The sequence below is a fragment of the Lissotriton helveticus genome, chromosome 1_2 (assembly GCF_964261635.1).
Source record: "Lissotriton helveticus chromosome 1_2, aLisHel1.1, whole genome shotgun sequence".
Lineage (NCBI taxonomy): Eukaryota > Metazoa > Chordata > Amphibia > Caudata > Salamandridae > Lissotriton > Lissotriton helveticus.
This window is the reverse complement of record NC_136058.1, coordinates 442,090,322-442,162,410: the sequence shown is the minus strand read 5'-3', so window position 1 is coordinate 442,162,410 and position 72,089 is coordinate 442,090,322. Positions and strand designations below refer to the sequence as shown.

The following is a 72,089-nucleotide window of genomic DNA, read 5'->3' as shown; positions in this document are numbered from 1 at the left end:
GTAGTAGCTCCTGTACTGCCACTCTTCAGTATATCGACAGGGAGTTGAAGAGAGAAGTGGACAAGAGCATGGTCCGTCCAGCATTGAGGAATGATGTTCCGTAAAGTCACCCGACTAGCATCTGCAAAGATCAAGTCCAGGGCGTGACCCTTTGAGTGAGTCTGGGAGAGTACCAGCTGCTGCAGCTGGATATTACAACAGGCCTGGACCAGATCTTTGTAAGCTAGGTCTGTAGACCCATCCCGCCACAGATTAAAGTCTCCCAGAAACATAGTCCTGGCATGGGAGTTGGAAAGATCGTAAATCAGATCTACCAGCTCAGGCACGGCTGACAGGGTATAGGCCGGGGGTCTATAGCACAGCAGCCCAGAATATAGGACGCCTCCTTGTCCTTTTAACCCCTTCAGTGCTAATGACAAGGGTAACTCGTCATGGAGTTTCCATTGATTTCAATGGAAATTACATGCGAAGCCATAAAACACCTTAGCATCCAAGTGGTTAAGGAGAAGCCCATTAGTTCACAACCCGGGATTTCCTTAGTCTCCAGCTGGGAGATATCCAATGCTTCCCTAAAAATGAAACCTACGCCACCTCCTCTAGTCCCTACACGAGGGTTGTGTCTGATTGTATAGCCCGGGGGACAGGCAAGGCCCAATTCCACTGCACTATCCGCTCTGGTCCATGTCTCTGTCATGAAAAGCACAACTAACTCATAAGACTCAATGAGTAGTGCAATTTCCACGTGATGCTTGCTGAGAGATCTAACGTTGAGCAAGCCACAGGACAGGGGCTCCAGACGGCTAGCAATGGTGTGAGGCTGGCGGCTCGATATAGAACGGGGGTCCAAACTTATAAGCTCATCTCTCGAATAAGTAGAATGAGTAAGAGACAGAGAGGCAGCTTTCCCGGCGCCCGGCGCAACCTGTGCGCTAATGGGCGCAACCTGTGCGCTAATGGGCGCAAACGGGCTTACCTCTGGCGCGCCTACGTTGCGCCCTCTGCGCGCCTACGCTGCGTGCTTGGGAGGTGTCCATCTTAAGTACCGTAGATCGAAGAAGTCCTGTGAGGGCAAGCCGCTGGCCCCTCAGCCAAGATGGCGCCTAGGAATTGTCACCTCCTGGAAACCCACACCCAATATGGCGGCCAAAACGGTGCAAAGCGGACCCAGCACGCCCTAGATATCCCGCTGTCATGCAAAGTGCGGGTGCCCAACCATTATAGTGCAGGTAAGCGCTACTTAAAATTCCCAATGTATCTACAAGGTCAAAAGCGCCTGCGTCCTGTACTCGCACAGCGCGATTGAAGCGGATGCAAATATATATTTTAAAAGGTTAAAATCAGAAAAGCCATCAGAAGGGCAATAGCGAGTCAACGCAAGCGCGCAGCAGGCCAGTAAGTCATGCCGCCATGGATCACAGTAATGGACCGCAGCAATGGAGTGCAACAATGGACGACTGCAGAAATGGACCGCAACAATGGACAACTGCAGCAAGGACGACTGCAGCAATGGAGTGCAGCAATGGGCGACTGCAGCAATGGACTGAAGCAATGGACTGTAGCAAAGGAGTGCAGCAACGGAGTGCAGCAATGGAGTGCAGCCATGGAAAGCAGCAATGGAGTGCAGCAATGGAGTGCTGCAATGGAGTGCTGCAATGGAGTGCAGCTATGGAGTGCAGCTATGGACGACTGCAGCAATGGACATTAACCCACTGAGCTATCAGTATAAAATATAGTTCCGTAATATGCAGCAGACTCTCTGCAGGAGGCGCATTAACCCACTGAACTATCCATATCAAATACAGCCCTGTAATATGCTGACAGACTCTGTACAGGAGGCGTATTAACCCACTGAGCTATCCATATAAAATACACTCCTGCAATATGCTGGCAGACTCTAGGCAGGAGGCACATTAACCCACTGAACTATCCATATAAAATACAGTCTTGTAATATGCTGGCAGACTCTCTGCAGGAGGTGCATTAACCCACTGAGCTATACGTATAAAATACAGTCCTGTAATATGCTAACAGACTCTCTGCAGGAGGCACATTAACCCACTGAGTTCTCCATATAAAATACAGTCCTGTGATATGTTGACAGACTCTCTGCAGGAGGCGCATTAACCCACTGGGGTATCCATATAAAATACAGACCTATAATATGCTGACAGACTCTTTGCAGGAGGCACATTAACCCACTGAACTATCCATATAAAATACAGTCCAGTAATATGCTGACAGAGTCTTTACAGGAGGCACATTGACCCACTGAGCTATCCGTATAAAATACAGTCCTGTAATATGCAGCTGACTCTCTGCAGGAGGCGCATTAACACACTGAGCTCTCCATATAAAATACAGTCCTGTAATATGCTGGTAGACTCTCTGCAGGAGGCGCAGTAACCCATTGAGCTATCCATATAAAATACAGCCCTGTGATATGCTAACAGACTCTTTGCAGGAGGTGCATAAAACCATTGAGCTCTCCATATAAAATACAGTCCTGTAATATGCTGACTAACTCTCTGCAGGAGGCGCATTAACCTACTGAGCTATGCATATAAAATAATCAAAATCTGACCTACACTGTGCTACTCCCATTGGCATGGTCCGATCACAGTGCCATTTTATTTGAACCGAAAGGGTCAAAAGGCCTTCAACCGAGGCCTGAACCCATAAGGAAGATTGCGAAAAGAGCCTGGAAAAATGCAGATTGTTTGAAGAGAACCTTGCACCCTCTCCCCTCGCGGGTGGACGAGGCTACGTCGGCCTATACAGATTGGATAGACGTGGCATGCAATAAATTAGTTCCGGTTAAACACTGGACCCCTAAACGGGGCCAAACCTCAGCCCCCTGGTACTCAGGTGATTTAAAAAACCTGAAACAGCCTGTAAAAGATTATATGGGGCATGGAGGAAAGGGTATAAAAGCAAGGATAGAGAACTGTATAAGCACAGTCTCAGAATCTATAAGGAACTATTGCTGGAAACAAAAAAGAAAAACTAATTTCTCGAGCTAAATCCAGTCTCAAAGAACTCTTAAAAAGTATTAAAAAACTTGCCGCACCAGCCCATAAGAGCTTAAGTATTCCTGAATTGTGCGAAAAATTGGCTCCTTTTTTGCAACAAAAGGTAGAATTTATTTTTTCTACATTCACTTTAGCCCAAAAAGGTGAAAGAGTGCAGCCACCTAAAATAGAACCTAATAGACCCAGCCCTACACCAGTTTTAGATACATTCTCATTGCTAGAAACATCAGACTCAATCAATCTTTTGAACTCTTTTCGATCAGGGTCAATAGACCCATGTCCGGCGTTTGTATTGAAATTAATCCCGGAAGTCGTAGGGTCAGCTCTTACCCCTTTGCTCAACACCATATTCACCACCGGCATATTTCCCAGGGACTGGAAGAAGGCCTCTATCCTCCCTCTATTAAAAAAAACAACTCTGGTTCCTAAGGACCCAAGTAGTTATAGGGCAATTTCACGGATTCCGCCTCCTGCAAAAATTGCTTACAAAGCTATGAATACCCAGCTCGATTTATTTCTTCGAACCAATAATCTACTCGACCAGTCTCAATACTGGTTTAGAGGCAAACACAGCACGGAGCTGGCCTTAATTAAATCTACAGAGGAAGTGAGGGAGGCCTTGGACTGTGGAGGCAAGGCAATACTGATTATGCTAGATTTGTCAGCGGCCTTTGACACGGTCCATCATGAAGTTCTGATGGACCGGCTGTCTGAAGCAGGGGTACAGGGTGCTGCTTCTCCTGCAGTCCTTTCTATCTGAAAGAACACAAACAGTTGATCTGGACGACAACATGTCAAAGCCGTTTTCCCTCTCTTGTGGGGTGCCTCAGGGCTCATCGTTAAGCCAGACACTTTTTAATGTGTACGTTATAACTCTGGCATGTTTAATAAGGTCCTTTGGCTTCCAACTAACCTCCTATGTGGACGACACTCAAATTTTCTTATCTCTTAGAGATGGGGATAAAAAGGAAACTGGGGCATGTTTTCATGATTGTATGAAATCCATCTCAGGGTGGATGTCGACCAACTGCTTGAAACTAAATTCAAGCAAAACAGAAGTCATCATATTCGGGAATAACCCACACCTATGGACACCAGACTCGTGACCAGAAGATTTTGGTATTTGCCCTGCCCCCCCCGGGAAAGCAACAAATCTGTGAGTGTTCGTGCATAACAAACTTACGTTTAGTGACCACATAAGCACGGTGGTGTCAGCTTGTTTTCTGATACTCAGAATCATAAGAAAAATAAAGCTTTATCTTCCAGAAGAAAGTCTCAGGACGGTGGTCACGGCACTTGTTATGGCACATCTGGATTATTGCACCAGCCTCTGTCCGAATGCCCAAAAACAGCACATTAACAGGCTTCAGATCACACAAAACACGGCGGCCAGGTTGTTAACAGGGACACCTACATTTTGTCAAAAAAGAACGAATACAACTACACTGGCTCCCTGTGAAAGAAAGGGTACGCTTTATGGGCCTCTGTATGGCATTTAAAGCCCTCAATGGAATTGGCCCGACCATCTGAGTCAAAGATTCAAATGATATGTTCCTGGAAGGACTCTTCGGTCCACAGTAGCAAAACAAGTCCTAGTTCCTAAATTTAAACAAGCATTTACAATGCAATAGGTCTCGCATTTGCAAAAGTTAGAGCTAATGGCATTGTAAATGACAAACCTTTTATTTATGTGTTGGATTTGAAACCAAAACAGATCAATAAAAGGCATTGTCATTTACAATGCCAATAGCTTAATCTCTCGCAAATGCGAGACCTATTGCATTTGCAATGCAATAGGTCTTGTATTTACGCGTGTTTGAGCTATTGACATTACAAATCACAATGCGTTTTATTTATGTTTCAAAAACCAAAACATAAATGAAAGGCATTCTCATTTACAATGCCAATAGCTCAAACTTGTGTAAATGCGAGACCTGTTGCTGCTCTGTCACCGCTGATAAACTTTAGTTGTATTGCCCTTAAAATGATAACAGTGAGCGTGCATTACAATCAAATCTCTGATATGCAAATTGAGTAAAGACTGTCACAGCAGACACCTCCTGCTCAAGTATTTTCTGACACTGGTATTTGTGAACTATCCATAAAAATAATCTCTGCAAAACCTGCATTAACCCAATGAGCTGACTTAAAAGGACTTAAACCAACATATTACAGATCTTCGCAGCACACATATTTTTGATACGGGAACCGAGAATAGCAGAAGTCGATATGTGCATAGCAGGCGCATTAGCCCCACTAACATCCTTTCTAGGATTATAATCTTCACCATTCTCATTTTTTTTTTTTTTTTGTAAGACGTTTATTGGTATTCAATAGAGCAATACACATAGCAGAGCCTACAACCCTGCGGGCCGGCTGCATCAGTACGGTGTATCATATTGGCAAACAGTCATAAAAAGGAAGGTACATGCTACCTTCGACCGTGACCCTAAAATATAAGTCATTAAATGTTTCCTTCTCATCACGTATGCTCTTAGTACAATTATACATTCAAATGACGTCTTGTTTTATCTTTTTATAAAGAGTAAACGTTTTAACTCAATAAGCCGAACAGGTCTCAACGGCGTGTCCCAAATTGTTGGCTGTGTCGTCGAGGATCATTTCAGTGTCTATTGTACTGAAACCTATAAAGTTTGCGGGCAGACCATGTGAGCGTTGCGGTGGAATAGAGGTGGTTAATACCCGTGCTCGGTCTATCCTCGTCGTAGTTCACGCCATCCGGTTAGAACGGCAAGGCCCCACGTGTTGTCTATGCATTGTGTTATGTATCATATGGATAAAGGATATAGCCTGAGTGTATATTGAGAAGACGCAACGTATGTCCGGCCTCGTGGCCGGTCAGGCGTCCAAATGTGTTTCCCGGGTGGGGCGTTTGGGTAAGAGAGGGCTATGTACGGGAGACGAGAAACCAAAAGAAAAATATAGGGTGAACGGGGGGATTCATGCGGGAGGGGGGCGGGGTGGGAGAGTGCATGTGAGGGAGCGATGCCGGTTAAGGGGGCCAGGAATGTGGTGTAACAGTTTATGGACTAACGTTTCTCCGTGTGGGTGGCCGTCCGGACCCTCGGTCAGCGTGTCGGGCGTGTGGTACAGTCATTGGTCAGGGCGGCTGGGGGGAAGGCAAGCCTCCTCCGGTCTGTAACCACCGCGTCTCCGGTGCTCCGGGTGTGTGAGTGTCGTGAGTGGGGAGTACTGTCCGTGTCCTTGGCGTCTCCATAGTTACTCCATCCGTGTTTCCCTTCGTGTGGCGACCCCTATGCGAGCCCTCTGGTCGTGCCCTCTCTCTGTAGGGATCTCATGATGTCATCCCAGGGTTGTGCAATGGGGATTTGTCTTAAGCCCGCTATCTCTTCTCGGTGCAGTGCCACACTTTCTGCCCTGGCCCAGTTTGTGAAGGAAGCATACCAATATTTAGTGACTGGTGGTTCTCTCTTTTTCCAGTGTTTGGTGAGCAGCCTCTTGGCTCTGATGAGGCCTAGATCCCAATCTTCACCATCCTCATTATACATACTTTGCAGCCCAAACACCCTTGCTTCCTTACTCTACATTGATTTTGAGCCTGCACTTCAGACAGAATTTTTCTAAAGTATGCACACTAGCCCACTGAGCTACATTACTATCCACTGCATTAATGGGTCATGCTCAGGCAACTTGATGACTCGCTGAGCAGTTTATGGTAAACTACTACTCGGCAAAGATGCATTCATGCCACTGATTAGGCCATGTACGAACTGAGTTGCAATCCGCCGCTTTAAGTTAACACATTCAGCTTTGTTCTTCTGAAGGACAAGTGTTTAACTATCATCTTCCACAAACTCGGTTAACCAAGATAAAAACAAGAGATTAAAGCAGTTTGGGAGAACGTGAAAAGAGCAGCAGAGCTAAAACAACCGAACATCATCTGAATGAAAACTTGCCAGTTGAATGGGCCTCTTGTTGTTTGGGTCTCTGCAAATGACTTCCTCCTTTCCTGGCACTTATTGTTTGCAATTATATCTTTCACTTGTGACAGCAGCTCCTGTTCTAGAGACTGCCTCCAAATTGTCCAGAGTTGCCACTTTAGAGGTGGAAGAATGTTTTTCTGGGTTGCACATGTGCCAGAAACAGTGGTGCGAGTTCGTCGGCGCAGTCGGTGAGCCACTGTGTGAGGTTGCGGGCTGCTTCGTCTGGGTCCGTCGTGTTGGTGGGCGGGTTCTGGCTGAGGGTGGTGGCAAGCTGGTCGGCGGTGAGCTTGGTCCAGCTTCTGCGGGGAACCTGTTGAGGGTGGTGGGGGGTCGTGGTTCTCCTGAAGTTGAAGTGGACGCAGCTGTGGTCTGTCCAGTGTAGTCCGGTGGAGTGGCTGAAGGAGATGTGCTTGCTGGAGGAGAAGACTGGGTCAAGTGTGTGGCCGGCGTAGTGGGTGGGGGTGTTCACCAGTTGCTTTAGTCCGAGGTTGGCGAGGTTGTCCAGCAGGGCGCCGGTGTTGCAGTCCTTGTTGTTCTCCAGGTGGAAGTTGAGGTCCCCTAGGAGGATGTAGTCTGTGGAGGTGAGGGCGTGTGGACTGACGAAGTCTGCGATGGCTTCGCTGAATTGTGTGCGTGGTCCCGGGGGCCTGTAGATGAGGGTGCTTCTGAGGGTGGTCTTGGGGTCTGTGTGGATCTGGAAGTGAAGGTGTTCGGCGGCGGTGAGGGTGTCGTCGGAGTTGGTCGTAATGCAGATGGTGTTTCTGTGGATGATGGCGATGCCTCCTCCGGTTTGGTTGACGCGGTCCCTACGGGTGATCTTGTAGCCATCCGGGATGGCTATGGCGATGTCGGGGCCGAGGAGGCGTTCATCCAGGTTTCCGCGAGGAAGACGACGTCTGGTGATGTTGTGTCGAGGAGGTTCCAGAGTTCCACGGCGTGCCTATGGACGGAGCGGGTGTTGAGCAGGATGCACTTGAGGTGGTTGTTGCTGGTGCTCAGCTTGGCGGGTGTGGTGCAGGTCCGGAGGCAGGTGAATTGGCAGGCTTGGCAGGTGAAGGGTCTGTGTGTGTGCCTCGGGGTGGCTTAGTAGCAGGCAGTGTTTCGGCCGGAGTTGAGTGCGTGGAGGCTGGTGGTGTCGTAAGTTTGTCGGGTGCGTTGGCATCGTCGAGGACCAGGGATCCTGGCGCTGGGCGCGGTCTCGGCATGACCGCTGCTCGTACGCGTGGGCTTCATTTGAGGCGAAGTGGGAGGGAGGAGAAGCTGGGAGGCAGGAACGGGGCGGCCAATGGGGTCACAGAATACAAAGGGGGCGGGCCGCGACGGAGCAGCGGCGGGAAGCGAGGAGCGGGGGGGTCACACCAGGGGTACAATATTGACAAAAAACGCAAAAACTACTGACACAAGAAAACACTAAAATACAATACAATTATGAAATGGCAAAAATTAAGGCAACAGCGGGAGGAAAAAATGAGCAGCAGCGAGGGGGCACCGACAGCTGGTGGGCCGTGCGGCGTGGGGGTGTCCTGGGGTCAGGTCACACTCGCCTACACTGCGCGGGCTCCATTTGAGGCCAAGTGGGAGGGAGGAGCAGCTGGGAGGCAGGAGCGCGGCGGCCAATGGGGTCACAGAATACAAAGGGGGCGGGCCGCGAGGGAGCAGCGGCGGGAACCGGGGAGAGGTCACACCAGGGGTACAATATTGACAAAAAACACAAAAACTACTGACAGAAGAAAACACTAAAATACAATACAATTATGAAATACCAAAGATGAGGGCAACAGCGGGAGGAAAAAACAAGCAGCAGCGAGGGGGCACCGAGGTCAGGGACGAACCTGTGGCGCTGGGGCAGAGACGCGCCTACAGCTGGTGGGCCGTGCGGTGTGGGGGTGTACTGGGGTCAGGTCACACTCGCCTACGCTGCGCGGGCTCCATTTGAAGCCAAGTGGGAGGGAGGAGCAGCTGGGAGGCGGGAGCGGGGCGGCCAATTGTGTCACAGAATACAAAGGGGGCGGGGTTATTAATGTAAGCAAGGGTAATTGCAGATGTGCCTGGTGGTCTATACACCCAAGTAAATACATAAATAAATCTGCAGGTCTCCAAGAATAAGGCTTGTTTTTATAGTTGCTCCTACTTATTTGCAAGACTTGTTTTCCTGCTAGTGAGAGGCTGATTGCACAAACGTGTTAAGAGGGTGCTGTAATTAGCACACACACACACATGCAAATGCCATGTGGAAATCGGTCCTCATAGCACGCTAGTCCTCACAGTGGTGTGTGTCTTGTTTTGGCAGTGGTTACCAACACTGGGAGGAGCTACCAGTGTATGTGAAAAAATAAAACACACACACACTAAAAATACTTAGATTTTGAAATGTACTGATTTATGCAAAGAAGAGGAATCCCAAAATGACCCGGGTGCAGGTTTGTGTTTCTGAGCATGTTTGGAATGTGTCACGTGGAAGGTGAGTGAAGGCCCTCGAGGGAGTGAAAAGCTGGAGAAGGATGTCAACAAGCAGCATCTCAGTCTGGCATAATGAGTGTTGTGCCTTGGAATTCCAGCCACGGACGCCCGAGTCTCATGACAATGAACAGATGCCCCTCTGACTCACATATGAATGTGAGGGGAGGCTACCAGCAGAGCAACATGAGACAGACAGGGAACCCATCACTCGACGCTCTGTGTAAACATAGATCCGAGTAACGCTGCAGGACTGCGCCACAGCAGACGTTCAACCTTCAACAAGATATCCCCACCCCAGGTCTTTTAATACTTGATTTTAAATAAAATATTGCCCAAGGCATCAGATGCGTGCCATGTTTCCCACAACGTACACCAAGCCAAACATAACAGCATTTAGACGCGAAGCAACACAGAGAGTAGCCTGTCCACATGTTGACAGAGTGCACACTATACGTCTCCCTGCTACAATTGGGTTCATAAAAAACTAGACAATTGTTGCCTCTGGCCAAGAAATAGCGCAGAGAAGAAAAGCAGAAAAATAACCGCAGAGATGAACCCTGGTGATTCCAGAGATACGTAGTTACTTAGACTCCATTATAGCTATGAACCAAAAAGGAAGCCCCACGGAGATAAGTCCATCTTTACACGCCAGGCCCAGGCAGCAGTGACAGCATGCGGCCCCCTCTGACTTCACGCAACTGACAGGCAAGAGAAACTACACCCACCCTCCCTTCAAGCAAACGCACACAAGAAAAAGAAAATGAAGCTGTAGCAGACATTTATTTATGCGAAAGTGGGACAGTAAATCATATTTTAATAACATTTAAATAAAACACAATCACTGTATTTGTATCCTAATTTATATAGTGCTGGGTCTCGGTGATAGGTGCTCCATTAACAGATTCGCAATACTAAATGTAACAGAAAACAGAATACGGCGTCACCAATAACCCTGATGAGTTATTACCAATAGTATTCCCACTTTCCCTTGCCCCCTCCCCCATCAAGCCCCTACATGTTGAAACAAGCGCCCAGTCCCTTTAAAGTTTTTTAAACTATGGCTCCAGTTTGATCTTGAACACATTTTAATAACCATCTTGCTGCTGACATCAACCTCGGATAAAAAGAGAGCAATGGACTGCAGCAATGGACTGCAGCAATGGAGTGCAGCAATGGACTGCAGCAATGGACTGCAGCAATGGACGACTGCAGCAATGGACGACTGCAGCAACGGACGACTGCAGCAACGGACGACTGCAGCAACGGACGACTGCAGCAACGGACGTCTGCAACAATGGACTGCAGCAATGGACTGCAGCAATGGATGACTGCAGCAATGGACCGCAGCAAAGGAGTGCAGCAATAGACCGCAGCAATGGACTGCAGCAATGGACGACTGCAGCAATGGACAACCGCAGCAATGGACTAGTGCAGCAATGGACTGCAGCAATGGACGACTGCAGCAATGGACGACTGCAACAATGGACTGCAGCAATGGACTGAAGCAATGGACGACTGCAGCAATGGAGTGTATGTATGTATGTATGGCATATTTATATAGCGCAGAGACTGTCACCCAAAGGGTATCCGGGCGCTTTTGACTTTTGACCAACCATACGCGATTTTAAAACATTACCGCTGTGCCCACACACTTGCAGCATAATTGTGCCCTCACCGCCTTTAGAGCGGAGTTTGTTGTCTTCTTTGCTGCCTGCTCGTGGCGCCTGGCCGCCATCTTGGGGGTGGTTACTGTTCAACGCGCCACTTGCCTGAGCGCTCTAGCGCTTCTCAGGAGTCCAGGTGAGCCTCTACTTAAAGCTCACACCTCTCGCGCAGCGGTAGCGCCTGACTCACGCCTGAGTCAAGCCAGAGTCTGCCCGTCCACGCTAAGGACGCGCGGAACGCCGCGGGTTTCTCCCGGTAAACCCCTTTTTGGGTGGCAGGATGATTGTATATTCCAGTGTCTCGCTCCGGGCAATTGGGAAGTCTCTCCCACGGTGCACTTTTGCACCGCACCACCCGCTGTGTGGCCCCTATCAGTGTGCCTGCAAGGGATGGTCGCTTGACCTGCCAGTAGGTATTCGAGACTACGACACCTCCCCTGTTCCACGGGCACGCATTGGCGCGACCCTGCCGACGAGGGGTTTTGTCCACGGTCTACGGATACTAAACCTCAACATCAGATCTTTGGTAAAACACCACCTGTCCATTGCAGACCTCATTACGGATGAGCTGCCAGATCTGCTTGTCATCACTGAAACCTGGCTTCAGGACACTGATGCTGCCATAATCAATCTGGCCTGTCCTTCCGGTTATTCACTTTTTACGTGGAACCGCTTGTCTAGAGGTGGAGGTATCGCCTTAGTTATTAAATCTACTTTTGCGTGCACCTGGACGGGTCTGCAGATTGCTGGGTGCGAAAGCGCCCTCTTTAAGATCATCATCAGCCCCCAGTTCTCGTTGTCAGGGATGGTCGTTTATCGCCCCCCAGGCAGTGATGTCGCTTTCAGGGGTGTTTTCCCGGAGGCGGTGAGCACGCTGGCGAGTGGTTGCGCCAATTTTTCTATCTTAGGTGACCTTAACCTCCACTTTGACAAGAAAGAGATTGTGGCTATCAGTGGTTTCTTGGCGGATTTGGAGGCCCTTCAGTTGACCCAACTTGTTTCCCAACCCACACATGTGGCTGGTCACATTTTGGATCCGTTTTTTACCAACTTAACGGATGCCCAAGTTCTGGCTGTTTCTCCTGTGGCGTGGACCGACCACTTTCTGGTGTCCGTCTGGCTACCCCTTCCTGTAACCCGTACTATTCCACCTCCCAAGTGGATTCCTCGGCGCCACTGGAATAAGCTTAGGCTAGAGGACCTACATCACATCATGGCTGAAGAGCCATTAGGCCCTCTGCTTAATGCTACCTCGGGCTATGACCTGTTCTGTAGCTGGATGACTAAGGCGCTTGACGCTCTGGTACCTATCATCTCTAGTAAATCCAGTTCCCGGCAGGCGAGCCCTTGGTATGACAGTGCTCTCCGCGCTTTGAAGGGTTATTGTAGACGGGCAGAAAGGGAGTGGCGTAAGACGTATGATGCCGTAAAAAAAACTGCGTATTTGGCTTCTGTCAAGCTCTACCATCGAGCCATATGTAGAACCCATGCGACGTTCTACGCGACAGAATTCCGTAGCAGCCTCAATCCATCTAAGACCATCTTTAAAACTATCAAAGATCTGATGGCTAAGAGAGCTGCTCCGCAAGTGGACAGTTCCATTTCCCACTGTGAGACTCTAGCCTCTTTTTTCTTGGACAAAGTCAAGAATATCTACCAGTCGTTCCCTAGTACGACGTTGTCCTCGATCCCCCTGAATGGCTCCCGTAGTTGTCCGGTGTTGCACTCTCTCCCCATTCTTTCTGGGGATGAGTTTGTCAAATGGGCACAGCGAGTCAAATCTGGCTCGCCTGCGGACCCTTTAAGATCTGCCCTTTTCAGGGACCCCTCCTTTCAGGGGCGCACGATAGAGTGCTCACTGATTAATCTCTCCCTGACCTCAGGTATCGTTCCCGCCAAGTGGAAGCAAGCGGTGGTTTCCCCGATCCTGAAAAAGCCATCTTTGGATCCTTTAAAACCAGAAAACTATCGCCCTATTTCCTTGCTTCCCTGGCCGGCCAAAGTCATGGAGGCCCACGTCAACCTGGCCCTCGCTGAGCATATGACCCGGGCCAATGTCCTCGATCCCATGCAGAATGGGTTCCGTGCTGGTCACAGCACGGAGACGGCCCTTCTAGCAATGGTAGAACATCTGCGGATTGTGTTGGATGCAGGTCAAACGGCAGCGCTTATTCTATTCTATTAAACATCTGTTTAAGAGTGTAAGCTAAGATGCCTTCTTTCTGTCTTACTGTCTGCCTCTCCTGTACCCGCGCCAGGATACTCTCAAGTAACGGAGCGCGCTATAAAATGGTTTATATATACATATACATACATATTAGACCTTTGCGCTGCCTTTGACACCGTGTCCCATCGCATCCTTCTACACCGCCTGGAGGGCATTGGCATCTGTGGCTCTGCTCTGCAGTGGTTCCGCTCCTTCCTCAGCGATCGCTCCTTCTGCGTTGCCACCCCTCCTTTTCAGTCCAAATACCATCCGTTGGACCTGGGGGTCCCCCAGGGCTCCTCACTGAGTCCCACGCTTTTTAACCTTTATGTGCAACCGCTGGCTGATGTCGCTAGGCAGTGGGGCCTAACCATGGTCTCATATGCCGACGACACGCAGCTAGCGGTTACGATCAGCGGGGATGCCGAACAGGATGCCCCCAGGTTCCGAAATGGGCTGAGAGAGGTGGCCAGCTGGATGAATAACAACTGTCTCCAGCTGAACGCGAAAAAAACTGAGGTGATGATCGTTGGAAGAGATGCGGACTGCTGGGGGAACAGTTGGTGGCCGCCTGAGCTGGGGCCGGCCCCCTTACCAGTGTTGGAACTCAGAAACCTGGGAGTGTGGCTTGATCATACTCTCTGTTTTACGACTCACACTAAGAGAGTGGCGGCAGGTTGTTTTGGTGTCCTACGTGGGTTAAGGCCGGTGCTCAAATTTTTTGACGCTCCGACAAGACAGCTGGTCATCCAAGCGATGATTATCTCCCGGTTGGATTACGCCAGCTCGCTCCTACTTGGAACAAACCAAGCGGAGATCCTTCGCCTGCAACGGGTACAGAATGCGGCTGCGAGGGCGGTGGTCGGTTTGCCACGGACCTGTCCTACTTCTAATACTTTACGGTCCTTACATTGGCTACCGATCAAAAGCAGAATCCACTTTAAGGCTCTCAGCTTGGCCTTTAAAATCTTAAAAAGGTCGGCACCAGAGATACTTAACAATCTTGTATCTCCCTACGTCCCGACTCGCCCTCTCAGACCTCTTGGCCAATCCCTTGTGGTTGTCCCACGCTTCAGACTCAGCCGGATGGGCGGTCGTTCTTTTCGCGTGAGAGCCGCGATTATCTGGAACGCTCTTCCTTTAGAAATCCGCCTGTTAGAGGATTTATTAGCATTTCGTAGGGCCCTGAAACCCCTTTTGTTTTAATCTCTACCTCCTTCTCTTTTTCCTGTTTTAGTGTGGTGTTGTGTCCACCATTCCCTGCGCCAGGACGCTCCTTAGCTGGAGCATCTGTGCGCAATAAAAATGACAATAACATAACATAACATAACATGTTACACTGCCACAGTCTTTACACTGTCCTGGGAAAGAGGTATGTTTTTAATCCTTTTTTAAAGGAGGAGAGGTCCCCCATATTTCTCAGAGGTAGGGGTAAAGAATTCCACCGTTTAGCTGCGGTAAATCTAAAGGAGCGTCCGCCCATCCGAGTCCTCAAAATTTTAGGGATTACCACCAAGCAGGCTGACGAAGAACGAAGAGATCTGGTAGGCGTATACCAGGAAAACATCGCCTGCAGCGGGCGACGGCCCTTGACCATGAAGGGCCCTAAATACTAGACATAATGCTTTAAAATCAATGCGCTGGAGGATTGGCAACCAGTGAAGGTCCATGAGCGCCAAGGAAGAGGAATCAGAACGCTGTCGAGAAAGAGCCAGCTTAGCAGCCATGTTCTGTACTCGCTGCAGTTTACCCACCAGGGTAACAGGCGCACCCAGAAGTAGCGCGTTGCAGTAATCAAGCCTGCTTAAGATGATACTACGCACTACCTCTGGTCGGGCGTGAGCCGGGAGCAAAGGAAGGATCTTCCGCAATGTGCGGAGCAGCATCATACAAGTAGCCACAGTTTTGTTCACAAACGTGTCTAACTGTAAGTTAGATTCGAACATCACACCCAGATTTCGAACAGAATCTGCCGCCAACACAGTGCCCTGGGAGGAAGAAGGCCAAAAATCCAGTGGCAGAGGCCGAGGGGTGCGGTCCATCGAACAGTGCAGTACCTCAGTTTTTGAGCTGTTAAATTGCAGGGAGTTTTGACTCAACCAATCCGCGGTAGCTGTCATACAGCGGTGGAAGGTCTCCATAGACACAGCATCCCTACCCTCAAAAGAGAAGATAAGTTGGGTGTCATCGGCGTAATTGATGACCGCGATGCCGAAGGACTTAATCAGCCTGACCAGGGGACGGAGGTATAGATTAAAAACAATAGGGCTAGTGGCCGACCCTTGGGGTACGCCCTGCCCCACTTTTATGATGTCAGATCGATAGGGCGGCAAGGCTACCACCTGGTGTCTATTACCGAGATAAGAGACCAACCAGTCCAGAGCCAGGCCGGACACCCCAATTTCCTCTAGTCTCCTGACCAGAATGGCATGGCTGACCGTATCGAACGCGGCCGACATGTCGAGCAGCACTAGAAAGGCTGCTCGACCAAGGTCAACACGCATACGAAGGTCATCCAAAGCGGTCACCAGTGCCGACTCAGTACCGTGGGCTGGCCTAAAGCCAAACTGAGCCATGTCCAGGCAAGTGTTGGTCTCTATAAAGCTGGACAGATGTTTAGTAGCCAGCTTCTCCAAGATCTTAATTGGGAAAGGAAGCAATGAAATAGGCCTGTAGTTCGCTGAACAAGTAGGATCCAGCGTATCCTTCTTCAAAAGCGGAGATACCACGGCCAACTTCCAACAATCCGGAACCCGAGCGGTACTGAGGGACTGACAACAGATGGCATGAAGGGGGGGAAGAACTCCTCATGGAACAGTTTCCAAAATGTATGTGGTAACGGGTCAAAGGGAGAACCCGAAGAGACCCCGTCGGCCAATGAGCAGGAATCCTCAAAGGACGGGAGGGGGAAGCTGTTCAACCGAGCTTGCCTTCCATCCACCTCCAGGGTCCTGGGGGTGGTCACCAGTACAGAATTAGGCGTAGACTGGGGATCAGGGATGGACGAAGTACCCAGATTGCTCAAGATGGAAGCAATCTTGTCCTCAAAGGCCTTTGCCAGAGAGTCGCATAACGATTGAGAGGCCGGAATGTCATTAGTAACACAGGCAGGACGAGAAAGATCCTTAACGATCCTAAACAAGGCCTGGGATTTGTTCACTGCTAGCGATAGCGTCTCCTCCAGAAATCTGGCCTTGGCACACTTAATCTGCGCTTTATAAACCGACAATGCCGGTTTAAAGAGAGCATTATCCGACTCAAGATACTGTTTCCTCCAGGCACGCTGCGCCCGTTTACACTGGAGTTTCAGGTGAAGAAGCTCCTTAGAAAACCAAGGCATGGCATGTTTAGCCATGACCCTGGTTTTCCGCAAAGGAGCCAGTTCAGCCAATGAGTCAGAAATTTGCTGGCTAAGGATCTCGTAACTCTCCTCAACACTGCCTCCCAAGGAAAAACCCTCTGAAAGCAGAGTTGGCAGGCTCGACTGTTGCAGGAGCCTTGACCATTGCCTACCAAACTTAGTAGTAGCTCCTGTACTGCCACTCATCAGTATATCGACAGGGAGTAGAAGAGAGAAGTGGACAAGAGCATGGTCCGTCCAGCATTGAGGAATGATGTTCCGTACAGTCACCCGACTAGCATCTGCAAAGATCAAGTCCAGGGCGTGACCCTTTGAGCGAGTCTGGGAGAGTACCAGCTGCTGCAGCTGGATATTGCAACAGGCCTGGACCAGATCTTTGTAAGCTAGGTCTGTAGGCCCATCCGGCCACAGATTAAAGTCTCCCAGAAACATAGTCCTGGCATGGGAGTTGGAAAGATCGTAAATCAGATCTACCAGCTCAGGCACGTCTGACCGGGCATTGGCCGGGGGTCTATAGCACAGCAGCCCGGAATATAGGACGCCTCCTTGTCCTTTTAAGGAGAAGCCCATTAGTTCACAACCCGGGATTTCCTTAGTCTCCAGCTGGGAGATATCCAATGCTTCCCTAAAAATGAAACCTACGCCACCTCCTCTAGTCCCTACACGAGGGTAGTGTCTGATTTTATAGCTCGGGGGACAGGCAAGGCCCAATTCCTTCGCACTATCCGCTCTGGTCTATGTCTCTGTCATGAAAAGCACATCTAACTCATAAGACTCAATGAGTAGTGCAATTTCCACGTGATGCTTGCTGAGAGATCTAACGTTGAGCAAGCCACAGGACAGGGGCTCCAGACGGCTAGCAATGGTGTGAGGCTGGTGGCTCGGTATAGAACGGGGGTCCAAACTTATAAGCTCATCTCTCGAATAAGTAAAATGAGTAAGAGACAGAGAGGCAGCATTCCCGGCGCCCGGCGCAACCTGTGCGCTAACGGGTGCAAACGGGCTTACCTCTGGCGCACCTCTGGCGCGCCTACATCGCGCCCGCTGCACACCTACGCTGCGCGCTTGGGAGGTGTCCATCTTAAGTATCGTAGATCGCGGAAGTCCTGTGAGGGCAAGCCGCTGGCCCCTCAGCCAAGATGGCGCCTAGGAATTGTCACCTCCTCGAAACCCACACCCAATCTGGCGGCCAAAATGGCGCGAAGCGGACCCAGCACGCCCTAGATATCCCTCTGTCCCGCAAAGTGCGGGTGCCCAACCATTATAGTGCAGGTAAGCTCTACCTAAAATTCCCAATGTATCTACAAGGTCAAAAGCGCTTGCGTCCTGTACTCGCACAGCGCGATTGAAGCGAATGCAAATATATATTTTAAAAGGTTAAAATCAGAAAAGCAATCAGAAGGGCAATAGCGAGTCAACGCAAGCGTGCAGCAGGCCAGTAAGTCTACCTGACTCAAAGAGGAGCCCAACTTATGTAGACTCCATCTCCGAACGCGGAAGTCCTGTGAGGGCAAGCCGCTGGCCCCTCAGCCAAGATGGCGCCTAGGAATTGTCACCTCCTGGAAACCCACACCCAATATGGCGGCCAAAACGGTGCAAAGCGGACCCAGCACGCCCTAGATATCCCTCTGTCCCGCAAAGTGTGGGTGCCCAACCATTATAGTGCAGGTAAGCTCTACCTAAAATTCCCAATGTATCTACAAGGTCAAAAGCGCCTGCGTCCTGTACTCGCACAGCGCGATTGAAGCGAATGCAAATATATATTTCAAGAGGTTAAAATCAGAAAAGCAATCAGAAGGGCAATAGCGAGTCAACGCAAGCGCGCAGCAGGCCAGTAAGTCATGCCGCCATGGATCACAGTAATGGACCACAGCAATGGAGTGCAACAATGGACGACTGCAGAAATGGACCGCAGCAATGGACAACTGCAGCAAGGACGACTGCAGCGATTGAGTGCAGCAATGGAGTGCAGCAATGGGCGACTGCAGCAATGGACGACTGCAGCAATGGACTGAAGCAATGGACTGAAGCAAAGGAGTGCAGCAACGGAGTGCAGCAATGGAGTGCTGCAATGGAGTGCTGCAATGGAGTGCTGCAATGGAGTGCTGCAATGGACGACTGCAGCAATGGACATTAACCCACTGAGCTATAGGTATAAAATACAGTTCCGTAATATGCAGCAGACTCTCTGCAGGAGGCGCATTAACCCACTGAACTATCCATATCAAATACAGTCCTGTAATATGCTAACAGACTCTGTACAGGAGGCGTATTAACCCACTGAGCTATCCATATAAAATACACTCCTGCAATATGCTGGCAGACTCTAGGCAGGAGGCACATTAACCCACTGAACTATCCATATAAAATACAGTCTTGTAAAATGCTGGCACACTCTCTGCAGGAGGTGCATTAACCCACTGAGCTATCCGTATAAAATACAGTCCTGTAATATGCTGACAGACTCTCTGCAGGAGACACTTTAACCCACTGAGTTCTCAATATAAAATACAGTCCTGTGATATGTTGACAGACTCTCTGCAGGAGGCGCATTAACCCACTGGGGTATCCATATAAAATACAGACCTATAATATGCTGACAGACTCTTTGCAGAAGGCACATTAACCCACTGAACTATCCATATAAAATACAGACCAGTAATATGCTGACGGAGTCTTTACAGGAGGCACATTAACCCACTGAGCTATCCGTATAAAATATAGTCCTGTAATATGCAGCTGACTCTCTGCAGGAGGCACATTAACCCACTGAGTACTCCATATAAAATACAGTCCTGTAATATGCTGGTAGACTCTCTGCAGGAGGCACGGTAACCCACTGAGCTATCCATATAAAATACAGCCCTGTGATATGCTAACAGACTCTTTGCAGGAGGTGCATAAAACCATTGAGCTCTCCATATAAAATACAGTCCTGTAATATGCTGACAGACTCTCTGCAGGAGGCGGATTAACCCACTGAGCTATGCATATAAAATACAGGCATGTAATATGCTGACGGCTTCTACTAATCCAAATCTGACCTGCACTGTGCTACTCCCATTGGCATGGTCCGATCACAGTGCCATTTTATTTGAACCGAAAGAGTCAAAAGGCCTTCAACCGAGGCCTGAACCCATAAGGAAGATTGCAAAAAGAGCCCGGAAAAATGCAGATTGTTTGAAGAGAACCTTGCACCCTCTCCCCTCTGGGGTGGACGAAGCTACGTCGGCCTATACAGATTGGATAGACGCGGCATGCAATAAATTAGTTCCGGTTAAACATTGCACCCCTAAACGGGCCCAAGCCTCAGCCCCCTGGTACTCAGATGATTTAAAAAACTTGAACCAGCCTGTAAAAGAATAGAACGGGCATGGAGGAAAGGGTATAAAAGCAAGGATAGAGAACTGTATAAGCACAGTCTCAGAATCTATAAGGAACTATTGCTGGAAACAAAAAAGAAAAACAAATTTCTCGAGCTAAATCCAGTCTCAAAGAACTCTTTAAAAAGTATTACTAAACTTGCAGCAATAGAGTGCAGCAATGGACTGCAGCCATGGACCGAGCAATTGAGTGCAGAAATAGACTGCAGCAATGGACTGCAGCAATGGACTGCAGCAATGGAGTGCAGCAATGGACCGTAGCAATGGAGTGCAGCAATGGACTGCAAGCTATGGACGACTGCAGCTATGGACGACTGCAGCTATGGACGACTGCAGCTATGGATGACTACAGCAATGGACTGCAGCTATGGAGTGCAGCAATGGACCGCAACAATGTACGACTGCAGCAATCGAGGACTTCAGCAAAGGAGTGCAGCAATAGACCTCAGCAATGGACTGCAGCAATGGACTGCAGCAATAGACCGCAGCAATGGACTAGTGCAGCAATGGACTAGTGCAGCAATGGACGACTGCAGCAATGGACGACTGCAGCAATGGACGACTGCAGCAATGGACGACTGCAGAAATGGATGACTTTAACAATGGAGTGCAACAATGGACCGCAGCAATGGAGTGCAACAGTGGAGTGCAACGATGGACGACTGCAGAAATGGACCGCAGCAATGGACCGCAGCAATGGACAACTGCAGCAAGGACGACCGCAGCAATGGAGTGCAGCAATGGAGTGCAGCAATGGAGTGCAGCAATGGAGTGCAGCAATGGACGACAGCAGCAATGGACGACAGCAGCAATGGACGACAGCAGCAATGGACGACTGCAGCAATGGACTGAAGCAATGGACTGAAGCAATGGACTGAAGCAATGGACTGAAGCAATGGACTGCAGCAATGGACCGCAGCAATGGACGACTGCAGCGATGGACGACTGCAGCGATGGACGACTGCAGCAATGGACCGCAGCAATGGACTAGTGCAGCAATGGAGTGCAGAAATGGACGACTGCTGCAATGCTGCAGCAATAGACCGCAGAAATGGACCGCAGCAATGGACCGCAGCAAAGGAGTGTGTTGGACGGGGCCCTTCTGGCCGGTCCACCCCGGAAGATTTGCTTGATAAATGTGACCTGGGGATGGTGATTCCCCCTCTGAGTGCGTGGACATGGGTGAGGACTGGCCTCCCATAGGAATGCATGGGGAATGGGTGTGCCCCTGATAGTTCCTGGTGCGTGAGGGGTACAGGCTCGAGTCTGGTATGTATGAACTCATGTGATGGAATGCTGTAAGATGACGTATGTGACGTGTGTGTGTCTAAAAGAGAAGTGCCACTTCTAGACATCGGTGTGTGTGTGCAGTAAGCATACTGGCGCGTGATTGGCTGAAGTGAGGGAGGGGCTGGGCCTGTATCCTGTATGGGTCTGGGCTGTCCTCCCACAATGCTGGCTCCACCCACCTGGGGTGCGTCTGGTGTCCTAACCTGGCCAGTAACAAGAAATTCCTGATAACCAGTTCTAGCTGGTTCTCATCCTGCCTGCCCCTTTTGAGACAAAGGGGTCTCATGTATAAAAGGAGGGTGTGCCCTCTTCTCTCTCTCTTTCCTGCTTGTCCTGACTGAATCCTGCCAGGGGCATGCTGCTGCGTGGGCTCAGGGTTGGCTGGCCTCCCTGGGCCCTGCCCTGCTCCTGAACTGCTGTTGGCCCTCTGCCCCTCCTAGGAGCTGCTGTGCTCCTCCTGAGGTCCTGGACTCTCCCATGGACTTTGCTATCCTTCATCTAGCACTTTGGAGCGCTTTCCTCCGACCCATAGCGCTTGGAGCGCTTCATTCTGTCCCCGACTCTCCCATGGACTTTGCTATCCTTCATCTAGCGATTTGGAGCGCTTTCCTCCGACCCCTTGCGCTTGGAGCGCTTAATTCTGTCCCCGAGCGCTTTGGAGCGCTTTGCCCGTGTTTCTAGCGCTGGGAGCGCTTCCTTCAACCAGCCGGTGCCCACCCGGCATTTGCCCTGTTCTGCGGGGTTCTACACCCCCAGCGAGTGCCTACCTCGCTATTGCCCCCATTCTCGAGGGGGGCCTGGCCCTCGTCAATTCCCCCGAGTCACCGCCGCCGGCCCGGGACCCCTCCGTGAAGCCCTCCCCGGGCCGCGCTGTGATTGGATGGCGGCCCGAGGAGCTGTGGAGGCGAGGAGAGGAGAGCCGAATAATGCAGGGGGCAGCGGGAGCCTACTCCGCGCCCCTGCTTGACCCGAGGACTGCCGCGTCTTCCCCCCGGGGCCCCCAGGAGCCAGAGGGAGCCCCGGAGAGCGAAGAGAGACCGGCGCGCTCGCCGACCGGTGAGTGCTGCAGGAGGGGAGGCGGGGCGTCGGGCCACATTGCCGGTGGCCGCCCCTCCCCTCCAGCGTGAGCAGAAATGTGTTTAGAGGCCCGTGGGGCCCCCAGTGATGCCGGGTCCCCCGAGTGGGACCCCGCTTGCCCCCGCTTGGCCCCAATCCCCCGAGAGGGACTCCGCCCGTGATCCTCGAGCCCCCAGAGGCTCCGATTGAAAACCGAGTCCCCCGAGAGGGACTCCGCCCCTATCCTGCTGCTGCTCCGAGCCCAGTGGGGCTCCCACGATTCCCCGAGCCCAGCGAGGCTCCCCCGATGTCCTGAGCCCTGAGAGGCTCCATCCCTCCTGAGTCCCGAGAGGCTCTTCCATCGTCCCCGAGCCCCGAGGAGGCTCCCCTGTGTTCCGGCAGTACCGAGCCCCGAGAGGCTCCACCGTGGCCCTTTGTTCTTCGAGCCTGCGAGGCTCAGTCCCTGCACCAGTGTCCCCGAGCCCCTAGAGGCTCCCTCATGGCGCTCAACCCTCCGGAGCCTGCGGGGCTCAACCCCTGCCCTTGGCTTCGAGCCTGCGCGGCTCCATCGAGTGGCCCATCCTTGGCCCTTCAGCTGCCCAGCACTTCGTGGGCAGCTGCCACGTGTAAGGTTGTTCATGGCTACCTGCAGCCTGTCCGGACATTGAGACATTGGGGGGTCCTGGCCCCAGAACGGCCAGTTGTCCTGATGGAAATTATTGGTGAATGTTTATGTGAACCCTGAGAGTATTCTCTGTTGCCCCTCTAAAAGTGATCTTGATGTGTTATGTGCCTTGCCATTCCTTCCCTCCTAAATATCCTAGGTCTCATGTATGTGACACTGGTTAGAGTGAGCTCTATTGCTAGTCCTGTGAAACCCCGGGGTGTGACGTATCCTAATGCTAAGCTCCTGGTGATTGTGTGTTCTAGTCCTAGTTCGAGGAAGCTCCCAGTTGTTATATGTTCTAATGCCCGCTCCATCAGGTGCATATTCCTGGCAGTGGTCCCCTGGCCCTGTCCTGTATATACTCCCTTGTAAACCCTGCCCGTGCCCCTGGCACCCTGTAAAGTATGTGTTCCTATGTGTCCTTTTTAATACAAAGACTATTTTCATATATACCTGGTGTGGAGTTCCTTTTGTGGGGGGCCCGGGAGGTTGTTGCTGGGGGTGCGTGCGCAAATGCTTTACACATGACCTCCGAGATCGGCCTTGCTGCTCGCGCCACGTTACCTAGAGGGCGAGTAGGGGTTGTCTTGGTGGGTGACCCCCTGGCCCTGACGGGGGAGTGGTGGTCTCTGATTGACTCGGGCGCAAGCTCTGGTCGGCCGGGGATCCCATTTCCTACAGAGTGCAGCAATGGATGACTGCAGCAATGGAGTGCAGCCATGGATCGCAGCAATGGAGTGTAGCTATGGAGTGCAACAATAGACTGCAGCAATGGACGACTGAAGTAATGGAGTGCAGCTATGGAGTGCAGCAATGGATGACTGCAGCAATGGAGTGCAGCCATGGATCGCAGCAATGGACCGCAGCTATGGAGTGCAACAATGGACTGCAGCAATGGACGACTGCAGCAATGGAGTGCAGCAATGGACAACTGCAGCAATAGAGTGCAGCAATGGATTGCAGCAATGCACTGCAGCAATGGACCACAGCAATGGACCGCAGCAATGGACCGCAGCAAAGGATGACTGCAGCAATGGAGTGCAGCCATGGATCGCAGCAATGGACCACAGCTATGGAGTGCAACAATGGACTGCAGCAATGGACGACTGCAGCAATGGAGTGCAGCAATGGACAACTGCAGCAATGGAGTGCAGCAATGTAGTGCAGCAATGCACTGCAGCAATGAACTGCAGCAATGGACTGCAGCAATGGACCGCAGCAATGAACTGCAGCAAAGAACCGCAGCAATGGACTGCAGCAATGGACTGCAGCAATGGACCGCAGCAATGGACTGCAGCAATGGACTGCAGCAATGGACGTCTGCAAAAATGGACGTCTGCAAAAATGGACGTCTGCAAAAATGGACGTCTGCAAAAATGGACGTCTGCAAAAATGGACAACTGCAGCAATGGACGACTGCAGCAATGGAGTGCAGCAATGGACTGCAGCAATGGAGTGCAGCAATGGAGTGCAGCAATGGAGTGCAGCAATGGACCGCAGCAAAGGAGTGCAGCAAAGGAGTGCAGCAATGGAGTGCAGCAATGGAGTGCAGCAATGGAGTGCAACGATGGACGACTGCAGAAATGGCCCGCAGCAATGGACCGCAGCAATGGACAACTGCAGCAAGGACGACCGCAGCAATGGAGTGCAGCAATGGAGTGCAGCAATGGAGTGCAGCAATGGAGTGCAGCAATGGACGACTGCAGCAATGGACTGAAGCAATGGACTGAAGCAAAGGAGTGCAGCAATGGAGTGTAGCAAGTAACTGCAGCAATAGACTGCAGCAATGGACTGCAGCAATGGACTGCAGCAATGGACTGCAGCAATGAACTGCAGCAATGGAGTGCAGCAATGGAGTGCTGCAATGGAGTGCAGCTATGGACGACTGCAGCAATGGACATTAACCCACTGAGCTATCAGTATAAAATACAGTTCTGTAATATTCAGCAGACTCTCTGCAGGAGGCGCATTAACCCACTGAACTATCCATATCAAATACAGTCCTGCAATATGCTGGCAGACTTTATGCAGGAGGCACATTAACCCACTGAACTATCCATATAAAATACAGGCTTGTAATATGCTGGCAGACTCTCTGCAGGACGTCCATTAACCCCCTGAGCTATCTGTATATAACACAGTCCTGTAATATGCTGACAGACACTCTGCAGGAGGCACATTAACCCACTGAGTTCTCCATATAAAATACAGTCCTGTGATATGTTGACAGACTCTCTGCAGGAGGCGCATTAACCCACTGGGGTATCCATATAAAATACAGACCTATAATATGCTGACAGACTCTTTGCAGGAGGCACACTAACCCACTGAACTATCCATATAAAATACAGTCCAGTAATATGCTGACGGACTCTTTACAGAAGGCACATTAACCCACTGAGCTATCCGTATAAAATACAGTCCTGTAATATGCAGCTGACTCTCTGCAGGAGGCGCATTAACCCACTGAGTACCCCATATAAAATACAGTCCTGTGATATGTTGACAGACTCTCTGCAGGAGGCGCATTAACCCACTGAACTCTCCATAAAAAATACAGTCCTGTAATATGCTGACAGACTCTCTGCAGGAGGCGTATTAACCCACTCAGCTATGCATATAAAATACAGGCATGTAATATGCTGACGGTTTCTAATAATCAAAATCTGACCTACACTGTGCTACTCCCATTGGCATGGTCCGATCACAGTGCCATTTTATTTGAACCGAAAGGGTCAAAAGGCCTTCAACCGAGGCCTGAACCCATAAAGGAAGATTGCAAAAAGAGCCTGGAAAAATGCAGATTGTTTGAAGAGAACCTTGCACCCTCTCCCCTCTGGGGTGGACGAAGCTACGTCGGCCTATACAGATTGGATAGACGTGGCATGCAATAAATTAGTTCCGGTTAAACATTGGACCCCTAAACGGGCCCAAACCTCAGCCCCCTGGTACTCAGATGATTTAAAAAACCTGAAACAGCCTGTAAAATATTAGAACGGGCATGGAGGAAAGGGTATAAAAGCAAAGATAGAGAACTGTATAAGCACAGTCTCAGAATCTATAAGGAACTATTGCTGGAAACAAAAAAGAAAAACTAATTTCTCAAGTTAAATCCAGTCTCAAAGAACTCTTTAAAAGTATTACTAAACTTGCAGCACCAGCCCATAAGAGCTTAAGTAGTCCTGAATTGTGCGAAAAATTGGCTCCTTTTTTCCAACAAAAGGTAGAATGTATTTTGTCTACATTCACTTTATCCCAAAAAGGTGAAAGAGTGCAGCCACCTAAAATAGAACCTAATAGACCCAACCCTACACCAGTTTTAGATAAATTCTCATTGCTAGAAACATCAGACTCAATCAATCTTTTGAACTCTTTTCAATCAGGGTCAATAGACCCATGTCCGGCGTTTGTATTGAAATTAATCCCGGAAGTCATAGGGTCAGCTCTTACCGCTTTGCTCAACACCATATTCACCACCGGCATATTTCCCAGGGACTGGAAGAAGGCCACATTGCTCCCTCTATTAAAAAAACGACTCTGGTTCCTAAGGACCCAAGTTGTTATAGGGCAATTTCACGGCTTTCGCCTCCTGCAAAAATTGCTTACAAAGCTATGAATACCCAGCTCGATTTATTTCTTCGAACCAATAATCTACTCGACCAGTCTCAATACTGGTTTAGAGGCAAACACAGCACGGAGCTGGCCTTAATTAAATCTACAGAGGAAGTGAGGGAGGCCTTGGACTGTGGAGGCAAGGCAATACTGATTATGCTAGATTTGTCAGCGGCCTTTGACATGGTCCATCATGAAGCTCTGATGGAACGGCTGTCTGAAGCAGGGGTACAGGGTGCTGCTTGGAACCTCCTGCAGTCCTTTCTATCTGAAAGAACACAAACAGTTGATCTGGACGACAACAACATGTCAAAGCCGTTTTCCCTCTCTTGTGGGGTGCCTCAGGGCTCATTGTTTAGCCAGATACCTTTTAATGTGTACCTGATAACTCTGGTATGTTTAATAAGATCCTTTGGCTTCCAACTCACCTCCTATGTGGACGACACTCAAATTGTCTTATCTCCTAGAGATGGGGAGAAAAAGGAAACTGGGGCATGTTTTCATGATTGTCTGAAATCCATCTCAGGGTGGATGTCGACCAACTGCTTGAAACTAAATTCAAGCAAAACAGAAGTCATCATATTCGGGAATAACCCACACCTATGGACACCAGACTGGTGACCAGAAGATTTTGGTATTTGCCCTGCCCCCACCGGGAAAGAAACAAATCTGTGGGTGTTCGTGCATAACAAACTTACGTTTAGTGACCACATAAGCACGGTGGTGTCAGCTTGTTTTCTGATACTCAGAATCATAAGAAAAATAAAGCTTTATCTTCCAGAAGAAAGTCTGAGGACGGTGGCCACGGCACTTGTTATGGCACATCTGGATTATTGCAACAGCCTCTGTCCGAATGCCCAAAAACAGCACATTAACAGGCTTCAGATCACACAAAACACGGCGGCCAGGTTGTTAACAGGGACACCTACATTTTGTCAAAAAAGAACTAATACAACTACACTGGCTCCCTGTGAAAGAAAGGGTACGCTTTATGGGCCTCTTTATGGCATTTAAAGCCCTCAATGGAATTGGCCCGACCATCTGAGTCAAAGATTCAAATGATATGTTCCTGGAAGGACTCTTCGGTCCACAGTAGCAAAACAAGTCCTAGTTCCTATATTTAAATAAGCATTTACAATGCAATAGGTCTCGCATTTGCAAAAGTTAGAGCTAATGGCATTTTAAATGACAAACCTTTTATTTATGTGTTGGTTTTGAAACCAAAACAGACAAATAAAAGGCATTGTCATTTACAATGCCAATAGCTTAATCTCTCGCAAATGCGAAACCTATTGCATTTGCAATGCAATAGGTCTTGTATTTACGCCTGTTTGAGCTATTGACATTACAAATCACAATGCGTTTTATTTATGTTTCAAAAACCAAAACATAAATAAAAGGCATTCTCATTTACAATGCCAATAGCTCAAACTTGTGTAAATGCGAGACCTGTTGCTGCTCTGTCAACCGCTGATAAACTTTAGTTGTATTGCCCTTAAAATGATAACAGTGAGCGTGCATTACAATCAAATCTCTGATATGCAAATTGAGTAAAGACTGTCACAGCAGACACCTCCTGCTCAAGTATTTTCTGACACTGGTATTTGTGAACTATCCATAAAAATAATCTCTGCAAAACATGCATTAACCCAATGAGCTGACTTGAAAGGACTTAAACCAACACATTACAGATCTTCGCAGCTCACATATTTTTGATACGGGAACCGAGAATAGCAGAAGTCGATATGTGCAAAGCAGGCGCATTAGCCCCACTAACATCCTTTCTAGGATTATAATCTTCACCATCCTCATGACACATACTTTGCAGCCCAAACACCCCTGCTTCCTTACCCTACATTGATTTTGAGCCTGCACTTCAGACAGAATTTTTCTAAAGTATGCACATTAGCCCACTGAGCTACATTACTATCCACTGCATTGATGGGTCATGCTCAGGCAACTTGATGATTCACTGATCAGTTTATGGTAAACTACTACTCGGCAAAGATGCATTCATGCCACTGATTAGGCCATGTACGAACTGAGTTGCAATCCGCCGCTTTAAGTTAACACATTCAGCTTTGTTCTTCTGAAGGACACATGTTTAACTATAATCTTCCACAAACTCGGTTAACCAAGATAAAAACAAGTGATTAAAGCAGTTTGGCAGAACGTGAAAAGAGCAGCAGAGCTAAAACAACCGAACATCATCTGAATGAAAACTTGCCGGTTGAATGGGCCTCTTGTTGTTTGGGTCTCTGCAAATGACCTCCTCCTTTCCTGGCACTTATTGTTTGCAATTATATCTTTCACTTGTGACAGCAGCTCCTGTTGCTTCACCTGTGGCAGCAGCTCCTGTTCTAGAGACTGCCTCCAAATTGTCCAGGGTTGCCACTTTAGAGGTGTAAGAATGTTTTTCTGGGTTGCACATGTGCCAGAAACAGATAAAACAACTGGCTTTGGAGTTGTGCAGAGCAACAATGCTTTGATATTCACTTGTATTTTCAATAGGCGATGGTGATGCACATAACATGGACCCTCTTGACGGGTGCGTCTACAGTGAAGTGTTTAGAGAGAATTACTTCGCGAACGTTCTGTTCAAGCTCGGAACTCGTATTTCAAAATAATAGAAGTACATTTTTGCTCGACAGAAAACCGTGTGCATTGTTTGCGAGTGGCTGCGGGTTGATTTCTGGGGGTGGGCTGGTGCATATAATTAAAGCTACATGGCACGGCACACTTGAAGTATTTAAGGCATGTCCTGTTCACGCTCGGAACTTGTATTAGTGGGGTCAAAGTTATTTCAACATTCATTAGATAAGTGACATGTTTACTCGGGAATCATGAAAACAATTAAAGGAAAATAATATAAAAATATACTCGTGGCTATGTACGTTGGCTATCACTATTATAAAAGCGTGTTAGTAACTTAAGACTTTGTGTCCAAGTGGTCGCATGCCACGGCAATGCCACTACGACCATTTCTAAAATTTACATTTTGACGCTACAAGTCACAGAATGGAACATACGGTTTGGGGAAGAGGTCATGAAAGAGCCTGACGCAAGGTGAAGCACATCACATGGGGCCTCTTGACGGGTGTGTTTACAGTGAAGTGTTTAGAGACAATTGAAAGAGTTCTCCATCGCCAGCCTCGGCCAGACCCACACGGGAGGAGGAATGAGGGGCCATCACATGCCGGAATAGAAGGAAGCGCGAACGCCGATATGATAGCCCACAAAAATATTCAGTGAGTGAAATCACCTGGGAGAGAACCAGGCACCGAAAGGAGGGGCATTTACAACAAGCGCAGCAGCGAAACCCCGAAAGTTAAACCATTTGTAACCGGACACAACACAGATGGCAGGCTGCGTGCGCTGCTGACTTTGGAGCTGGAGAACAGGGTTCCGATACTCGGCGTGGGCTACATTATTTACTTATTAAAAAATAAACAAGAATCTCGGAGGGGGGTGGGGAGAGATAAATAGAAAAAAATAATACACATGGAGACAGATACAATTTTTAAAAAGCACGGTTGAGAGGGACAAATGTACCATCTGAAACCAAATACAACAAACGGTGCAAAGAGGTGGCTCAATAATAATGCTGCTGACTTTGGAGCAGGAAAACAGGGTTCGAGCCTCTTCATGGGCAGCATCATTTAAGCCTGATTTAGTTATGAATAAATTAAAGGTAAATAAATAAACAGGTTTAGGTAAGTGCAGGAAGCTGCCACATGTGGAAATGCCACAAGAAAAAAAGTAGTCCTAAATAAAGAGATAACAGCCAGCAGCGTAAGTTAACTGTATTTGGCCCATGCTGCTTCCGCCAGAAACCAAAGAAAAAGGAAGTGATGTATCGGACCACAAGCCAACAATGCGCAAGATAAGAACAGCAATGCCAGATTCCACCAATGGCAAGCGACAGTACAAAGACAAATGCAATGGGTGGAGTTTCAGTAGTAATACTGATTACTTGATGCCGCGCAGAGGCAGCGCATGCGCTGCCCTATACGAGACCTAAAAAGCCAGTGGGGGAGCTCGGAGTTTCATCACCTGGAAGGATCTGCCGTTCCATTTGAGAAATTCAGCAGATCTCCTCTCTTTTACAAGGGGCTGAAAACATGGCTGTTTACTCAGTGACATCATTTCTCCTGATATGCAGTGCATAGCGCCAGGACACCTCAGGGTAACCGTTGCACTCTAAAAGTTTAATTAACATAACATGTACTTGCTGCCTTTCCTTTCTAACTAGAGCTCGGCTGATTGCGGGCCTTTAGAAAGTATTTATGTTAATCACAGTGCCCGTCAAGGGCTGCACTTAACAAATACTTTCAAAAGGCATACAATCAACCCCAAAGCTGTGCTCTACTTAGAAAAGAAATGCAACAAGTCTACAAACATTAGGTGTGCTTTCAGAATCATCTGAAAGAACAAGTACGTGCTTTTAAACTTGATGCATTTATTTTCTAAATACAGCTCAGCTGTGTGGCTTATTGTGTGCCTTTTGAAAGTATTTATGCTAAATGCAGCCCTTGACGGACGCTGTGATTAACATAAATACTTTCAAAAGGCCCACAATCAGCCCTGCAGCTGTGCTGCTTTAAGAAAAGAAATGCAGGACGTTTAAAAGCACAATGTGTGCTTTCAGATGATCCTGGATGTTGGTGAGTGGTAGTGATGGAATTCATGGAGAAGAAGGAGATGGGGCGCCAAGAAAGACTGTTGCACAGTGTGCGACGCGTGCAAGGGCTATCACTGGGTGGGAGTGTTAGCTTCCTCCCGAAGGTTGGGTCTAGTTGCTCCCTTGATCATGGGCTGCATTTTACATAAATTCTTTCAACAGGCAAACCATCAGCCCCGCATTTAGAAAAGAAATGTAGCAAGTTTTATATAGTGGGAACTCAACCCAAAGGTATTGGAGAGATTTACTGGATTTTTTTATTTATATGCCTCGGGAGATTCACGGATTTGCAGAGAATCACAGAATGTTAGTCTGACCCGAGCCAGAAAACCCATCTCCCAAGTTGGCAGCTCGAGCATTAAGCCACAACCTCTACCACAAGACCGGAAGCATTTACAATATGATATACAACTTTATGCAACGAACAACTATTGACAAAGCCAATAAATCTGGCTTCTTGTAGGTGTAAAGATACTTGTATTATATATTTGGATGCAATGACAGAAGAAGCGAAATATCAGTCGGGTGGCACACTATGCTAAACTATCTTAATTGCTTTGTAAGCCACGTCCTTAAATGCATTAGTCAGCCTTTTTGAGAGACACCCTAGTTTTTTCATCTCACTTAAAGCTCTGGTCTACATGCGTGGCCAGGTTCTTGAAGCACATAGCCTTGGCTGCAACACACAGAGACCTTACTCTCTCGCACACAGAGGAAAAAATAGAGGGAATATTGCTTGTGTGGTATTGTCATCACAAAAAAACATTAACAAAGCCAAATAGCTCTCAGATAACATGAGAGGTATTTGGCTTTGTCAATGCTTATTTAGACATGATGCAAAGCTCGCAAGCTGCTGTGCAACATGTAGGGTGCCCAGAATTTTAAAGCTAAAAACCGGGACATTTCACAAAAATAGAAGAAGGACTACCATTTTACTTCAAGCGATGAGAGCGCTCCTCAGCAGAGAATTACAGAACAGGCAGTAAGAACACACATAAAATTCAATTTTTAAGCCCAGTAGCTTGCCCGTTAATTAAATTGCTTTCTTGAAACAACTGCTAAGTATACCTGCTTTGTTAAACATGAAAAACACCTCCCACCGTTTTTAGGCGACCCTCTCCAAAAACGGGGACATGAGCTAAATTTCTTGACATTTTCTGGGACAGCTGGTGAAAAACCGGGACCGTCCTGGCCAAACAAGGACACCTGGTCACCCAAAACGTGACAAAGAATAACAAAGTCCCAGGCCGCGGTGCACTCTGGGGTGTCAGCGCTTTGCTCTGTCTGACTTTACTTTGAGCTGTATTCACAGCAGCCGCAGTGCTGTGCAGCATGTCTAAACAAACATTGGCAAAGCCAAGAGACTTTGCATGGCTGAAATCTCTTGGCTTTGCCAATGATTGTTCAGGACTTGTGCTCTGAGGAGATAGATACAGAATTCACGAATGGTTATAAACATGCAGATCATAAACTGAGGCTTGTAAAGGCCCCGGGCCTCGAGGAGGAGTCGACACAGGGTCTGAGGGATCGACGCTCGAAGGATGAGGGTCGATGACCCCTCCCCCCTCTCACCCCCCTCCCCTCTGTCTCTCCAGGCTTCTCACCCCCCCCTCCCCTCCCCTCTGACTCACCAGGCCTCACAGCGCCGAGAGATGAAGCTTCCGCTTCGAGGCGCCCAAGGGCTGCAGCTCCACCGTAGGCGAGTCAGACTCACCGGCTGCAGCTACGGAAGACGTCACTTCCGGAGGTAGTGAATTCGGATCTGCGCATGCGCCACTCACTGACTACGGATTTATGGGGCAGTGAGCGCAGTGGACGTAGTGAGTGTAGATCTGCGCATGCGCAACTCGGGTTACGCAGTTGTGAAAAGATCGAATGTTAATAACTGCGCATGCGCGCACCTTCAGTTGCAAGTTGAGAGGGAGACCTATGTTTAAGGGTCTGCGCATGCGCAGCACGGCCTGTGGTACCTTGACAGCTGTCCGCCAGGGTCTGCGCATGCGCAGTGCGACCAGTATGTTACCCGACTGCTGCCCGTAGGGGTCTGCGCATGCGCTGAGGGACCAATGTAATGTCCTGACAGCTGAGCCCTGACCTCAGGTTTGCAGCAGACAGAGCAGGATCCCCAGTGCAGGGGTGAGTGCAGCGTCATCACTGTTTGTGTTTATGGGATTTCACAGCACCAGAGAGAGCTGAACCAGACCCAGGCAGAGGGGAGTCACTGGACACCCAAGGGGGGGTGGGCAGAGGAGAAGGATTCTATGGGGCCCACTCTGGGGGGGGAGGGGGGAGGGGCAGAGGTAAAGGATTCTATGGGGCCCCCTGGGGTGGGGGCAGGGGTGAAGGATTCTCTGGGGCCCCCTGGGGGAGGGAGGGGCAGGGGTGAAGGATTCTATGGGCCCCCTGGGGGGGCAGAGGTGAAGGATTCTATGGGTCCCCTGGGGGGGCAGAGGTGAAGGATACTATTGGGCCCCCTGGGGGTGGAGAGGCAGAGGTGAAGGATTCTATTGGGCCCCCTGGGGTGGAGGGGCAGAGGTAAAGGATTCTATGGGGCCCCCTGGGGTGGGGGCAGGTGTGAAGGATTCTCTGGGGCCCCCTGGGGGAGGGAGGGGCAGGGGTGAAGGATTCTATGGGCCCCCTGGGGGGGCAGAGGTGAAGGATTCTATGGGTCCCCTGGGGGGGCAGAGGTGAAGGATTCTATTGGGCCCCCTGGGGGTGGAGGGGCAGAGGTAAAGGATTCTATGGGGCCCCCTGGGGTGGGGGCAGGGGTGAAGGATTCTATTGGGCCCCCTGGGGGGGAGGGGCAGAGGTAAAGGATTCTATGGGCCCCCCTGGGGTGGGGGCAGGGGTGAAGGATTCTATGGGGCCCCCTGGGGGGGGAGGGGCAGGAGGTGATCAGGGAGCAGGCGATCAATCAATCAGAGGTTAGTGAAGCTGATAGAGCGCGCAGGTCACCCGACTAGTCTTACCATCTTCACCTGGGCCCATACGCATGACTTAGCCTAATAACCACCAGGTGACTTTGGCGCCAACTCTAATCAGTGATTTATGAATTTCGTTTTAGGACCTATACCATTGTCTTACCAATCCTTATCATCGGTACCTAAAGTCCTACGGGATCAAGGGAGTTAGCAAGAAAATAGGTAGAACAATAATACTTCATTTACCTTAAGTAACCACAAACTCAGGGACGATTTCAACTCTTTATCTATGAAAATTATTAAATGTCACAGTCCAAATATGCAAGATCAAAGCTCTTTCAATTAGGAAGATAATGATGAAAGCAATAATATGCAAAGAAGTTGTGAAACTTAATTTTGCCATTTAAACAAAGGTAGGGAAGAGAAAAGGGATGACAGACGATAACATACCTACATTTATTTATATTTACCTAAAATAGTGTGAAGACCAACCCTGGCAACGGGCTGGGATAAAGGACAGAACCCCGAATACACAGGTGCCACCAAGATAAAACAGGTGCAGACCAGAATCAGGACAGGTAAAGCCAAAGTGGATCAGGACAAGACCACCATAGGTTAAGACCGACACCCACAGCTAAAGTTGCTCCACCAGCGTTACAACCCTCTCTACAGCTAACAGTCGAACCCCAAATGGGTCATCAAATCTTCTCCCTTAGAAACACCGAAATTGCTATCGATTTTTCTGACAGAGTGCTCGGCCAGCATCTCTGCTCTCGATCGCCTATTGAGTGCGTTGGGCAGGGGCGGCTGGTGACATTTGAAAGTGGTGGGCGTAAATACTGCGCTGTGGCGAGCGCGCGCAGCGAGCGAGGCCCAACCACCTATGGGGGATTCAGGGGTTCTCCCACGAGAACATTTTGAAAAAAGAGTGGGCAAATGGTGCCTTCTCAAGCACATTTGAGAAAGAGATATCTTGGCCAATACATCTCTGGGACTAGCCAGACAAGTCTCTTTGCACTTGCACAGATACATCTCTCTCCCTGCATTCGCATAGGCACAGTCACCCTACACTCATAGACCCATTACTCACCCTTACCTGACACATCACTAAGCCAGCATTCACCCATCCACATCACTCACTGTGGACTCACACAGGCACACTGCTCAACCTGCACTCACACAGACATCACTCACCCTGGACTCACACAGGCACACTGCTCACCCTGCGCTTACACAGACATCACCAACCCTGCACTGTCACAGACATCACTCACACAGGCACACTGCTGACCCTGCGCTCACACAGACATCACTCACCCAGGACTCACACAGGCACACTGCTCACCCTATACTCACACAGACATCACTCACCCTGGACTCAAACAGGCGCACTGCTCAGCCTGCACTCACACAGACATCACTCACCCTTCAATGCACTGCACTCAATAGGTTTCATGTCTTTCAGCCTGTCTAGGCCTGACATTGCCTGGTGACAGACTCCAGTACATAAGACCACGTCAGCTGGGGCCTCTGAGCAGCTGGGGGTGCTCAGCACAGACCCAAGAATGCAAGCAGCCCCTGCAAGCAGCCCCCCCACAGACACTGGTGTTGTTATTGTAGGATGTTCGTCACTGCAACAGCCTGCACTGCAAAGGAAAGTGGGTGTAGATGCAGCAGTCAGAATAGAACCGTGGGTCAATGTGCCTGCTCGCGCTCTGCCCAAATTTAATTTCGTTCGTTTGCGAGCTTTATTCTCATATCAGACCCGCCACATGCTCTATTGTCAGTGATGCTTTTTATGGGTCTTGTCTGAAATCACTGCCCCAGGGATTTATTATCCGCTTTCTAGTAATAAGGGATTTGCTGTCTGGCAGGTTTGTACCCAAGTGGAACAAAGAAGTGACGTGAGCTCTTCGTGCCCAGAGGTAGAAGCTCACCTCCGGGAGGTATTTGGGGTTTGTGTCACTATTTCTGTTAGGATCCTTCCTAGCGCTGCCTGAACACGCTCCCAACCCAGACATCTCTGCCACATTAAGGCTTGAGCATTGAATTCTGCCATAAATACAGTCTGCCTCAACGGGGACCGGCGCCAGAACACCAGTACGAGCGAGCGATTATAGAGTCCACGCGCTGCAGCTACCAGTGCACACATAATGCACAGCGAGTGAAGCGCATTGTCCCTCGGTTAAAGGGCTGGCCAGTAATCTGAATGTGCAATCACTGCCAGCGGTAGTGCAGTAATAAACGAATACGTGCAGTCCGGTGACAGCAGTCGACGCCAACTGCTTTATGAGTAGAGTACACGCGCTGCCCAGTAACTAAAGTGTGCCCCCAAGACCCAGTGCAAGGGGTACAGAGGAATTATCAATGATTGTAGTGTGCGTGCAGTGCTCCGTGAGTGTATCATTCGCTCACTGCCCAGTGCTAATTTATTCACAGTTAATTAAAACCATTCAAACAGTCACGGCTCGCAGTACTCGCGAGGGGGGGGTGGGGGAGTTGCGGGGAAGGGGGTCACGGTGGGGGGTGCGCCAAGGGAGAATAACATTGAGAAAACTTACATGACCGCCTCTTCTCCTTGTCCGCGTTGGCGCCTCATCTTCAAACAGGAACCGGAACAGGAGCAGCAGCAGCACTGAGTGGCAACCCCTAAGCCAATCTGCAGCGCCAGGGCACAGTTACTCCTCGCCCGCAGCACGCCCATTAGGAGTCCGAGGGGCTCCTAATGGGCATGAGCTAACAAGTAAGAACACAAGTGCGCATGAGTAGGCACGGTGCGAAAATTCGCCCTCTGTCCCCACTCATGCGCAGTTGTGTTGTGCTTCTGGCTGCTGCCCCCATGTCTGACAATGCATGTCAGTCAACATGACGCCAGACCGCCCCCCCCCCTCAGTCTCTGAAGGGGGTGGGCGGTCTGACGTCATGCTGACTGGCATGCATTGTCAGTTCTTCCTCGGCGTCGGTGTTTGAACTTGTAAACTATTCAGTTTACTTAAGTTCAGAAACGTCGGAGCTGTGGGCGGCGGGGCTACACCCCCACGCCCCAATGGACGCACCGCGCCTGGCGTTGGGTCAGTGACAGGTCAGCTATTCAGACAAGTTGGACAAAACTAACTAGCTAAGCATACTCTAGTTATACTATTTTTCAGGGCAGTGTACCACCCCCCAATGTTGCAAGTGTAAGGATCCCTAATTTTGATTGGACAAAAGACGAGGAGAGGTCATCACACCATATCAAAATGAAACTTTTCTTTAGAATATTGAAATTAGCGTTCCCGCCCATAACTTTATTTTCCCATGCACGTTTATTCCACCCAACAATGGATGTTCTAATAGTCAATACAATGTTATAATATAACTTCCTTTTGAGAGTTCAGCAGGTCATCTTCCCAGGCGCATCTCAGTCCCTGGCACTCATTCAATGCCATGACTTGGGCTTTCTTGGTTTCTTCTGCGCATGTCCAAAATGAGTACAGTGGGATTTCATCAGGTCCGAAATGTGATACATGCAAAAATAGAAAACAAACAGTTTTAGAACAAAGAATAAATGAATGTTCTGTATACCACGTATCTCTACTCTATTCCCATTACTTTATTTTAACTATAGCGTTAGGGGTTAAGCAGAATGAACAATTTAGTTAAAGCAGCAAAGCAAGCATTATCACGTTATGACATAGAGAACCCATTTTAGGTTCTAGTGCGCAGAAGCAAAGTTTTCCCCTCAAGCGAAAGGTACATCATGTCACATGAGTATGACTGACGCATGCGTAGAACAGAACCTGCGTTGTGGCGCCCATAATAATGAAAAAGGATTACGGTTAGTAAAAGCACATAGGCAAGCTTCCCCTAGATACTAAAAATGTCATGTGGTGGAATATTAATAAGACAAAACATGTAGTTTAGTAGGTTTACAAGTTATTTAGAGAGGGCTGAGTCTGAGCAAGTTGCTTTTCATGTGCAACCGTGCTCCATCAAAGCGCAGCTACTCCACCACAATGGTCTCAAGGTGCTAGGGGAGGGGGGATGGCTCCACTGAGTGCTGGGGTCATCCAAAGACCCAGGTCTTGAGGTCCTTGCTGAACAGAAGCAGTGTAGGGATGGGCCGGAGGTAGAGTGGGAAGGTGTTCCAGGTCTTGGCTGCGAGGTAGGAGAAGGCCTTTCCTCCAGTCCTGGTCTTGTAGATGCGTGGGACGGTGGCCAGAGAGTGGTCAGGAGATCGGAAGAGTCTCTTGGGTGCGTGGAAAACGAGGTGGTTGTTTAAGTATGATTGTCCGAAGTTCTGGAGGGTCTTGTATGGGTGGGTGAGGAGCTTGAAGGTTATTCTTCATTGAATGGGGAGCCAGTGGCGATCTCGGAGGTGTTGGGTGATGTGGTTGCGACGGGTGATGTCTAGGATCAGTCTGACTGTGGCGTTCTGAATGTTCTTGATTTAACGTACTCGTTTCTTGTAGATTCTTGCATAGAGAGCATTGCCGTAGTCCAGTCTGCTACTGATGAGGGCGCGCATGACTGAAGAACTGTAATCTTCATTCTCAGGGAATACTTACTAATAAAAAAAGAACTTGGCACAGAAGCTGAAAATATGAAAAGACATCTTTATTAAATTTAATAAGTGAGGCCACGTCACACAGAAGCCGTAGCAACTGAATGAGGTAGTCTCCAGAGTACAGAGAACAGAGGCCTTTTATATGCTCTCAGGGTTACAAACTTCAGCATACAAGTAAGGGGCAGTCCTAGCTTTTGCAAGCATACAAAATACCTAACATTCCTTCTTACACAAGCCGGACAAACCCATAATAAACGGACCACAACCCATATCATAAACAGACCATAAAAGAAGGAACAGAAACAGATAGAAGTAGGATAAGGCATGTTTGTGTGCAGTAAAACTTTACGATGTCCTGTGCTCTGATCCTTAATCTTGATCAGCGAAAGGGCAGGAACTGGTTTGGCAAGGTCGGCTTCAGGCAACAGGGTCAGTTCACTCAGGTCAAACAGGAGTCAGCACAAACTCAAGCTAAGGTGTACGTGTCCTAAAGACTTGTCAGCCACAGTCATAGGCCTATGTGAGGGCAACCACAAAATGGCTACCATGCACAAAAGGGAACCCAAGGGTTCAGAATTCACAGAACCTCATGACCGTTTTTCTGGATTCGGATGGGATCTATCTGAAAGCTTTTCAGAGTATACGAAGGGTGTTGAAGCAGGCCGAAGATATGATGTTAATCTGGCCTTTGATTGTGAGCGATGAGTCTAGCATTATGCCTAGGTTTCGTGCATAGTGCTACGCAAATAAATGATGGACGGAATGCTGAATAAATCATACATTCACCCCCAGTCAAGAGATCTGGGTTAAATCCATTGTTCTTTTGCTCGCCATGCTACCCCAGTTTAGACCCAATCATATGCAAATCAGTCTTGACCCTGTGCCTCATGGGAACAGTTCAGACCGACCTGCCAAGCCAGGTCCTCCCTGAACCGGAAACAAGCATCCTGGGACCTGTTTCTGGGTATTACCCTTTATCAGCCAGGCTAGCTTGAATCCAGTGGCACAGTGAGCAAGGGACCCACGTGTGGGCATACCCATCAAACTTAGGGTGAAAAGTGCTGTACAAACAAATGATGGGCGGAATGCTGAATAAATCATACATTCACCCCAGTCAAGAGATCTGGGTTAAATCCATCATTCTTTTTCTCACCATGCCACCCCAGGTTAGACCCAACCAGGGAGGACCTGGCTTGGCAGTTAGGTCTGGACTGTTCCCATGAGGCACAGGGTCAAGACTGATTTGCATTTCTTTTCCATTAGGTGGCGAACCCCCACATGCACAGCCGTCAATTTAGTAACACCATTAATCACTGGGATTTTGCAGTGCTTAAATATCTGTGTCTTTCGTTTTATATACCATTGCAGAGTCTTATATCTGACATTTTAGGTCGAGGCTACCGTCGCACTGCGAAGCAGTGGGCGGAGCCGAAGATTTCATGTTGTTTAGTATGGGGACTTGAACCCGCCCCTCTTCTCCATTGGCTGGCCTCGTAAATGCTGGCCAGCCATTGGAGAAGAGGGGCGTCACTCGGTTCTAGCCCCGGCTTGAGCAGATTCGGGGGCGTGTTTTTAAAAAAATTTTAATCAGTGTCGTCATCCGTCACTCAGCAAAAAAACACGCCCCCGAATTGCGAAAATGGCGGCGCTTTTGTTCTGCCAATTCCCCCCGACCGCCGGCGGAAGAAGTCGTCCTCAGGTGTGTGCTTGCTGTCCTGCCCCTCCTCGTTGCTTGTTTTAACTTTAAACGCGAGGCGCAGGTGCGGCCAGTGCTTGTTTTCAATCAATGCACTTTTGAGGGAAGCGCGAGTTTACTGCCCGGCGATAAAATGAAATGAAGGGTGCCACTTTGTACAATTCAATCACGCTCGGAGGTTTACTCTCCTCCTTGCAGTCATGTTACTAAGTACAGTTCCCATTATTGGAGATTATTTCTTGTCGAGAAATGCGTTTAAGGTATTGCTCCTTCAAATCTGACTGCGTCGCTTCAATCATTCCCTTCAGGGGACCCGCGGATACTCGCTGCTGAACACCTACGTCCACAGTCTGAGGCTCTCTTTGTGAAGGGCTTTCAGCTGTGTACATTCGGCGAGGAAGAGAAGGTTCTAGAATTAGGTTTGTGTTTAATGTGCGTGTCCTCAGCTTCACATTAAACCTGAGGGTGTGCGTAGAGGGGCGAGAGCTGGGCCGGCTGACATTTAAAATTTTATAAATACTTCAATATTTTGTTTTATCTAATACTGTGAGAAGATTATATTCTAAGTGGCCGCACTGGCAAAGCCAATAGGTCTCATCGATGAAAAGCTACTTGCGGTGGATAACGGGGAAAGTGACGGTAAAAAAAGCGCTATGAAGTGGCCAGTGCTGGTCACGTCATATCGCTTTTTTTTTGTATATGGTGGTTGGGGGGTGGAAGGGAATAAGCTTCTTAAAATTTTGCAAATGTATTTTAAAAAGTGTCTATAATGCTTTAAATGCATGTATGTCTCCAGCAGATTGAACCTGCGGCTGGAAGCGGTTCTGTAGGAATCTCAGTTTGGACCTTTTGAGGGTTTTGAGTGTTGCTCAAAGTTCCCTACTCGCGCCTTTGGTCGTGAAAGAGTTTGTCCTGTCCCTTGTAGCACCAGCTTCAGACAGTAATCCTCTGGGCGGCCTCTGGCGTCACTGCAGGGCAAACACACCCATCCCCAGGGTCACACAGACGCCCTGCCCTGCCCTTGTTACCCAGATAAGAGGCCTGTGCGTGGGTGGGGATTGCCTCAGAGCCTGCCAGGGGTCGGTGCGTCACACCAGTGCTGGGGGCGGGGCCTGGCTGCCATAGTGATGATGCTACAAACACATCCGCTGCTTCCAGTCTAATTTTAGACCAGGGCACAAACCGGTTAGTTTACTCTGCCGTCCACAGCTCTCCAAGATCAAAGGCTGTCGCGTGCCAAGGGGGAAGTGTGTGTCTGTCCCCATTTCATTGTAAGTACTGTGCAAGGGAGTGTTTGGTGAGGGTGACTAGTGGGCTCCGTGCCAGCTGACGCCCTGGGCTCCCCCAGTCCTGACCCTTTCACTTGCAAACCTTTGTAATCTCATTGTTCTCGTCCTGTCTCTTCAACTGAAGTGAACTAAGCCCACAACTCCCAGAATGCAACGGGGTGTGAGTTGGATTTCCCGGACTGGAGCAGGGTGTCCCAGTGACCTACATTGTTATGAAACCATGTGCTTGCTGCTGCTGGCTGCTTCTTGAATCCACCTGTACTCGGACCCGGGCATACATTCAACGCGGCCCAAATGACATTGTTTGACTTTCATTTGTTAAAGCATGAATCTAGCTACTAACGTGCCCAGGACCACTTGATGGGCTGAAACTAGTGTTAGAGCCGCAACCACAGCCACTCAGCCACATCCCGGAACTCTCCAGTTTCTGACGCCAGGAATAGAAGCGCCAGACCATGGTTTTCTTTGCATTCTGGGACTTATAGTCCTGAATTAATAATGGGGTAAAGATGGCTTCAAATCACAGAATGCAGATGCAAAAACCTGGATTGACGGAGCCAGTCACACAAGGTCACGTGAGGCTCGAGAGGCCTGCTTCTGCTGTGACCTACAGGCCATGCGTCTGAATCCCAGCTTGACTTTTTATGTGTGGCTCTGTCTGTGTGTGTGCGTGGCTCTGTCTGTGTGTGCACGTGGCTCTGTCTGCGTGTGCGCGTGGCTCTGTCTGTGTGTGCGAGTGGCTCTATCTGTGTGTGCGCGTGGCTCTGTCTGTGTGCGCGTGGCTCTGTGTGTGTGTGTGTGTGTGTGTGTGGCTCTGTCTGTGTGTGTGGCTCTGTCTGTGTGTGTGGCTCTGTCTGTGTGTGGCTCTGTCTGTGTCTGTGTGTGCGCGGCTCTGTCTGTGTGTGTGTGCGTGGCTCTGTCTGTGTGTGTGTGCACGGCTCTGTCTGTGTGTGTGTGGCTCTGTGTCCGCAAATACTCTCTACTACTCCCTAATGCTCACCTATTGCCATTGTAAATGTCAATACCATTTATTTAAAAAAATGTCATGAGCAATGCCAATAGCTCTACCTTTAATAATGCCGAGACCATTGCATTGTAAATGCTTGTTTAAGGTGTTTTAGCAAGATGTGAAAAATCTGAAGTATCATAATTCCATAAAAAACTTATTTTTTAAATCTTTAATTCCATAGCATCCTGAGGATCTAGTGAATCTAAAAGTGCTGAGTGCAAAATTCGTAAAACATTAAATTCTTAAATTATGAAGGGCTAGTCCACCATCTTTCAGTGGCCTATATAAAGTGTCTAGTGCTGAGCAAAGGGATTTCTTTGCCCAAATAAAAGCTATAAACATGCTCTCTATTTCCTTAAAAAACTTCATCTGTAGAGCCACAGGATCAGCAGCGAACATAAAATTATATAGTGGTAAAACTGACATCCGAATTAACCCAATTCGACCCCATAATGGAGAGAGGCAACTTATTCCATTTAGTGAATAGTGCCTTAATCTTACTGGAAAGGGGGGTTTAATTTAGTTCAAATAAGTTATTAATATTTTGTGTGAAATACACCCCCAGATATCGCTTGGTTCTGGAATTAATTAATAGATAACTTTTGTGCATTAAAGTGTCTTGTGTACAATTACATAATAAAATTTCAGTTTTTGATTTATTAATCTTATAACCTCCCAGGTCTTAATACATTTGAAAGATTGACAAAACTCTTTTCTGATTTTCAATATCTGGTTTTAAAAACAACAGTATATAATCTGCGTATAATTTAATGGGAGTCATACCATCTACAGGTGGATTTATATTTGGTGAATCACGAACAGCGATAGCTAAAGGTTCAATGAAGAGGTCAAAAAGAATGCGTGATAAAGGGCAGCCCTGTCTTATTCCCCTATTTATCATGCATGTTCCACTATTTCTAGCATTTATAACTATTTGGGCTTTTGCTCTCTTGTACATACCAGATATTAACTGAATCAATCTAATAAGAAATCTTTTAAAAGAATTATAAAAAAGGCATGTTTTTCCGTGCAAAATAATCTAAAGCTTCAGTTAGAAAGATTGTATTAAAAGATAACTGTCTTACAGACACTAAACCGCACTGGTCTGAGTGGATAAAAGTTCCCATTACCGAACTGATTTGGTTAGCTAAAAGCTTCATAATTTATAATCCACATTTAAAAGGCGAATGGCCTATATGAATTGATGTATTCATTATCTTATCCTTTTTTTATAAAGCTGACTACCGTTGCTAAACAAAATGAATCCGGAATCTCCCCACCCTCCAGAACATGATTAGCTCATTTTAGTAGTTCTGGGTTTAAAACTGACGCAAAACTTTTATACGACTCTGCCGGAATGCCATCTTCCCCGCAGGCTTTACCATTGCTCAGGGCTTTACTACTGTCTCAATCTCACTAAGGGTAAATTTTGCTACCAATGCTTGTATTTGGTTTTCTTTCAGTCTTGGGATTTCTCGCTTAACTAAACAATCAGTAAGTGCTCTTATATCCCTTTGATGTTTGGGGGGTACCAGATATTGCTTTATAGTGCTTAAAAGATTACATCTGAATTTCTTCAGGGTCTTTGATACTTCTCTGTGTCTCTGGATCTATTATTGATATTATCTTATTTTGCTGATTGGAGATCTCTTGTCTGCCAAGCCAGTACCATACTCGCTCTTTTCAAATACCTTTTGTAAAGATATGTTTTTAGCTGTGTATTCTTGTTCATCATAATACTCCTGCATGCATATTCTGGCTTTCCTAAGGAAGTCTTTGTTAGCTTTTGTCGCTGAGCATAGTACTTTTAAACATACCTGATTTAATTCTGTTTCAAGCTCGGCCCTTAATATCGACTGTTTCCTCTTCTTTACAATCTCTTTCAATGTAATATATCCACATATCATGGCCTTGTAAGCCTCCCATACAATTTCAATACTAGTTGAGTTATTATTTATTTTAAAATAATTAACTGTTTATATCTCCATATCTTTGCACCAAAAAAAAGAACCTGGGATATGAGGTAGGACCTCATCTATATCTATAATTGGGGATGGATTATCAGTTATTGGGGAATATATTGTAGCTATCATAATCCTGTTGTTATTAAGAAATACACTAAAATATAAGCACATCTGCCTTCCGTATCTGTTTGGGAAATAGTATCTTGTAGGGGGAAATGCTTTCTCACATACAGTGACACCCCCCTGTTCTGTTGCACTTACACATGATAAACACATGATATCCGGCCCACTGCGTGAACATTTTGAAAGCTGGTTCCTTTTTCTCAATGTAGTGTGTTTCCTGAATCAATACTGCATCCGGGGAATGTCCTCTTAGCCATATATCTATTGCTCTATCCTTAAATTTGTTATTTAACCCATTACCACTCAGCATCACAATCTAATTATTTCTCTAAATTGCGCTGTCATTTCATATTATTGATTACATATCTGAAAGGTTTGTCAAAGTATTGTTGCCTTAGACAATAGTACACTGTGCAAATCATAATAACCAAAATGATCATAATATTTTCTCCCTTAACCCTGTGCACATTTACTTTCTGTGTAGTCTCCCCGCATCTACCATTCTTCATTTATTTATTTTATTTATTTATTTGCGGGTTTATAATGCGCTAGAATCGACTCTATACAGAGTATCTCTGCGCACAGAAAAAAAGAGAGACAGAACAGAGACAAGCCAGAAGTACAGAGTAGGCAGACAGTTCAGTATAGTCAGTGGATACATAGATTAGGTCTGAAACAGAAACGTTTTAAGTTTTTTCCTAAAGCTTAGATGTTCTGAGCATTGCCTAAGCGCAAGAGGGAGTCTGTTCCACGGAGTGGGTCCAACACCTGACAAAGCCTTGCCGCCTTGTCTGGCCTTCTTTGCGGCTGGCACTCTCAGTAGAAGTTGGCTACTTGACCTCAAAGATCGAGCTGGGTTGTATGGAGTAAATTTGCGTATCCAATAAGATGGCCCAAGTCCATGTAGGCTCTTATGAATTAGGCAGCATATCTTAAATTTAACCCTATTACGAACTGAGAGCCAATGTAGTTTGTCCAGGAGGGGTTTAGATGGTGATCTTGGCGGGTTATTCAGTACTAGCCTCGCTGCAGTGTTTTGCACCACCTGGAGTTTTGCTAGTACACCCTCATTGGCTGACATCAGGAGTCTGTTGCAATAATCGAAGCGGCTCAATACTAACTGTTGGACCTGGCCTCGTGGCGTGGTTCCCCCCGTTCCTCAGCACCCCGTTAGCCTTGCCAAGTACCCAGAATCCCCTGATCGTCCTGTTCCCTGTACGCCCAAACTGCCTGCACGACCCGCAGCCGACGACCAGCCCCGCATGCCCCTGCATCACCCCACAGGGCCCAACAGCCATTTTCCTTTCCTGAGGCCCCTGACTCCCTGGGCCTAGCATGACCCCGGCCCCAGCAAAACTTAGGCTCTAGACGTGCCAGTCCCGGCTGGGGGGTAAAGGGCTCCCCGAGTGAGATAAGACAGGGAGTTTCGATTGGACCTCCGGCCTCCCCGAGAGACTGGTTTCTCTCACACCTCTGTCCTCCCCCTGAGGGCCAGTTTCGATCGCACCTCTGGCTCCCCCGAGTGCTGGCTCCAGACCTGCTGGGCGTCTGGGAATTCCCGGGCGCATCTTCAAAAAGGATCAAAGAGCCAACCGCCGGACCCGCCCAATGACCAGCCCCCCAAGGCATGAGACCTCTGCCTGCGAGGGTCCGGACATCAAAGGGCCACTGGACTATATCAAGGCCCGCCCAACAACTAGCGGGCAGTTGTATACTGGACAAGAAAGCCCTGCTGATCTGATCGCGGCTGAACCTTGGGGAAAACTGAACCTCTGAACTCTTCGAGCCCTGCTGACGCTGTAGCGGCTCCTTCTCGTATCACGGAACTGGAACGTCGGAGCCCTGCTGATGCTGTCGCGGCTCGTCCTCGCAAAGACGGAACTAAGAACCTCGGAGCCCTGCTGACCTCGTCGCGGCTCGAGCTTGAACTCTAAAGAGATCTTCGTGAAACCTCCTGAGCCCTGCTGACGCTGTCGCGGCTCCTCAAGAACACCTCCGGATCGAGCCCTGCTGACCTCGTCGCGGCTCGAGGAGAACTCTGGTCCGGCTGGACCATCGACGCTACCGACACGACCTGAGTCGACTCAAAGTGAGTGAAGCAGCCAGTATGACCATCATCTTCCGTATCCCCCGGCTCGAGGATTGAGAGCTGTGCGCAGGGTACGCTTCGTACTGGCCTAAAGACTGAGACTGTCCCGCTTCCCTCTTCCCGAATTCCTGAGTCTTTACGATCCCTCGATCGCTTGTAAATAAGAGTGCTGCTTCCTTTTTACTGTTCATAAAGAACCTGTTACTGAAAACCTACGGTGTGGTGTCCGTTCATAAGTGTGGTGTGAGCTCAGTGTGTACGATCCTAGACCCGACGTCCTCCCCGGCGAGGACCTCACGTTAAGACTCGGCATTACTTGTGGGAGAGGTGGGTCCCGGGGTGGTCGGGTGAGCATAACCTGGCCCTCTGAGATCGCCCCTTTTAACAATAACGCCTGCACCAAAGTTTTTTTGGTAGAATCCGGTAACATAGGAAATACTTTTCGTAAGAGACCAATAACATGGAAGCATAAGCCCACCACCCAGTTGTCATGTTATTTAAAGGAGAGCTCACGGTCGAGGCGTACCCCTAGATTTTTTACAACCTGTTTGGGTTCTGGCACTAGACCAAGCTCGTGCGGCCACCAGTCCGGCATCCACATGATCCTAGCCTCCCCGAAAAGCATGACTTCAGTCTTGTTTACGTTGCATTGGAGATAGTTCGATGACATCCATTTAGCCACAGCTTTCATGCATTCGAAAAATGACGTCCTCACTTCGTCAGAGAGACTCTTAAAAGGAAACTGGAGCTGGGTATCATCCGCGTAAGAAACGGGGATGAACCCAAACTCTCTCAGAATTCTGGCCAGGGGCGCCACATAGATATTGAAAAGAGTGGGGCTCAAGCAAGAGCCCTGTGGCACCCCCTTGGTGATCTTAGTCTCTGCCGATTGAAATGAGCCCATGCTAACACCTTGGGTACGGTTAGATAAAAAACTATTTAGCCAGGCTAATGCTGTGCTCTCAATGCTGATCATGGTCAGTCGTTCGATTAAGATCTTATGAGATATCGTGTCGAACGCTGCCGACAGGTCTAATAGTACCAGGATAACAGAGTACCCTCTGTCCTGGTACATATGAAGGCCATCAGTTACCGATAATAGGGCAGACTCGGTACTATGTTTTGGTCTAAAACCAAATTGGGAGCAATCTAGCCTACCAGCCTGTTCAATATAATTTGATACATGCTTATTTACGTGTTTCTCTATAAGTTTCCCCGTAAAAGGAAGCAAGGATATGGGTCTGAGATTAGACATGTCAGTCCAGGGAATAGAAGGATTTTTCCTGATAGGTCTAACCAGTGCTTTTTTCCATTCCCCAGGAACCTGACCTTCCATCAATGAGAGATTCACAAGGCACTGAATCCGTGGGCTCAGAGTGCTCCCTACCACCGACATAATTCTTGCCGGGATAGAGTCTGAGGGGCTACCACTCTTAATCTGGCCTAGAGAGCATTCTACCTCTACCAGAGAGATGGGGGGAAATATGTCCAAGGTCATAAGGCCTGGTTCTTCTTCATCATCCAGGGAAGAAAATGTTCCTCCTACGGAAGATGAGTTTACATTAGTAATGTGATCATGTATCCTATCTGTCTTAGTAGTAAAAAACTGAGCGACTTCGTGACACAGTTGCTGTGAGGATAGTTCAGGGGTTTCACAGGCAGCTGGCTTCACAAAGGACTGGAGGATTTGATATAGAACCCTAGGGGTATTACCCGCAGCTGAGAGTAAGGACTCAATATGCGTTTTTCGCGCACGTCGAATATCTTTGTGATAAGTTGTAAGGGCCGCCCAATAATGATTCTTGTCAGCTTCACTCTGGGTGGTTCTCCACACCTTTTCCAGCTTTCTAGCGGATTGTTTAAGAGATCTTAGATGCTCCGAAAACCATACTTCCTGTTTGTGTGCTGAGCGTGGTTTGAACGTTTTCATAGGGGCAATGGAATCAACAGCTTTGAGAATAGCTTGATTAAGATTAGCTAAAACCGTTTCCACACCCTCTGAAGGGCTAATGGGGGGCTCAACAAACCACTCATGAAAGGCTTCAGGGGTTACCTTATGCCATTGCCACTGTCTGCTAGGCAGAGCTTGTGCCTGAACGGGAACTTTCCCTAAATGTGAGGTATGGAATTCCATGACACAATGGTCGGTCCAATTTACTTGTATAGGGTGAACACATTTAATGGTGTTGGATTTATTCGAGAAAATAAGGTCCAAGGTATGTCCTGCCTGATGTGTGGGACCAGTATTCATCTGAGTTAGTCCAAATAAGGAAAGATCAGTCAATAAGGACTGTGCCTCCCCACATTCCTTCAATTCGCTATGTACATTGAAGTCTCCCAAGAGAATAAATTCATTCTCAGCATTAATGTGTCTGGCCAATATCTCCAGCAATGAGATAGAGAAATTAGTACAGAGGCCTGGAAGGCGATAGACTAATGCCCCTTTATGGCTGATTTTATTAGAGATACAGACCTTAAAAACCAAAATTTCTAGATTAGGAGTGCTATTTTCCTCTAAAATGGAGATCGACAGATTGTGTCTATATACGATCGCTATGCCTCCCCCAGTTTTAATTGGACGATCTAACCTGACTATTTTATAGCCCTCTGGGATCCCTAAGGTAATAACCGTAGCCGAATGAGGTTTTAGCCATGTTTCAGTTAAGAAGCAGAGATCTGGTTGCACAGAAGAAATCAGGTCCCATACTTCACTATGGTGCTTAGGTAGAGATCTAATATTCACAAAAGGTTCTTACCTCTCAAATGTACCTGTGAAACTGCCCTTGAAGCGGGGGCTACATACAGGTCAACTGGTGGTTTATCATGTAGGGCCTGGAATCGACATTTTCGACATCCTGTCATATTTACTAATTGTACAGAATATTTCTTAAGATTGTTTAATAAAGTGCTGGGTATGACTTGAAAGTGTGTCATGCTTAGGTGCTGTAACAGACTTGGTATTCACTTGTCTAATCACCTCGTAAGACGTCTTGTCATGTAGTTCTTAGGAACCCTCCAGGACCTGCGTGTTTTGGATGACCGAAACTGAGGGCTTGGTGTCCCTACTGCTTCCGAAACCAGGAAATGTCAGCCATTAGACCAGCTCGCTTTACAGTGCCACTACCAACCCCATGTATTCTACAGTGGTGTAGGTAGGTTCTGGCAACGATTGAACATGACAACCCTGATTCCTCTGGGATCGTGGAAAACTGATCTACTGCACTGATTTACACAAATGACTTCTTACCAAATTCAGTATTCTAGCTACTTTTAGAGCAGCCTACCTTTCTGGGTTATGTGTATTTATGTTGTTATGTTTCAGCATAAATGTACTTTCATGTAGAATCTGAGGCTTAAAACCTAGAACTAAGTAAGTCTCTGTGGATGAACCCAGTGTCGGTCAGCGATGACTGGCCTAGAACAAACCGTAAGCACCATGAGCTCAAAATATTAACAAGGTATTGAGTTGCATACTAGTTCTGGCAAGACTATCCTAGTCATTTCCAATGCATGGTGCTACATGTAAGCAAACACATTTTTTACTGGCTGTAGAGTGCTTTCTTGCATGACAAGTTGCAGCCCAGTGCTTGGTCACCTTTGATATGTTTCATACTTTGTTTTCGTCAGAAGGGCAGGTCTTGGTGAGGGGTTGGTCATGTGCTGCTCCGGGCATGTACTGTACTAGTGAGTGAATCTCCTTCTTTCCCCTTTGGTCAGAAGTGGTCCTGGGCAAAAGTAATACAAGTGAATAGTATTGTTCCGTGGCATACCCACAGCATGGGGAACCTCATATACACTATGTTTATCCTACAATGTCCGTGCACAAAGCAAACAATAATTATAGCAAAAGTCTGTAAAACAGGCTTCTCCAACTAGTAGCTTGTGATCTACTGGTAGCTCTCCAACTAGATAGAAGTAGCTCTCTTATGTGCATCCCAGCTTACTAATTTGGAACGTTTTTCTTTGTTGAATTAATGTCTACAGACCTAATGAGTGTATTCAAGACAAAAAAGTGTGTGTTTTCAGAACTCATAAGTTAATGTTTAGAGACAAAAATGTCTGAATGTCCAAAATATATGTAAAGCTAGTATCGGAGTGATAAATCATACACTATTACTGATATTATACCTTAATGCTAGGGGTATTGTAGCTATGGATGTCATATTAACCGTATAGAGGCATTCCAATCTGAAAAGGTTTTTTTTACTTTACTGCTTGCCGGATGTACTACTGAAGTGATCACTGTGAGTAATCTTGCATGGGGGGGGGACTAATGTGATCTTGCCTGATGTGGTTACTATTTCAACACAAATAATAGTAGCTCACAATGATTTTAATTGAACATGAGTAGCTCTAAGTACACAAAAGGTTGGTGATCTCTACTCTAAAAGGTCTAGATAGAAACTGTGCAAATGAATTTGCACTGCTTAAAAACACCTTAACATTAATAACCACTGATTTTATACTGACAAACCCCCGCTGCAGTTCACATCAAAAACTGAAAACAGCAAAGACTAAATGTATTGCAGAGTTTCTTTCACTTTGTTTTAAATGTGAAGTATAAGTCTTTCTAGATAGCATTAGGTTATAATTATAGTTACTTTATATTAACTTGCTTTTTTTTGTTACAGGTGAAAGGAATGCTTTAGGAATGGAAGATTGAAAGGACATTCGGGTATATTTTTTTAAAGCAAAAGTCTGCAAGGCTGGGCATTGAAAATTCATCCCATGAAGATCCGTTCAAAAAACAAAAAGAAATCTTAATCTATACACTGAAGTAGCATGAAAACAAATACACTGCTTGAAAAGACTAACGTGAGAGACACTAGGGAATAGAGAACTTTCTAAATGTACTAAAACACTCAAAGCTGTTTCTTATAGCATTCTATAAGGAGTGGATGAAGTCAGCATAGAAGAAAGACAATATATATTTATTATAAGTAGGGTTTGAACATAAATCTCACGCAATGGAAAGACATAAGTATTCAGAATGTGATAAAACATTCAGGGCCACTGGCCGTCTACAATTACACAAGGTCGCCCAAGCAAGACTCAGAACATGTAAATGCAGGGAATGTGGGCAGACATTCAATCAAACGAGTCTTGACACCAGGAAGAAGTTACATGAATGTACTGAATGTCAGAAGGCAGTGCATGCAAAAGGACACCTACCGGTACAACAGGCAAGCCATGCTGAGGAAAATACATTCACTACAAAAGGCAACTTGCAGGCATATCAGAATGGTCATGCTGATGGGAAACCTTTTAACCTAACTGAATGTAATCCAGCATTCATTACAAAGACAGACTTAATACAACAACAAAACATCCACATTGGGAAAAAGCCCCATGAATGTAGAGAATGTGACAAGTTATTCATCAGAAAGGCAAACTTAATGCGACTTCTGAAAATTCACTCTGGAGAGAAGCCATATAAATGTACAGAATGTGACAAGGCATTCTATAGAAAAGAGTTGTTAAAGCAACATCAGAAATTCCACACTGGAGTGAAACCCTTTAGTTGTAGTGAATGTGACAAGGCATTCGTTGCTAAGGGAGCGCTAATGCATCATCTGAAAATTCACACTGAAGAGAAACCATATAAATGTACTGAATGCGAAAAGGCTTTCATTTCAAACACAAACCTAATGCAGCATCTGAATATACACACTGGGGAGAAACCATTTAAATGTACAGAATGTGACCAGGCATTTGCTGCAAAGGCAAACCTGATGCGACATTGGAAAATGCATACTGAAGAGAAGCCATATAAATGTACTGAATGTGACAAGGCATTCGTTGAAAAGGAATCCCTTATGCGACATTTGAAAATCCACACTGGAGAGAAACCATATAAATGTACAGAATGTGACAAGACATTCATTACAAAAAAAGAGCTAATACGACATCATACAGTCCACACAGGGGAGAAACCATATAAATGTACTGAATGTAACAAGGCATTTGTTACAAGGGGAGAGGTACATCGACATTATGCAGTCCACAATGGGGAAAAACCGTATGAATGTGCTGCATGTGACAAGGCATTCTTCACAAAAGCACTGTTGAACCAACATCAGAAAATCCACACTGGAAATAAACCATACAGTTGCAGTGAATGTGACAAGGCATTCATTACTAACAGAGAACTAATACGACATCAGAGAGTCCACACTGGGGAGAAACCATATGAATGCTCTGAATGTGACAAGGCTTTCAGTACAAGTGCATCCCTAATACGACATCAGAGAGTGCACACTGGTGAGAAACCATATAAATGCACTGAATGTGACAAGGCATTCATTACAAAAGGAGCCCTTATTCTACATCAGAGATGCCATACTGGAGTGAAACCATATGAATGCACTGAATGTGACAGGTCATTCATTGCAAAAAGCTATCTCTTGCAACATCAGAAAATCCACACCGGAGACAAACCATATGGTTGTAGTGAATGTGAGAAAACCTTCTTTACAAAAACCTATCTCTTGCGACATCAGAGATTCCAGACCGGAGAGAAACCATTTGCTTGTAGAGAATGTGAAAAGGCATTTGTTACAAAATTGCAATTAAACCAACATCAGAAATTCCACTCTGGGGAGAAACCATACCGTTGTGGTGAATGTAAGAAGGCATTTTTTACAAAATTGCAATTAAAACAGCATCAAAAATTCCACTCTGGGGAGAAACCATATGGTTGTAGTGAATGTGAGAAGGCATTTGTTACAAAAGGGGAATTAAAGCAACATCAGAAAACTCACACTGGAGAGAAACCATATGATTGCTCTGACTGTGGCAAGGCATTCACTGCAAAGCACACCCTTATACTACATCAGAAAAGACACACTGGAAAGAAACCATTTGGCTGTAGTGAATGTGAGAAGGCGTTTATTACAAAACAGCGGTTAATGCAACATCAAGAAACCCACACTGGGAAGAAATATCAATGCAATGAATGTGACAAGGCATTTTTTGCAAAGGGAAGCCTAACGCGACATCAGAAAGTTCACACTGGAGAGACACCGTATAAATGTACTGAATGTGACAAAGCATACACTCTAAAGCACCAACTAGAACAACATCAGGAAATCCATACCGGAAAGAAACGCTATTGTTGTAGTGAGTGTGACAAAGCATTCTTCAGAAAACAACACTTAATGGTACATCAGAATACCCACACTGGAGAGAAACCATATAAATGCACTGAATGTGACAAGGCATACAGTAGAAAACACCACTTGTTGGAACATCAGAAAACCCACACAGGAGAGCGACCATATCAATGTATTGAATGTGGCAAGGCATTTAGGAGAAAGACACACCTAATGCAACATCTGAACATCCACACAGGAGAGAAACTATATAAATGTACTGAATGTGAAAAGGCATTCACTTTAAAGCACAAGCTAGTGCAACATCAGAAAATCCACACTGGCGAGAAACAATACGATTGAAGTGAATGTGGGAAGGGTTTTCCAAGGGACTGCCTAATGCTACTTCTGAAAGTCCACACTGGGGAGAAACTATATGGATGTACAGAATGTTACAAGACATTTGTTGCAAAGAACATCCTAATGCAGCATCAGAAAGTCCACGGGAAAGACCCTATTGATCTACTGAATAGGACAAGGCATTCGATTTAAAGCACCTATTAGAGCCATCTCAGAAAATCCACACCGGGAAGTAACCATTTGCTTGTAATCGGTGTGACAGGGCAGTCATTAGAAACAACACTGCAATATCATGGAACCCAAACAGAAGAGAAACCATGTGAATTCATACAAGGGCAACATTCTATCAATGTACTCAATCTGACAAAGCATTTCTTGAAAGGTGAGGACTATTTTTAGATTGGGAGGTTCATACGGGGTGGAAGCCACTCCGCTGATCGGAATGAGCCCTAATGTGACAAGTCATTTATTCACCAAAAGGAAGACTGTTTTCTGATTTGACATTTTCCACAGGGCGAAGCCACATCAGTGTACTAAATGTGATGCAGCATACATTACATAGACTGGGCGATAATATCATTTGAAATCTAACACTGGTGAGAACTCTAATAAATTTACTGAATGTGAAAATACTTTCATCATAAACTCATCACTAAATAAACATCTGAATCTCCACAAGGGGAAGAAATCATATGAAATTGCTGAATGTGACAATGTGATTTAGAAATTATAAGCTAATGCGATAGCAGGACACCAACACTGGGGAGAAACCATACGAATGTACCAAATGTGATCAAAATTTAATTATAAAAGGAAACATACTAGGTCATCAGAATGTCCACATCTGAGAGAACCCTTATGAATGTGTTTGAATGTGAAAAGGCTCAGTGTGCCCACCAGGCACAAAACAAGAGTTTTCTGACTCGGACAAGACATTCATTAGAAAGGAATATATTATGTAACATGAAAGTTCACACCAGACAGAAACCACTAGAATATAATGAATGTGAGAAAGTATTTACTATAAAGTGCACTCTAGTGGGTTATCTCACATCACACAATGGATGAAGGGTAGGATGACCAAATTATTAAAAACCAAACTCTGGGAAATTTGGCAAATATATAAGTAGAACTAATAGTTTTAGAGCGACTAAAGAGCACAGAACAGCTCAATTGACAGCACTCGTCAGCATAGAAATTACAGAAATGAGGGTATATGGTGAATTCAATGCAGCCTTTATACTCCATATTATATGTAATGCAGATTGCTATCTGTTTGAGCCATCTAACTGATTCTGCACTGGGACAGAAAAACACATTCATTTAGGGGCGTGGCCTGATGAGATGGCAGACTAGATGTGCCTCTGTGGAGCTCCCGGACCAAGCACGATAATCCAGCACTATCCTTATACACAGACAGTAATCTAGCAGCATAATTCCTGCTAACAGCACCAACGAGGGGTGCGTGTGCCCAACTAAAGGCTGAAGACCATGGCAAAGCCTAAACACGCCACAGGGAGTGGAGTCGGTGGACTAATGTGGCTGAGGGCTGCTGAAGTCAGTAGGTGGGCGTGACCTGTGTCAGTATTGGAGGGGCCCAGAGTGGGTCCTCTCAGGTGAACATCATCCTGTCCTGATAATATACAAGTGCCGGACACAGAAGCCCTGCCGGCGATTGGGGGCTGCGGTAAGACCAGAGCCTACCGCTAGTGACTGGATGGCAGCCAGCCATTGCAGAGGCCTGTTGGAGCCAGTGGATGGACTCAGCCCATAGTTTAGTCGGAGTGGCATGGAGGGTGTTAGGCTGGGCATGTGCCATCCCGACTTGACCTCTGCCTCTAACCTGCACTGGGGTGGGGGTGAGTCCTTGCCGGAGCAGCAGCTGTGGATGGTGAGAGTAAGACACCTGAGTTCTTTTTTGGCTCCAGGGGGCCCTGTGAAACTGTTGCTGGAGTTGAGCCTGGGGTTGGCATGACATTCTGCATCGGAGCGGGCCTCTGGTGATCCTTCTGAGCTAGATTGGCTGAAAGGCAACATAAGACATGAGAGCAGGGTGCCAGGCAGGGACTCAGAGTGATGCTGCTGACACTGAGGGGGGCACACCATAAAGGCTCTCTGTCTTGTTGCGAATGTATCTAGGACCCTAATTAAATATTCCCGATTCATGCCCTTGCGTGGTTATAACAAAACATATCCTTATAAAGGCATAAGAATCATGTCCATATTTAGTCATAGCCCATGCAGTCCAAATACGGCAAGGCTAATCCCATAGACTCCTAGAAAGTACAACGCGTTCTTTAAACAAACCAAGCCTCCAGCAGCCCGGTAATTCCCCCTGCTTTTATTTTGATTTACACAAAAACTCCTGGAGTCCAGAAAGAACTGTTAGTTCTTAGTGACGTCTTATGTCCAACCTTACATCAAACTCGGCACCTTTCAGGTATAAATATACCAACGTTGCCTTAAGCAAACACACTGTGGTTTGGAGCAGAGCGGCTATCTATTTTCCTGACGCCCAGCTGATGCGAGTGCTGAAGGAAGCCGACCCTCCCATTTGACGCACTGAGAGAGACGCTGTCTTTTCTCCTGCCGAGAAATTCCAGCTCCGGTGTTTCCAGTCACCCTTGCGGGTTGCTGGGAGATCGAGTCCTGAGAGAGATACACGACCTCCTTCATTCTAAAAACCAAGGTACAGAGCTGATTAGATCTTAAGAGAATTCTTGATTCAGATTCTTGGCAAAAAACCAACTTAACTTAAACTGCAACTTACTTACTCCTTCCCACGTATTAGGCTTAGGTCAGGTACACCGGGGTAGGCGTATCTTAGAAGCTCCAGTTGAGTACGTTAGTCAATGTTTTTATGTATGTATATATTTTATCCATTTTAAAGTATCATATGGCTCAGAAACCATATCAATGCTTTTACAGCATTATTTCATAATACTACTTTTACTGTACGCACTTTACTTCATGATAAGTATTGCAATTGCGGCAACTCACTTCTCTTGCATGAGAAAGAGGACTGCTCAATAAATAACACCTTTTATTGAAAACGCCTGTCTCTCTATTTCTCTGCACTCTGGTGAAACTAAGCATGCACGATTGACTGAGTGAAATAGCTATCTATTGTTTTCACACGACTCTGTAGATACACTCCTTATTCTGGGGGGAGCAAAGTTGTCATGTTTATGCGGTTGTCAGAAACTAATCCGTTCTTGTCTAATCAGGAAAGTTAACTCCTTCCTGAACATTCGAGAAAGTTTCTAGTGACCTCTGAGCTAGCTGGCAAAACTAATTAAGTCTAGCATATCCAGTAGAGACCTAGATGACCTCAGTCCTACGTCTAAACTGCTGTTTGTGTTATTCCAATGCGCAGAGCCTATTGGGAATATAGGAACTACACTACAGTCTGGAGGGACTTTCAGATCTGGCATGGCACAGTGGCGTAGTGGCTGCTCGACCCAGGTGGTGGTGCGAAGTGGAGAGAGAGGACTGTTGTTTGGGACTCCCTTGGACTCCTGTTGGTTCTACCTGGCTCTGGTGGAGGAGAAAGGAAGCCGGGGTGAAAGCAGATAGTTCCTGGGCCCTAAGTGAGGGCCGGTGACGTGTTGAGGCCAGCAGGAGTTGGAGGCCATTGGAAGCCATTGAGTGACACCAGAGGTCAAGTGCAGGGGACCACGTGGCAACCCATTCCTAGATGAATAGTCTGGTCCCTGGCAGTAAGCAGCTGGAGCTACTTATACCTGCCTGGTTGCCCTAGACGCTGTTGCTGCTGCAGTCGGTTCGTTTGGAGTTGCCTGGAAGTGTTACTTGCCCGGCCATGATGCCTGCATTGGTTGGATGTCTATAGCGAGGGCCACACATTCCTCGCTACCGAGAGTATAGTGGATGTTTAGTGTGACCTGACTGTTGTGAAGGCTGAGTTGGAGACCGAGGCACAAGAGGTAGCTGGCAGAGAGTGATCTGGTACTGGTGGACTGCTTTGGGCGCCTGGGTGGAGGACTCGAATGAGACCTATGAATTGGGGCTTTCCCTCCTCCCCATGTTTGGGGCGCCTCCTGTGCCTGCCTGCACAACAGTATGGTGAAAGGTAAACCCAGGGGGAGAGGTGCTAACAAAATTTGACGGTACATGATCCCTGGGGTGGGTCCCACAGGGACCGATCAGGTGATACCACCCCAGACAGAGGAAGAGCGGGGCCCCACAGGGAACAGCAGCAATATTGGAGGCTTTCCAAGGGTCAGGGTCGCCATGAAGACCAAAATTGACTTGATGGCCATTGATATTCATTTTTTACAGAGTGTGTCACGACAATGGAGTCCTGAAAAGCGCAGTTCAGGACTTGCAATGTAAAGTGACTGGGCTCAAATACAGTACAATGCAAATGTATTGGTGCCAGGAGGATGCAGAGGGAATGCCTCAGCACAATAATTAGCATTTTCTTGTTTCCCGGAGGGAGCGGAGGGACCCTCGGCCAAATTGTTCCTGGAGGACTGGCTCCCCTCAGCACTTCGACAATTGAAATTATCCAGAATGTTCACCATTGAGGTTGCTCACAGAACGTTGGGCTTTGGGCCCATTGCCATGCCACGGGGCACTGCCCCGGGCTATTGTCACCTGTTTGTTTGATTATCAGAAGAGAGACATAATTTGAAGCATGTCCTAGCCCATGGCCTGCCTTGTTATGAGGATAGCCCAATCCAAATGTATCCAATTTACACCCTGAAGGCCAGATTCACAAAGGCAATCTGAGACAAAAGTCTAACTTTACAACTTTTGGTATTCACAGAGATCATTTACGAGTAGTATCTTTACATCTGCAGCCGGCCCGGAATCTCTGCATCCGGACCATACTCTCTGCACCTGGGCCTTTATACTTTTGTCTCAGATTGCCTTTGTGAATCGGGCCCAGAAAGTCCAGGAACTGCACAAGAATTTCTTGATGGTCGAACAACGTCTGTGAGAATAGGATATCAAGTACATTTTGCTATTCCTGGGCCAACTGCGAGTTCAACATGGGAGTAAAGTGCTCTTCTACAAGACTCCCCAGGAGGCCCTCGACTGGATGGACTTGATTGGCCTCCCACACCAGGACCAGAACCTTGAATGGACGGAACTGAGACGCAGGGGAATGAGGCGATGGCAACACCAATGCGAGCCCTCTGCACAAAAGAATGGATCAACTTCGGACCGTGCAGGGAGACAGATCCTAGTCAATCAGGATGGTACATTGAGATCTGAGGGGAGTAGAGATCCCTGGTGGGTTCATGGAACGGGAGACAGTGGTTGAGGTACTCTGGTCCTATGTCATGTAGGGCTTTGTAGGTGTGTGTGAGGAGCTTGAAGGGGATTCTTTTGTTGATCGGGAGCAAGTGAAGGTCTCTCAGATGGCTGGTGATGTAGCTACAGCGGATGATGTTGAGGTTGAGTCTGGCGGAGGCGTTCTGAATGTTCTGCAGTTTCTTGAGGAGTTTCTGGGTGGTGCCATCATAGAGTGTGTTGCCATAGTCCATTATGCTACGGATGAGTGCGTGGGTGACTATCTTTCTGGACTCGGTGGGGAGTCACTTGAAGATCTTTCAGAGCAGGCGTAGCGTGTGGAAGCAGGATGATGAGCCTGCATTGATCTGGCGGCTCATGGTGAGTGAGGAGTCCAGGATGAGGCTGAGGTTCTGTGCGTACAGTGTGGGTGTGGGGGTGTTCCAATGCTGCAGGCCCCCAGGAGTCGTCCCAGGCAGAGGGGGTGGAGCCCATGATGAGGTCTTCGGTCTTGTCCAGATTAAGCTTAAAGCAGCTGTTTTTCATCAAGGTGGTGATAGCCTTCATCCCATTGTGAAATGTGTTTTTGGCGACTGTGGGTTGGTGAGGGAGAGAATCAGCTGGGTGTCATTGGCGTAGGAGATACTGTTGAGTCTCGGGTTCCTTACGCTGGCTGCGAAGGGGGCCATGTAGATGTTGAAAAGAGTGGGGCACTCCGCAGCTGATCTCTGTGGGTTTAAAGAGGAACGGAGGTAGTCAAACTGTGTACGGCCGGTGAGAAAGGGATGGATACATTCCAGGGCTTTGTCACAGATGCAGGCATCATGGAATCTTGTGCATAGGGTGCTGTGAGGGACAGTATTGAAGGTGACAGAGAAGTCCAGTAGGATGAGAACTGTAGTTTTGCCTCAGTCGAGGAGGGCTCGGACGTCATATGTGACAGCAAGGAGGGCTGTCTCGGTGCTGTGGTTGCTTCGGAAGTTGGATTGGGAAAGGTCCAGGATGTGGTTCGCTTCAATGAACTCAGAAAGTTGGGTGTTGATTGCCTTCTCGATGTCTTTGGCTTGGAAGGGGAGAAGAGATATGGGTCTGAAGTTTTTGAGGTCTGTCGCGTCAGCAGAGGGTTTCTTCAGCAGGGAATTGATCTCCGTGTGTTTCCAGTCTTCTGGGAAGGTGGCTTAGTTGATGGTGCGGCAAACTTTTGTGGCAATGGTGGTGCTTGATTTGTTGAAGAATGATGTGGGCAGGTCTGAGGGTGCTCTGGATTGGATGCTCTTCATGATCTTGAGGGCGTTGTCCACAAAGAGGGGAGTCCAGCTGCGTAGGGTATGTTGGGGTACGGCGCCATGTCGTGAGATTTTGGGTGGGGTTGGAGGGTCTTGGGTATCGAGGCTGTTGAAGCTTTCGTGCAGCTCCTTGATCTTGCAGTGGAAGTAGGTGCCACGGTTGTTGCAGAGGTCTTTGGAAGGAGTGATGTCTGATGTCTCTGTGCTGGGTCTGGCGAATGCTTTGACCACAGAGAAAAGATCTTTACTATTGAGTGCATTGGCTTTGAGGCTTTCTTGTAGGGCTGCTTTCTTCATTGTTCTGATGAGATGGTGTTGTGCGATGACAGCTGACTCAAAGGCTGAGTGGTCTTCTGGGGTCTTGCTGCTCCTCCATCTCTTCTCGAGCCGTCTACAGGTGTGTCTAGACTCATGGAGGGCGGGAGAGAACCAGCTGGCTTTCTTGGTGTGTTGCTTGCTTTCGGCTTTCTTCAGGGCAGCCAAAGAGTCGGGGCCCGGGCATCCGTCGGTGGAGGTTGCATGCTGAGGTGTTGGAGTCTGTGGATGTCATTGGAGGTTTTTTTCTGAGAGAGGTGGTGAGCTGTTCTTCGGTGACCTTGTTCTAACTTCTGGGAAGGTAAACGTGGGTCCGGTGTTAGTCGGTAATGCGTCGGGTGGGGCTGTTGTACAGTGCCAGGCAAAGGCATATCTGCAGTTCTAACTTCTGGGTAGAAAAAAGGTACATGGGTGTCCATTGGCGATGTCTAGCGGCAGGCGGTGTTGCGTCCAGTGTTGAGGGCGTGAAGGGTGCTGGCATCGTATCGGTGGCTGACCAGGTTCCCTTCACCCTGATTCTGGTCCAGACACAAGCGGGCACGAACAGACCTACCTTTGGTGTGCCTTTGGCACGTAAGCAGGGCAGCTGCACAGCGGCCGGAATAAGTAGTGTGAAGGGGAGGGCTAGACAACTGGGAGGTGGGAATCGGTGCTGTAGGGGCCGAGGCTGTGAGGGCAAAGCAGGGACACAGAGGGAAAAGGTGCAAAAAAGAGGCAAGAGGGAAACAAAGAGAACATTGGAAAGAAGCAAAGAAAACTGAAAAGGAGGGATAAAGTGATCAGAAGGCAGTGAGACGGGGCAGAGCAGAGACACTACCACTGGACCACCAGGGATGAGGTGCAGACAGGAGCCTGCGAGTGGAGGAGGGTCTCGAACCACTGATTATTGGGTCGGTAGCAGGTGCTGGGGCAGCAGCTGCCAGGTGGATCTGCGCATTGGAGGTAGCATCCACTGAAAAAGTCAGTGGATTGCACCTTCACTTTGCCATAAGTAGTGTGAGAGGGAGGGCTGGTCAGCTTGGAGGCGGGAAAGTGGTAATCTGCGCTGGAGGGGGTGAGGCCACGGGGAACATTTAGCGGCACGGACACAGAGGTAAAAGGTGCATAAAGAGGCCAGAGAGGGAAAAATATAAAAAAGTGAAAAGAAGCAAAGAAATTGAAAAGGAGGGAAAAAGATAGCAGAAGGCAGAGAGCAGAGCAGCGGCAGAGCAGAAATGCTCTACCACTGGACCACCAGGGATGAGGCACAGGTGGGAGCCTACGGTGGAGGAGGGCCTCGAACCACTGACCAGAGGGTCAGCTGCAGCTATGGGGGCAGCAGCTACAAGGTGGAGCTGGGCATGGAAGGGAGCAGTCTACTGACAAGATCAGTGGATTACACCTTCACCGTGTAGCGGACGCCATAAGTAGTGGGGGAGGGCTAGACAGCTGGGAGGCAGGAAAGCGGTAAGCAGTAATCGGCCTGGAGGGGGGCGGGCTGTGGGGGACAAGCAGCGGCAGGGACCTGGAGGGTAAAGGCACTAGAAGAGGCAAGTGTGGAAAAGAAAAAAGTGAAAAGAAGCAAAGAAAAGCAAAGAAAAATGAAAAGGAGGAAAAAAGAGATCAGAAGACAGAGGGCAGAGCAGCAGGCGAGCAGAGATGCTCTACCACTGGACCACCTGGAATGAGTAACAGGCTAGAGCCTGTGGGTGGAAGAGGACCTCAAACCACTGACCAGAGGATCAGCAGCAGCTACGGGCCCTGTCCCCACTTTTTAAAATGGGTTCAGTTAGTATACAAGAACCCTGTGGCAAGCGTGCATGCTAGGCATTAAGTGATGATGGAGTGCCTTCTCCAGGGGGACGCGAGACAGGGTTGTCCCCTGTGTCTATTGATTTTTGCTCTGTCTATGGAGCCTTTGGCCTGCAGACCTCAATATGCAGTTAAGGGTTGGGCTGACGGAAGATATAGTTTCTCTTTGTTATGCAGATACCGCAATGCTTTATTTACGCTAGCTGGACATATCTGCCCCAAAAATGTTAGCAGTGATGTCTGAATTTTGGGAACTGTTGGGATTGAGGCTTAACCCAAGCAAATCGGTCCTGTACCCGTTGAGTAAGCTGAAGGTCCGTCCCCTTGCCCAACTCCTGAGCTTGGACTTGCCCTTGACGGTTGAATGGGTGAAGTACTTGGGTATGTATGTTACCACTGACTGGGCCCAGTTCTATGTCCACAGTAGGGGAAGAGTGCTGGATAATTTGAGACCCAGGTTTTGGGAAAATCTGCGCCTCTCCTTGGTAGGGAAAATCAGTCTTATAAAAATGGTGGCGCTCCCATGGTGCCTGTACACTTTGCATGTTTTTTATAAACTGCCTGGACAGTATTCAAGGAGGTTGATAAATTACTACAGTGTGGTAAGGCAGGCGATGCAGTTGGATTGTCGACCCTGAATCAAGAGTGGAATAAGGGGGGTACGGAGGTCCCAGACCTAGGACTTTATTATGTTGCAGCACAATTGCAACATGCTGTTCATTGGCTAGATGCTGATACCTATTGGGAACGGTCCTTTATTGCTGGCACTCATGGGGACCAGCAGCTAGAGGTCCTCCTGCTGCAGGGATGCACCTGATTCGTTTGAGGGGGATCTGGGAATGAGTGGCAAGGCAGGTCCTCCGGTCCTCATATGCGCCTGGGCTGGACCTTTGGTTAATCTACCAATTTGCTCAGGTGTCTAAAGAGATGTCCGTCGAAAAATGGCAGGCAGGGGGTTGTATAATGCTGTCTGATTTATATCCACAGGGAAGCTTTGTCTCCCTTAAGGACGCTATTGACATGTTTGGTTTAGGACATGGCCAATTCTTGCAATATGTCAAGATAGGGGCAATAGGCCAGCAGTTGTGGCCCCCTTTCTCGGAGGCGCCCGATACCTCACAGACCTTAGTAACACTTTTGGCTCTGACGGGGACGCAGCCTCATTTCCAATTTATATCAAGCACTTACCACTGATAGACTGCTTCGGATGCTCAAGATAGAGACAACATGGCAGCAGTACATGGATGGGCCCTTGAAAGACTAGTCCAAAATTCATGAGGGGGTGCGCATAGTAGCGGTCTGTGCTCAATTCAAACTGATCCAGTATTACAGGTAAACAATCATTACGATGCGGTCATAACACAGCAGTACCATTACAACGCGGATTTAAGAACGCAAGTCGTTACCACGACTTGCACTGGAGGGCGCTCTAGACTAAGGAATAGTGTGCTTTACTATTCCAACACCTTCCCTACTGTACGTAGGCTGGAGTTGGAATAGTAAATCATACTATTCCTAAGTCCAGCACAAGTCGTGGTAACGACTTGCGTTGTAAAAGCTGCGTTGTGATGGTACTGCGGTGTTATGTACCGCGTTGTACCATCATACATCCATATAACGTGGTCCACATGACCTACTTTTCCCCAAAGAGATTGCATTCTATGTAACATTCTATGATTTTTTACAAATGGTGTGGTACTCCTCTCCTTTGGTGCCCTTTTGGGTTCAGGTTTTTGCAAATCAAGAGAGGGCCACAGGATGAGCAATTAACTGCATGGTTGAGAAATGCTTGCTGGGACTCCTCCCAGAAAACCCTAAGAAGAAGCTTAGGCGGTTTGCCATGCTCAGCCTCACAGTGGCAAAAAGATGGACATCCATCTACTTGATGGGTCTGCGGCCCCCTTCACTGAGTGCCTGGATGACGGACATGGTTGAGTGGGACGACGGTTTATCTCAGGGTTTGCCCATGCAATCTGATGTGTGGGATCATTATGTGAAATTGCTAAATGTTTTTGGTTCTATCTGTGGAGGCGATGGGGAAGATGGGTAAGAGTGGGAGGTGTTAAGTGGAGTGTGGGTTCTTGACCTATTGTCGAATAGTTCCTGGTTTAGAATTCTGGCAATGATGATCTAGGTATCCTATTTAGTATATACTATGCCTGAGTAGGGATGCTCACTGCACCATTTGTGATAAGGTGTCCTGTTTTTAAATGATAATAAAATTTTTACCACAATTAACCACCTGAAACCAGAACATACTACATTTCCAAAATCCATCAGGACAAATGATGCAAAACCAGGACTTTCTCAGCAAATGTGGTACATCTGGTCACTCTGTGAGGTGTTGGGAAAAGACCAAGGGTCAGATGTAGTTGAATAGTATTTACCGATTCTAAAATACCGAATTCTACCGATTTGGTATTTTAGAATCGGTAAATGCTATGTAGCAAATAATTCGGTAAAAGATACTGAATCACTAAGATCCGGTATTTGCCGAATCGTTATTTACCGACTCGGTAATTGCCATTCATTCCTATAGGCCTGAGGCCCATAGGAATGAATGTCAATTACCGAATCGATAAATGCCGATTTGGTAAAATAGGGAAAGAGTCAAGGGTGGCAGGGTGTCACATTGACTCACTGTTGCACCCCTGAATAGTGCTTGTGTGCACATGTGGCACACATACATGCCCTAAGGGCATGTATGTCTGCCATATGGCACTGGTGTAAATGCACAGATTTGCATTTACAGAGGTATTCGTTATTTACCACCAACTAATAGTTGGTGGTAAATAACAAATCCTTAAAGCATGGAAGCACTCTTCAAAGTGCTTCCTACATGTCATTTACTGATTCGGTGAATACCGAATCGGTAAATACCGAATCGGTATTTACCGAATCTCCCCTACATAGCAAATGGCTCAATACCAGTCGGTAAACCTGAAATTTACCGAATTTTGCGTTTACCGACCGCTAATGGGCCACCTACATCTGGCCCTAAGCATTCTTATTCAGCATTTATTTGTTCTTCTGTATTTGACTAACTTGAATTTTAAATGCCTCATTAAATTGTTTGATTTATGTTTTTTTTTAGTTGGAGACACCAGACAGACTGAAAATATGTTGTTTTAAGCCCTTGTGTAAAAGTAAAAAAAAAAGCTATTTTATTTTCCATTTATCCAGTGTTCCAATCATTGTACCCATATGTTGTTGTCCATGCGCACAAGGTGTTATAGAGAGTGTGAAATGAGTTGAAGCCACACCGAATAATTGTAAATGAGTTTCACAAGGATCCATTTGAAAAACTGGTACAACAAAATTATTTTCCACTTTGTGTCTGATTGTCAATAAGGTAGAAGATGGCAACGTTCTTCTACTGCCTCTCAGTTGTATGAATCCCTGTGATGCATAATGTGCAAAGAGGTTCTATCCACCACCTCTGCGTCAGGGTTTTATCTTCCACCCGTGCTCAGAGGTCCTAACCTCCACTTGTGCAGAGAGGGTCCATCATCCACAAGTAAATAGTGGTTTTAATCTTCACCTGTACGCAGGGATTTTAGCTTCTGTTTTTGACCGGCGATTTTATCCTCCACCATTGGCCAGTGGTTCCACAGTTTCCTCTATCTACCTGTGCTGAGGGTTTTTTTACCTAAAGATTTGCTTAGGGTTGTAACCTTCAGTTCTACCTAGTGGTTATAAATGGCAACTATGCACAGGAGTTCTAGCTTCCACCTGTTCTTATGGGCTCTAGCTCGTTTACTATACTGAGGTTCCAACTAAGCCTGGGTGGAGGTCGCAGAGTTTTGCTCAATGGAACTCTGCGAAGTGCCAGAAAAACACTGCAGCGGAGGTCCGCCCATGGCAGAGTCTGGTAATTCGCACAGCTCCCACTGATTTTTAGTGCCAGGAGTTTTTCCTGTGTTTTAAAATCAGTGTGATTGGCACTACGTGTTGCACCAGAAGATGCTGCAGCTTTCTGCCAGCTTGAGTAGACATTCTACTCGAGCTGCAGCTTCCTCGATATGAGATGCAGATTTCTTAATGCGAGCGGATGCGACCTTGCGCAATGAGAAATCTTGCTGGGATGAAGTTATAGAGCGTGATTTTTTCTGGCAAGCCGCTCGAGAGAAAAAATTCTGCTCCATGTCACTTCATTGATTTGCTTCAAACTCCGCGCGGAGCGGGCAAAACTCTGGGGCATATGATAAAGGACCGGTATTAAAATTATCGCCATTTTTTTGCCAGGAAACTACTGATAAAACGGCGATAATGGGCTTGATAATACGCCCATGTTCTGATGTTAACATGGGCTTCTATGGGAATTAACAAGGGCGTATTATCAAACCCATTATCGCCGTTTTATTAGCAGTTTCCTGCTGATAAAATGGCGATAATTTTAACACCGGTCCTTGATAATATGCCCCTCTGTGAACTCCTCTGGTGGAGCGGAATTCTTTGCCCATCCTTACTTCCAACTTCCACCTGTGCTCGGCCTGAGCATTAACTATGTCTCCTAATATTCCACTACATCGTTGCTTTATTTTCTCTGCCAATTTTCTTCTTTGGTAAACTCCCCAAAATCTTAATAAAACTGTATTAATGAAAAAAAAATGTTATTGACAGTTTTATAAACATAGCAGTACAGGAGTTGAGACAACTGTGAAGTTGAGTGTGTGGGCCAATAATCGCCTAGCTAATGTGGGGGCCAATAATCGCCCAGGTAATTGCTGCTAGCTGCCGTTGTCCTTTTTTTATCCACTCGGGTAGAATCTACCATTGTGCCAATATTTAAAAAGGGGGATCGACAGGATCCTGGATGTTATAGGAATATTTCTTTATTTGATGCCCTGACAAAAATAGCGGGTGCATAATACTAGAATGTCTTCAGGACTGGGCGGAGGATAACGCGGTCCTATCTGGTCTACAGTATGGCTTTCGTGCGGGCTTGGGGATGGTAGAACAGAGTTTAAATCTATCAGTTTTAGTAGGGAAATACACACAGGCGAAGAAGGGGAAGTTGTTTTTAGCGTTTGTAGATCTCACAGCCCCTTTTGACTATGTGATCCACAGCAAATTCTGGTCAATACTAGAAGTTATAGGGGTTGATGTTCAGAATATTTTTTTAAGCATTTTAATACTGATGCCAAGGCACGTGTATGCTGTGCTTTGAATAGAGAGTGTTCAGCCTCAATTTCAATAAGGAGGGGGGCCAGGCAAGGCTGTGTCCTGGCTGCTTTATTTTTAATCTCTATATTAATGGTCTGGGTGAGACACTCTTGAAAGACAATCAAGGTTTCCCTCAAGTAGCTGGACGCCAAATACCAGCTCTCCTATATGCGCAAGACACGGTATTGAAGTCCCGTATACAAGTAGGCCTCCAGAGAGCTTTAGATAGCTTTTCTTATTTTATGAAAGATCTCGGTCTAAGAGTGAACTCCTCAAAGACTTTTATTATGCAGTACGGCCATGGTATTAAGAGGTCTAAGGAAATGTTTGTGACAGGACAGAAGATTGGGCCACCAAGAGATTCTCATATCTGGGAATTCTCTTCGACCAAAATGACACATGGGTACAAGCAGTTTCATCGAAAAAACCAGCTCTCTTAAGAACAACAAAGACCCTTACCAACTTTGAGAAAACTGGGTAGGAGACCACCTGAAGAGCTTATTAAATCTATAAAGCAAAGTGTCTCCACTGCGGTGTATGGGGCTGGGGTCTGAAACTTTGCTGATTTGCTTCCGATTCAACAAGTGGAAAACTCTTTTTTAAGATATATTTTATCCATACTGAATAGTACCTCATCATACATATGTCATGATGAGTTGGGCCTTCCCTTAATTTCTGATTTAATAAAGTTAGAGCCTGTTCTCTTATGGCATAGGCTCTGGACTAAAGAAGAAGCAAAGTTAAATAGAGACATTCCTACAGATTGTCTGAAATTGGAGGGGCTCTAAAGATCCCATGGGTAAGATATTTTGAGACTTTTTACAAGATTTAGGTCGCATAGAATATTTCACCATTCCAAGAACTACTCAGATGATAAAGAGGAAAGAATTAAAAAAAGAGGGCCTTCTGTTATTGGATGCTATTAGAATGTCATCAAGAATACAAAACAATCTGTCCTGCACAATCAGTTGATTTTAACTATTTTTAATATTCAACCCTATTTCATTTTCGTACCAGGTGTTTTTGATGGATTTCTATTGACCAGATTTAGGTTGGGGTTTTTTCACAGACTTGTTACCCTTCCAAAAATGAACGACTGGGCTCAAGATCTTCAAATGTGTCCTTGCGATAACTATTCAGCACAATCTATGATACGTGTCGTTCTTTTTTGCAGGTTTATACTGTTGTGAGGACGGTTTGTGTACTACCAGTTTTAAAATCGTTGGGGCTTCTCCAATGTTGACCTGCTCTCCTTGGTTTACCACTTTTGGATAATGAGCATAGAGTTTTTAGGATTATAACTTTTTTAAAGCGAGTATTGAGTCGAAGGAATTGTATGTTTATTTAATCAATTTTTATCGGAAATTGGAACTATGATAATTCTATTATGTTTACAATTTTATAATGAATTATGGATAATATTTTTAATTGTTTGCTATTTTAACCTATGAAATGATTGATGTGTTTATTTTTATGTGCTTTTATGATTGTTTGAAATAGCAGTCGAATAAAGCTTTCTTTGACTTTGAGTGTGTGGGCAGGAGCCTGTGCAATCAACAAGTACTATATCAACACAGGCAAACAGCCAATGTATTTCGATCAATAGACTTGAACTTCCTCAGGGCTGTAAACAATACATGTAAAAACACATAAGTAAACATGTATCCCAATCCATATGCAAGAAAAAACATACAAGTTTAAAAATGACTTAATCAAAACCATAACCACTAAAAACAATTAAAATAACTACAATAAAATATATCAAAGCAAACTCAACCAAGGGGATGGGCATATTATTTTACCCTCCCAATGTTAAATTCTTCAACCAATCGTGGATGTAAAAACCCCACACAATAGCGAAAAACCTAACGAGCTACCGAGACGCTAACTTGGCTCAGGGGATTATCTACACAATATGGTTTTAAAGTACTTGACAATACGTCTGTCCCTTTACTGCGTTATTTTACTTTTACATGTTAGCAAGGTCCGGGGTGGTTCATAAATGATATGGTTAAAAACCAACCTCACTTTATTTTTTATATATAATTTAACTCAACTATACGTAATACATGTTGTGCTTTATTACATTACGGCTGGTAACATAGCCTCATGTTTTTGGGATATTGAAGTCTCTGGGTCTTTACTTTACAGTAGGGCCAATGTGTACAATGTTGCATAGTATGTACTTTGATTAAATGTGTTGTGTCACCTTGAAATATCAATCGGGTGCTGATTTGTAGCACTTGAGCAGTTTGTTTCATGGCTTGTTGTCAATGGCTTCGGCCACCAGGAGTCCATGAGTTTGGATGGTTATAAATATTGAAATTTCTAGCTCGGAGGACTTTAGCCTGTGAGGACTGACCGACAAGCACATAATAGATGGAGTGTTTCTTTCTGAATTCAAGACACGGCTGGGAGTTTTTTGTATTGAATCAGCAGGTGAGATTTTGAAGAAGCGAACGGAGTGCTCTCCTGATATAAATAAAGATTACACCGAGCATCCCCAATAGAATGCTTTTGTATCGAATTAGTGGGAGAAATTGTGAAGAGTGTTACTAGGTGATATGAGAAAAAAAAATACTTTGGTCTTAATGTTAGGACATATGGGCCAGTCTGGACCCCAGATTAAGGGTACCATTACGATGGCGGGCGGACAAAGTCCGCCTGTCTCCGTAACGGTATGCGGAACTGTCCCCCAGGGTTGCAGCGGTCCCACACCTGCAATTAGGATGCCACTGTGGCATCCCCCATTCCCAGCACTGTGGCAGGCGGTGCTCACAGCACCACCCGCCACAATGCTGAGCATGCACTGCACAATGGGACAGGCACCGCGCGGTGCCTGCCACCTTGTCCATGCCAATGTAGGGGGGTAACACAGGTACCCCTCAAGTGCACCCCCTGACCCCCAACACCCAGGGGCCCGCAACCGGCCCCAAAAAGCAGACACTGCATGCCTTTCCATGGTGGCAACGCCATGGAATGGCTGCTCACCGCCATGATCATAATATGGATGGCGGTGTCTTGCAGACACCGCCACCATACTAAACACGTTTTCCGCCTGGTTGACGAGTCGATCAGCAGAAAATCGGTGGACAGTCTGTCCGTCCGCCGCGGACCCCCAGCCATCCTAATGTGGTGGAGGGTCATTCATGGCAGGATGGCGGGCGAATCGCCCCGCCGGGTCGGCGGGGGAAATCTGCCCGCAATCCTATTGGGCCCCTAAGTTGTGTGAACCATGCTGCTAACTTGTGATTATTGGGCAATGAAACTATTCTTTGGCCATCTAACATTCAATTAGCATATTTTTTCAGTGAAAATGTAAGAATACAATATCTGATCCCCTCAGGTGTCTACATTGGGGTACAATCTCTGACATTGTAATTTGGGAAGATTATCCTACCTTACCATGACTTATGTGATAATTGGCTCATTGGAATGAATCATTATCTAATTAACTTTAATAATAATGATTTCATTAATGTCCCTAACTCTAAATTCCCAGCTTTTTTTTATTTTTTTTAATTTTTTTATTTATTTGAACTTATAATGCGCAACTGCTGCCCGCAGTGGGTTTCCCGGCATCAGGGATAGACAAAAGTAGACAGAAGACACAACAACAGTAAAATGAGCCAGCTAGAACAACAGGATAGACCTATTGGAAAAGTAGGGTCTTAAGTTTTTTTCGAAAGCAGAATAAGTTAGTCTCTGATTTCAGGGCGGTAGGCAATGCGTTCCAGGATTTGGGGCCTAAATGGGAAAAGGACCAACCCCCCATCTTTACAAGTTTGAATCTGGGACCAACAAAATCGC

General features: G+C 47.2%; 1 protein-coding gene across 1 annotated transcript; it reads left to right on the top strand.

The window, feature by feature from the left end:
* Positions 1-33,414: 33,414 nt before the first annotated feature.
* Positions 33,415-54,509, top strand: LOC144807682 (uncharacterized). The gene is made up of 2 exons (XM_078673321.1): positions 33,415-33,510; positions 51,643-54,509. Exon 2 carries the CDS (start codon positions 51,979-51,981, stop codon positions 54,463-54,465), a length of 2,487 nt encoding a protein of 828 aa, XP_078529447.1. The 5' UTR covers positions 33,415-33,510; positions 51,643-51,978; the 3' UTR covers positions 54,466-54,509.
* The last annotated feature ends 17,580 nt before the right edge of the window (positions 54,510-72,089 follow it).

What these genes read in the sequence shown, in the direction of transcription:
- LOC144807682 (XM_078673321.1), top strand. Translation starts at nt 51,979, where the DNA reads ATGGAAAGACATAAGTATTCAGAATGTGATAAAACATTCAGGGCCACT.